Source organism: Corythoichthys intestinalis, chromosome 12 (assembly GCF_030265065.1).
Source record: "Corythoichthys intestinalis isolate RoL2023-P3 chromosome 12, ASM3026506v1, whole genome shotgun sequence".
NCBI lineage: Eukaryota > Metazoa > Chordata > Actinopteri > Syngnathiformes > Syngnathidae > Corythoichthys > Corythoichthys intestinalis.
In genome coordinates, this window is record NC_080406.1 from 33060617 (window position 1) to 33132705 (window position 72089).

The 72089-nt window shown below is 42.5% G+C and overlaps 5 protein-coding genes across 5 annotated transcripts in view; 3 read left to right on the top strand and 2 right to left on the bottom strand.

Annotated features, from left to right (window-relative positions):
- The window catches only part of LOC130927376 (trace amine-associated receptor 13c-like), a 1201-nt gene extending 139 nt beyond the window's left edge, over positions 1 to 1062 (top strand). The window contains exons 1-2 of the mRNA XM_057853168.1: positions 1 to 34; positions 207 to 1062. The exon at positions 1 to 34 is cut by the window's left edge and continues 139 nt beyond it. Coding sequence (XP_057709151.1) covers positions 1 to 34; positions 207 to 1011 — 839 coding nt within the window. The 3' untranslated portion in view covers positions 1012 to 1062. The remainder of the gene's footprint in view (positions 35 to 206) is intronic.
- A 15197-nt stretch (positions 1063 to 16259) lies between these two features.
- LOC130927326 (trace amine-associated receptor 13c-like) lies at positions 16260 to 17425 on the top strand. Its single transcript, XM_057853086.1, has 2 exons — positions 16260 to 16432; positions 16609 to 17425. The coding sequence occupies exons 1-2, from the start codon at positions 16260 to 16262 to the stop codon at positions 17423 to 17425; spliced, it is 990 nt and encodes a 329-aa protein (XP_057709069.1).
- A 7924-nt stretch (positions 17426 to 25349) lies between these two features.
- On the top strand, positions 25350 to 26502 carry LOC130927314 (trace amine-associated receptor 13c-like). The gene is made up of 2 exons (XM_057853031.1): positions 25350 to 25522; positions 25695 to 26502. Exons 1-2 carry the CDS (start codon positions 25350 to 25352, stop codon positions 26500 to 26502), a joined length of 981 nt encoding a protein of 326 aa, XP_057709014.1.
- Positions 26503 to 42846: 16344 nt separating this feature from the next.
- On the bottom strand, positions 42847 to 43983 carry LOC130927141 (trace amine-associated receptor 13c-like). The gene is made up of 2 exons (XM_057852727.1): positions 43811 to 43983; positions 42847 to 43660 (listed from the first exon to the last, which is right to left on the bottom strand). The coding sequence occupies exons 1-2, from the start codon at positions 43981 to 43983 to the stop codon at positions 42847 to 42849; spliced, it is 987 nt and encodes a 328-aa protein (XP_057708710.1).
- A 14071-nt stretch (positions 43984 to 58054) lies between these two features.
- On the bottom strand, positions 58055 to 59170 carry LOC130927210 (trace amine-associated receptor 13c-like). The gene is made up of 2 exons (XM_057852865.1): positions 59001 to 59170; positions 58055 to 58868 (listed from the first exon to the last, which is right to left on the bottom strand). Exons 1-2 carry the CDS (start codon positions 59168 to 59170, stop codon positions 58055 to 58057), a joined length of 984 nt encoding a protein of 327 aa, XP_057708848.1.
- Positions 59171 to 72089: the final 12919 nt, after the last annotated feature.

A 72089-nucleotide genomic window follows, 5' to 3' on the forward strand; every position in this document is an offset into this window, starting at 1 on the left:
ACCTGATCGTCATCGTAGCAATCTCCCATTTCAGGCACATGTTCTTTCTCCAGGCTCGCAGCTCCATTTCACACATGTTGCTTGTTTCTCGATTAAGTGCGGTTGTTTGTAACTGTGACATCAATGTTAACGTATGTTTAATCTTTTTCGTCCAGGTGCGATCATGTCTTGTGTTTCATAATGTCATTTTCTCTTTTGGTATGAAGGCAGCTCCACACTCCCACCAACCTCCTCCTCCTCTCACTTGCCATCGCTGATGCCATTGTAGGTCTCCTGATGATACCGGCACAGATCTACAGTACCGCATCCTGCTGGTTGCTCGGTGATATTGTGTGTGTTCTGTTCATGCTAATAATGGTCTTAGTGACGGCTGCCTCAGTGGGAAACGTGGTGTTGATATCGGCCGATCGTTACGTGGCCATCTGTGATCCTTTGCGCTATAACGTAAGAATCACTGTGAAAAGAATTCAACTTTGTGTTTGTCTCTGTTGGTTGTCATCTCTTCTCTGCTGTTGCATCATTTTCAACGACAACCTGACGCATCCGGGAAAGCTCAACTCTTGCTATGGGGAGTGTGTTATAAGTGTTGACATTGACAGTGGGATTATTGATGTGATTTTGTCGTTCATCCTCCCTCTCAGCATCATCGTTACCTTATACTCGAGAGTGTTTGTGGTCGCTCTGTCTCAAGCACGAGCTGTGCGCTTCCATGTCAAACGTGGTACAGCACAGACGGGTGTGAAGAAATCCGAGTTAAAGGCAGCCAGGACTCTTGGGGTTCTCGTTCTCGTCTTCCTCGCGTGTTTCTGTCCATACTTTATTGATTCTTTCGTTAATAACAGCAAAAAAATGTCTCAGCACAAGATTTTTGTTCTTCATTTATTTTTTTTCAACTCGTGTGTGAACCCCTTGCTATACGCTTTTTTCTTCCCCTGGTTTAGAAGAGCTGTTCAACTTATTGTCACTCTGCGCATACTACGGCCTGGCTCCCGTGAGGTTAAAGTGATGTAAACTCTCACTTAAATGTGTTTTCTTCTTCTTCCAGCGTTTCTATTAATGTTTTGTCTGAAGAGAGCCACAGATTCACTGAATTTGAAGAACAATGTACCGTGTATTTCTGTGATTTTGCTACTGTGTTACTGTTATGAGCTTTATGTGTGTTAGTGATTGCAGTATGAAAATAAAGTGTATACCTGACCCCGGTCTTTCATTTTCAACTGAATACACTATTTCATGCATACATACTCAAGATAACGTCATTAGCTCTTCACAATGTGAATGACTATTTTTGATAATTTCATACTCTCATGCACGAATTATGATTTTTTTTTTTAATGAACCATTACAGTGCACTCATTGAACTCACTGGCTGCCATTGACGGCACTAGATGTATAATCCATTTTGTGGCAAGTGTTAGTTCTGCAACCAGTGTGTATTTATTTTTATTCATTTTAATTTTATGAATTTAGTTTTCACTAACATTCTACTAATTTAGACAGTCTTTCATTATCGTAAAAAAAAATATATATAAATAACACAATAACTTTTAATAATTAAAAAAAAAAAAAAAAAAAAAAAATATATATATATATATATATAATAATTGGTAATATTTACACTCAAGGACACTTCACAGCTGAATATGCGGGAGATACAAATAAAGTAAACAAAAACACAGAATAAAAGTCAGATTAGATCAAAATAGCAGGAAATAAATCATAACACAAAACAACAGAGGATCAAAATGGATATGATCATTTAAACAGTCTTAATGTGAAAAGTGAGAAAGAGGTTATATCAAAAAGATCAGAAGGTAGAGAGTTCGTAGTCACAGTCAGTGTGCAGAATGACTAAACGCTCTGGGAACCAAGATGGATACGAGGGACAAAGAGATGGAGACTAGAAAAGGAGTGAAGATGTCGGGGAGGAGTGTGATGAGGAGGATTTTGTCATTATGGCGGAAACACTCTGATTTGAAGATGACTTGAAGTTCCGCTCTGAGACCCCCAATTTAGCCAGCTTTCAAAATTATTCGATATGCATGTGTGATACATCATTGGAAAGCTTAAAATCTCCATTTTCTGGGGGAAGAAAAAATTTTAACAGGAGGGCATTTTTATTTTTAAAAAAAAAGTTTTTTAAACAGCAAAACCCTATCTGGAGGTGAAAGCACGCGAGAGCAGAATTACAGACACCATGACTTTTAACGAGATATTATCGCGTACTTAGCTTGTTTCGACCCAAAAACTCCATGTAGCATGTATCACTGAGTGTCAAGACACAGCTGTGAATGGCCACAGCTGGATTTTTGGGGGATTTTATGGGTGAAACATGGTAATATAACAAGGGTCGCGATGCAGAAATCGCAGACATAAAAGATAGTGTTGTATCGGTCGTGAACGATTCGTTCTTTTTGAACGAATTGTTTGGGTGAACGAGACCGAACTAATCATCTTCTGCACTGATTCGTTCTATGAAGTTGGGGCTTGCCTTGTTATCTGCGTGGGAGGGCGTTGAGCAAGCGGCAGCGTCTACTGACATAGCACACGACCAATCAGACGCCAGCTTCATCGCGGGCAGGGGAGGGAGCGGAAACAGAATCAGGGCGTCTGTCACTCACTTCCACGTGTGGCCAATAAGCAGCCAGCGTGCAGGCAGGGGGCAAGACTGAGTTATGTCACTTCCCGTTCACTGACTCTCCGTCCTACCGAGAATGCTTAGATCATTCGTTTTGCTCGATGGCTACGCTAATTTATAGTGCGCCTACACCAGCAGTCACGCAGCAGCGCTGCGGCAGTGAACGAGCTAAGGACTGAAAGGAAAGGGCTTTATCACATATTCTTTCATGTTGAGCCTATCATATGCTACTCAAATGCACAAAAATCACCACATAAACACAGTGAGCAAAGTTTACTGTTCTTTTATCAACAGACTCGAGACTACATATGACGACATTGTATCCACTTTACAGTACGTTAAAATTTTCGCCAGTAGCTACAAGGCGATAAGGCTGAGCTAGGAATACTTCGCGGGGGCGGGCGAGAAAGCTGTGAAGAGACTAGCTGGACTTCATGGCAGCGAAATTTATGTAATCTGTGCCCATGGAAAATGATTATTTAGTATGATCACCATAATACTGATTTGCTATGAAACGGTAGTTTCATGACATATTTTTCCGAGTTTTTTTTTTTTCCGTGTCACAGTTTGTCGGGTTGGGGCGCAAATTAATTAACGTTGAGTCCATCAGTCCATCCTGTGCGACTAAAGCGTCCAAAAATTAAACGCGGGGACGTAGGATGTATATATACATGTATGTCTCCATTTTCTTAACATACCAATGAGAGTGGAACGGTTACATTGTAAAGAGCAAACGATTCTCTTTTCGTCAGCATTTGGTGATCTGAGATCGGGAGGGGATGACTGCGTGGAGTTGATGGGATTATTTATATATTAATACCAGTGCAAAAATGACATTTCAACACGATTTTTAGGTAATATTTTTTCGAGTGTTGTTTTATTTATTTATTTTCGTGTCAGAGAAGCCAAATAATAATAATAATAATACATTTTATTTATAACGCTGATTTAATATTTATTAATATACATAATAAATTGATTATTTATTAATATTTTTTATATTTTCTTATTTGTGTGCAATAAATCTCACTCAACCGGAAAAAATAGCCGAAGACAGTTTGTTTAAATTCCACATTTATTTGTTCGTCAGCCGAAATGATTTGGTGGTATATCAAATGGCTTTCACGAGCAGCCAGCTCACGTAAACACGCATTTAAACTACGAATACGGAAGGGAGCGTACACGTAATTTAGCGTGATTGAAAAAGTTTGTGCTTAAAAAAAGGGGAAATGTTTAACCGTTTCCTATATCAAAGTGAAGCAAACACAAGCCGTGGCTTTGATCCCATAGAAATATGATAGACGCGGAAATTCTCATTGCTGCAGCGGCTGGGCTGCAGAGACGAGGCAGTTAAAAAAAAAGAAAGAAAAACACATTCTGTCACTCACTTCTGAATCTACGAAGAGAGCGGCCAATGAAAAGCCGGTGTACTGTGCAAGAGGGGGAGGGACCAAGCCTTCCTGTTCAGTTATATATGCTAAGCGGTCTTTTGGTGATTCGTTTGGCAACGTCACTTCCCGTTCACTGACCGAACGATTCATTTGGGCGGTTGTGGGTGGGGGGGATGAGGAGGGCGAATGATTCGTTGAACGATTTGTTTGAACGAATTTTTTTACTGAACGAACCGGAATTGATTCGTTTCCTCAGGTGAACGACTTTTCCCGTCACTAATAAAGGAGTGGTCGAGATTTTCTTTTTCATATATTGACCCTTTTAAACGTTTTTTTAAAATTTTTTAAAAAATTTTATAGTTTGGATTGATTATTTATCATCTAACATATCGGAGAAAATGCGACAGTAACACAAAAAAATACAATTAAGTGATAGTTATGAGGTAGATATCCGTGACTTTTTTACGGACGCAATTTTTTTATGTGACATAATTTGTTTAAAAGTTTAAAATATGTGAGTGAATAATATTTTTAAGTTGCTTTTTTTATTTATTTATTTATTTTTTAAACGAAATATGAGACATCAATGATTCTAACCTAAAGACGACAGACATTTTGAACAATAAATATAATTAATTACCTTTGTTTTATGGCTGGGTTGAAACAAAAGCGGTTGCGTGATGTCTGTAAACGGGGGTTTTGAGGGTAAAATGGACAAATTAAAAATATTTCGTAATAATACGCCATGTATATATATGGCGGAAAACACAGAGAAGACTGAAAAAGCAGTTTCTGCTCTTGCACTCCTCTTTAAAAGAAACTACTGTATTTTAAGCCAAAACAACTGTTGTGTTTGATAGAACAATATGTCTATATGCTGCCATAGCAGATTCATCGCGCTTTAAGCCCCCAAACTATTTTTAATTTGTCCACAGTAACAGCGTATTCCGAGTGTATTCAGCTGTGTTTTATTTAGTAGTTTTGTGTATCGATATGTCCTTAAATTAAACGAGTATGAGCCATGAAGCACAGACTACAAGATACTTGGCGAGTCACATGAGGTATTGTCCGCGCAATGCCGGGCCCGTAGGGGGCTGTGTGAGTCAACTTCATTTATTAGAAGTCGATGGGAATGACTCTCACACAAACTTTTGAACTGAACAGTGAAATTACCTTCAAAATGTATGAAATCTGAACGGCATACTAACAACAAGGATTGCATCAGGAGTGATTTGTTCGAGGATTCAAGGTTATTATGATATTTTTCGTACAATGCATGCATTTTGAAACGTCGTGAAAAAAAAAATCAATGGGAGCCATTGGCGTCATTCTTCGACAAATTTATGTAAAATAAATGCCCGGTTTATGCTTTTAACCAAGTGCCAAGATGTTTTATGTCCATATCTACAAAAAAAATAGGGATTTAAGCGCCACAGTGAAGTTAAAAGACGAGCAGCACATTCGCCGTTTTTACTGGAAGAAAATGCTTCTTGCACGGTTTCTTTTGCTTTTAATCGAGAATGTTTTACGTCCAGATTTATCAAGATTTCAGGGATTTAAGCATTTATTCACAAGAACTTTGAACAGAAAATGCAATTGTAGCAGCCCCCCTTATCATAACAAAGCTAAAGGACTAGCTTCATTCTTAGACAAAAACTGCCCGTTTATTTTGCTTTTAACCAAGAATCGAGACTGTTTTGCTTCCCTATCTATAAAGAATTTAGTGATTAAAGCATTTATTCACAAGAACTTTGAATGGAAAAAGGCATTGTAGCAGCCCCCTTACGATAACAAAGCTAACGGACTAGCTTCATTCTGCTAGTATGGCCTGTAGTGATTGGGAAATGTCCGTTACCTTATTGAAGAGGAATTCTATGGCTTGGTGGTGGTCTCAGAGTGACGTGGGCGAGCCGGCGGGGTAATCTGCGGGATCCATCGTGGCCCAACCAAACTGTTAGGGTGTGCGACGAGAGTGGATCCAAATGCAGACAGGGGTTGTGGCGAGTATTAGTTTATTAGCGGGCACAAGCAATAAGTTGGTCGGTGTAGGTCGCTCTGCACTGGGTAGCTGAGCCGACGTGGGGCGTGGAAGCTCGGAAGGAAGGCAGGCGTGGAGTCCAGCAGGGGCGCGCAAAATCAGGCGAGAAGATAAACATCGTGAGCCGGGGAATAGATAAATAAACAAGTACGCGAGATGCAACTGACGTGGTAAACAGACTAGTTGATCGGGCGACGAGGTGGTGGTGTCCACTGGCCTATGAAGATGGCTAATTGGCATTGCCAGCAGCTATGGCCGCTCCACCCGTCTGGCGTCCAACCTGCAATCAATAAAAACACTCACACCTGCCCAAGGCTGGCCAGGGCTCAGGAGGGAGGGGCCGAGGCCCTAACAGGACCCCCCCAGCGCCCGACGAGGACGACTGGGATGGGCGTGGTGGAAATCCCGGATGAGCTCCCGGGACAACACCCACCAGGCCGGGATCCGGGACCGCTTTCCGGGCCAGAGCCCTCTCAGTCCACGAGGTACTGGAGCCCACGGCCTCGGCGGCGGACATCAAGAAGCCGCTCCACACGGTAGGCAGGACCCCCATCGACAGATAGAGGCGGCGGAACAGGGGGTGCCAAAGGACTCGTGGAAACCGGCTTGACTTGGGAGACATTGAAGGTAGGGTGGACTCTGAAATGGGCAGGGAGCTTGAAGCGCACGGCGTTAGGATTCACCACCTTGGTGATTTCAAAGGGGCCAACGAACCGGGGGGAGAGCTTAACTGACAGTGGGGTCTTTGAGGAGAGCCACACCTTTTGACCAACGGTGTAGATGGGTGCAGGCCTGCGGCAGCGTTCAGCCTGAGTGCGGAATTTCTCGGATGCACGGAGGAGTGCGGAGCGCGCTTTCTCCCAGACCCTGGAGCAACGAGTGATGTGGGCTTGGACAGACGGAACGGCAATGTCGCGTTCCTGTGAAGGGAACAACGGGGGCTGGTAACCAAGGGTGCACAGGTAGGGAGACATACCTGATGAAGCATTCGGCAGGATGTTGTGCGCGTATTCGATCCAAGGCAGTTGATCGCTCCAGGTGTTTGGGTGATCTTGGGTGGTGCAACGGAGGGCTGCTTTGAGCTGTTGGTTTGTTCGCTCATACTGGCTATTGGTCCGCGTGGGTAACCAGAGGAGAGGCTTACGCCAACGCCCAGGGCCGCGCAGAAGGCCTTCCAGACCTGTTAGGTGAATTAGGGTCCCCTGTCAGAGACGATGTCTACCGAGATGCCATGTAAACGGAATACATGTGTGGTGAGCAGGGTCGTGGTTTCTGTGGCTGTTGGTAGCTTGCGTAGGGGGATGAAATGAGCGGCTTTGGAGAACCTATCCACTACGGTGAGTATAACGGTGTTTCCCTTGGAAGGAGGCAGACCGGTGACGAAGTCCAGGGCTATGTGGGACCAAGGATGGCTCGGGATGGGTAATGGGCAGAGGAGTCCAGAGCTGGGCTTGGTGGTGGTTTTGCTGCGAGCACATACCGTACAAGCCAGGACATAGGATCTGGTGTCCTCTGGTATTGTAGGCCACCAGAACTGCTGGCGCAGCACAGCCAGCGTCCTCCGTATGCCGGGGTGGCAGAACAACCGGGAAGAGTGAACCCACTCCAGGACCTGGGAACGGAGCGATGCCGGGACAAAAAGGTCAGTTTGAGGACCCTCTCGAGGGTCTGGATACATACGGTGGGCTCCCTTCACTTTGCTTTCAATTTCCCATTCAATGGAGGCAAGGAAGCAGGTCGGCGGAAGGATGGGCGTGGGTTCCCCCGCGGTTCGGTGACTTGAAACTGGCGGGACAGTGCGTCGGGCTTGATGTTCTTGGAACCTAGGATGTAAGACATGGTGAAATTAAACCGGCAGAAAAACATGGCACACCTGGCTTGTCGGAGATTTAGTCTTCAGGCTGACTTGAGGTATTCCAAGTTCTTGTGGTCCGTTAGCACAGTGAAGGGCTGTAGTGCTCCCTCGAGGTGGTGGCGCCATTCCTCCAAGACCAGCTTAACTGCCAGGAGTTCCCTGTCCCCGATGCTGTAATTGCGTTCAGAGGGGGACAATCTGCGGGAGAAAAAGGCACACGGGTGCACCTTGCCATCAGCTGGCCGACGTTAGGATAGCACTGCACCCACTCCTATCTCGGAGCCATCGACCTCCACGATGAACTAAAGAGACTGGTCGGGATGGACGAGCACCGGAGCAGTAGTAAAACGCCTCTTGAGGTATTGAAGGCGGAGTCGGCGGAGTCCGACCAGCGAAATGTTGTGGCAGTGGAGGTGAGGGCAGTAAGGGGGACTACGATCCGGCTGTAGTTTCGGATAAACCTCCGGTAGAAGTTGGCAAAACCAATAAAATGCTGGAGCTGTTTTCTATCGGTGGGGCGAGGCCAGTCCAGTACCGCTGTTAACTTGGCTGGGTCCATCCGCAGCTTCCCTTTGCCCACAATGTAGCCCAGAAATGCAGTTTCTGGGACATGGAACTGACATTTTTCAGCCTTCACGAACAGCCTGTTCTCGAGTAATCGTTGTAGGACCTGACGGATGTGGTTCTCATGCTCTCTGGGGGGGCGTGAGGACACCAGTATGTCGTCCAGGTACACGACCACAAACCGGTTAATCTTGTCCCCTAGGACATGATTAACCAGGTTCTGTAACACCGATGGGGCGTTTGTGAGCCCAAACGGCATGACCAAGTATTCATAATGTCCCAGTGCTGTATTGAAGGCGGTCCATTCATCTCCCTCCCGGACACAGACCAGGTGATATGCACTACGCTGGTCTAGCTTAGTGAAAATGGTGGCACTATGGAGGGGGGTGAACGCGGACAATGAGCGGAAGAGGGTATTTATTCTTGACGGTGGTAGCGTTAAGTCCTCTGAAGTCAATACAGGGTCTCAGGCCGCCGTCCTTCTTGCCCACAAAGAAGAACCCTGCGCCGACTGGGAAAGAGGATGGACGGATTGTGCCGTTGGCTAGGGACTCCGTGATGTATTTCTCCATCGCCTCCCTCTCTGGTGGCGAGATGTGGAACAACCGCCCCTTGGGAAGCGCAGCGCCAGGAAGGAGGTCTATGGCACAGTCGTAAGGGCGGTGTGGAGGAGGCGCATGGCGTTGTCCTCGCTAAAGACCTGTCCGAGGTCGTGATAGCATTCGGGGTCTTTGGACAAGGATGGCTGCACCAAGTCCTGGACCGGACATGCAGGCACCAAAGCAGATTTCAGGCAAATGGTGTGGCAGAATTGGCTCCAGGTAGTCAACTTGGGGTGGGTCCAGTCTATGGAGGGATTGTGTGGTCTGAGCCATGGTAACCCAAGGACCAAGGGTGTGCGAGGACATACAAAGACAAAAAAGGAGGTCACCTCTTGGTTGTTGCTAGACAGGAGTTGTTTGATGGGTTCTGTTTGCTGGTTGACATGGAAAAGAAGGTTGCCATCTAGTACAGTGTTTTTTTTTTTTAAAGCACGGGGAGTGGACGTGTCTCCAGGCCTAGTTGTGTTACCAGGTCACGGTCAATAAAATTCTCGTCTGACCCACAAGCCACAAGAGCAGTGATGGTACGCGACTGGCCCTTCCAGGAGACTGCGGTGATCTGCAGCCGGCGTGAAGAACTGTGTGACATGTGGCTCACCAGTAGTCCCCCTTCTACTGGCGAGTTTGGACGCACAGGGCAGCTGTGTCGAAAATGCCTACTTTTCCCACAATATATACATAAGCGATCTGCATACCAACGTGAACGCTCCTCCTGGGTCAGCCTTGTGCGCCTCAACTGCACCGACTTGGCGTCACCAGCAGTGGCGTGTTCCCTGTCGAGTGGACATGAGACGACTGGCGGCCTCCTTGCCGCGGACGGGGTGGTCGAATATCTTGTGCATCTCTTTGGTAAAGCGGAAGTACGAGGCACACACGGCGGAACCCTGCTTCCATACGGAGGACGCCCAATCCAGAGCGATTCCACGGAGGCAGCCGATGAGGTAGGCGATTTTTGCTTATCTCCCTGATACCTGGACGGCTGCTGTTCAAAAACCAGGCTGCATCGGACTAAGAAAGCCCGACACGCACCAAGGTTTCCATCGTAAGAAGAGGGTGCAGGGACGGGAGGTTTGTGGCTCGTAGGCGATGACGCCGGGGTAGTTGCGGGCATGTGGCTCGGAGGAGCGGCGGTGTGACATGGGGCTAACCGTGTCTGAGGAAGTGGTGCGAGTTCTGCTTGTATAGCCTTGAGTGATTGGGAAATGTATGTTACCTTATTGAAGAGGAATTCTATGGCTTGGTGGTGGTCTCAGAGTGACGTGGGCGAGCCGGCGGGGTTGTCTGTGGGATCCATCGTGGCCCAATCAAACTGTTAGGGTGTGTGACGAGAGTGGATCCAAATGCAGACAGGGGTTGTGGCGAGTGTTAGTTTATTAGCGAGCACAAGCAATAAGTTGGCGGGTGTAGGTCGCTCTGCACGGGGTAGCTGAGCCGACGTGGGGCGTGGAAGCTTGGAAGGAAGGCAGGCGTGGAATCCGACAGGGGCGCGCAAAATCAGGACCTGGGGCGAGAAGATAAACGTCGTCAGCCGGGGATCAGATAAATAAACAAGTACGCGAGATGCAACTGACGTGGTAAACAGACTAGTTGATCGGGCGACGAGGTGGTGGCGTCCACTGGCTTATGAAGATGGCTTAATGGCATTGCCAGCAGCTGTGGCCGCTCCACCTGTCTGGCGTCCAACCTGCAATCAATAAAAACACTCACACCTGCCAAAGGTGGGCCAGGGCTCAGGAGGGAGGGGCCGAGGCCCTAACACATTCTTAGACAAAAACTGCCTGTTTGTTTTGCTTTTAACCGAGAATCGAGACTGTTTTGCGTCCATATCTATAAAGAATTTAGTGATTTAAGCATTTATTCACAAGAACTTTGAACGGAAAAAGCCATTGTAGCAGCCCCCTTATCCTAACAAAGCTAACGGACTAACTTCATACTTAGACAAAAACTGCCTGTTTGCTTTGCTTTTAACTAAGAATCGAGACTGTTTTACGTCCATATCTATAAAGAATTCAGGGATTTAAGCATTTATTCACAAGAAATTCAACGTAAAAACCTCATTGTTTTACTACGGCGGCCGTGTTGGATTTTGTATCGAGATTTTATTTTAGACATTTCTGCGTCCATATTTAAAAACAATCAGCTTTTACGTGTTTTATTTTATATAATATTTCAATCTCATAACTTTCACTGAAACACCATGGTCCTACACCAACCCCTTCGTCGACGGCAACAAGCAGATCTTCGTCTACTTTGACCCCGTGCACCTTTGGAAGAACATCTACAGCAGCTTCCACACAACGGCTGTACGGTGCTGCCCAGGTGTCCTAGGGCTGAAGTAAGTGCGCAGAATTATTCACATAAAAAGATGAATCAAAACGGCTATTTTTCTAAAACAAACATGTTTTGTAGGAGCCTGAGAGGATGAGGACGACCTGATTCTCGAGCCTGAAGGCACTGGCCAGCTGGGAGAACATGTCTACAAGTTGACTTAGAAGGTGCTGGCGCCCTCTTCGATCGAGAAGCAGAGCGTCGGGCTCATCATGGCGGTCGACAACCCCTACACGGTCGCCGGGCTGAGGCTCCTCGCCATGACCACGGGCAAGGGGGAACACAGGGACACGGCTGACGTTCTGGAGATGTTCAAGAGGATGATCTCTGTGATTAACGTGCGCGGGCCGGGGCAGGACGTGCGCTGGAATGATAACTACTGATGTGTGCTGCGGCCAAGAGCAGGAGGTTATGGGGCGGCCTATCAGGGATACAGGTGCCAGGAGGAGCACAGGCTGATCAACACCATTTCGCCGCACATCAGCAGGTCCCTCTTCAACTGTTTTGGTGCGAACTTCTCCAAGGATTTGACTTCCGAAGCGAGGACGCACAAGGCCTTAGAGTGGCAGACCGGCAGAAAGGAGATGGTGAGGAACAGACTTGTACAAGTCGAGGAAGCTGACTGGAAAACGCAGCAATAGTCCAATATTCATTTGCATGCAATATTCTATGTTCAATACTTTCTCACCTACAATATTCAAAGCATTAACTTTCAAACTGCTGCTCATTCACTTTGATTATTTGTTTCCCGTGTCCTGTCAAGTATTATGATGTCTATGCATGAACAATAATTGGGTCTCACTCAGCCAGTTAATTAAATGAGCAATAGTCGCAAACAATAAGTCTGCCTTCTTCTGGGAAATTCCTAACCCTCAGCAGATAGCCTTTTACTGTTTTATATTTTAGCAACGGAATAATAACCACTGTTACAAAAAAAAAATAAAAATTAGGCTCCTAGGAACAGCAGATATTGGCCCATGCTATATAGCCACCAAGTTTCAAGATGATCGAGTCATTAATGACAGAAAAGTAGGACTTCACAGTAGTGTCCACAAGACCAACAATAACCTAGTTGGGTAACTTGACAGGCCTTCAGCCTGTAAAAAAGAATAAAAAGAAAGGGAAAACTGTCAAATATACTGTAGGTAAATATTGTATAATGCTAAAAATGTTAAAGATTTAGGGCACTGTTTGGTCCTTTTGAAACAGACCAGAGTTCTTTTTCTCAAATAGTCCGCTTTATTTTGTAAAAGTGAACGCACATCCGAACTCTAGTTCGGACCAAACAAACGAACTCTGGTCCGCTCAAAAATCATGGGTGTCGGGCCACTTTAAGCGCAGGCGGAGCAGGGTGCGCTTATGCCACTTTACGTGCAGCTGCTGTGACGCTCCATGCTCCCTCCCTTCCCAGGAGGGAGGTATTTCCTCTTCTAAATTTGTCCAATCAATGAGTGCGCCTTTCGTCCACATGATGCTACTTGGAAAGCTTAGTTGGCGCAGTGTGAATACTGAAAGTTTTCAACAAGTCATTTCCACGTGTTGTTGCAATGTAGCTCTCCAAGCGACCCTGGTCCTTTTGGGCTAATGTGAAAGTGCCCGAAATTCGATTGGATTAAAAAAAATCTTACTGTATGTAAAAATTAGTATTGCACTAAGACCATTTTTTTGGCTCCCGATACCAATTCCGACAATCGGCTGTACCAATACCACAATTATTTAAAAAAAATACACATTTTTTAATTAATCCCTTTTTCTAAATTGCTGCTTACTCACTTTTCTGTAAAGTAATTGCTATCATGACTGATTCAGATACTGCTTAACTATTGTATGTCATTGACGATTTCGGTGCTAGATGTCCAATCCATTTGAAATGGGAGAGTTTGCAGCAAATGAACAGACGTTCTTTCATTGCCACCCTCATGCTTCAAATTGATTGGACATCTACTAATTGGGGCGGCACGGTGGCTGAGTGGTTAGCATGTCTGCCTCACAGATCTGAGATCAAGGATTCAATCACGGGCTTCGGCCTTCCTGTGTGGAGTTTGCATGTTCTCCCCGTGCCTGCGTGGGTTTCCTCCGGGAACTCCGGTTTCCTCCCACATCCCAAAAACATGCATGGTAGGCAGATTGAACACTCTAAATTGCCCCTAGGTATGAGTGTGTGCGTGAATGGTTGTATGTCTCCTTGTGCCCTGCGATTGGCTGGCAACCAGTTCAGGGTGTCCCCTGCCTACTGCCCGTAGTTTGCTGGGATAGGCTCCAGCACCTCCGCGACCCTCGTGAGGAAATGAATGAATGAATCTACTAATTGGTGGGAGGGTGCATCTTGGCCAGAGGGAGAACAACAATTATTTTTTTTTACCCACTCGTCTGCCATTGACATCAGTAGACGTCCAATCCATTTGATGTGGAATGGTTGGCAGCGATGAATGAATGTTCATTCCTTGCCAGTAATATACCGATACCTATATACTAGCCGTGGTATCGGTGCAACACTTATAGAAGTATAAATAAAAATTAAACAAGGGTGTAGGTTTGGTCTCAACATTGGTAGTGACGATGTACAGTGTATCACAAAAGTGAGTACACCCCTCGCATTTCTGCAGATATTTAAGTATACCTTTTCATGGGACAACACTGCCAAAATGACACTTTGACACAATGAAAAGTAGTCTGTGTGCAGCTTATATAATAGAGTTAATGTATTTTCCCCTCAAAATAACTCAAAATATAGCCATTAATATCTAAACCCCTGGCAACAAAAGTGAGTACACTCCATAGAAACTACGTACATCTGCAGAGATTGAAGAGGCGGGGGGTCAGCCTGTTAGTGCTCCGACCATACGTCGCACTCTACATCAAATTGGTGTGCATGGCTGTCACCCCAGGAGGAAGCCTCTTCTGAAGACAGTACACAAGAAAGCCCGCAAACAGTCCTATGGTCTGATGAGACGGGCGGGCTTTGTTGTGTACCGATCTCTGAAGCAATGCTGACAGCACTCCTGTAACGAGTCACATGACATTTTGGAGGGAAAATGACAAGCAGTACTCAATTTGGACATTTAGGGATGAACGTAGTTTCTATGGGGTGTACTGCCTTTTGTTGCCAGGGGTTTCGATATTAATGGCTATATTTTGAGTTATTTTGAGGGGAAAATACATTAACTCTATTATATAAGCTACACACAGATTACTTTTCATTGTGTCAAAGTGTCATTTTGTCAGTGTTGTCCCATGAAAAGATATACTTAAATATCTGCAGAAATGCGAGGGGTGAACTCACTTTTGTGATACACTGTAACAGTGTAACCTACACTTCTTACTGGGGACGGGATATTAATAAGACTAAACAGATTGGGTGAATGGTGATCAGGGCTACTGTTCTCATGAATATGAACCTAATTAATTGATAGGCTAAACAATCAATGCAAAATTAATCTATATTAATTTATACTAAATTTCATGTGTATTGGTTCAGGTGATACATTGTTCGATTCAAACCTTTGTTTTTTCGAACTACCAAAAAACCTTTTGAAAATGTCGGAATAAATGTCTGGATTTTATCAGCAAATTTAAATTGCAATATTTGAACACAACTTGAATTATATTAACTCACAATAAATACAAACTTTTTGATAATCTCTTAACTATCCTGGAATGCAAAAAAAATAAAACTTTGTCTTAAGACCACTCAACATTGTCAGTCTAAATAAATAAATATAACTGAAAAAACTCCTTAGTCAGGGATTAACAAATAGAAATATAAATAGAGCCTCCTTTCAGGTAAAACAGTACTGTTTTTGTACACAAGCACAGCTAAACTAAACAAAAAATAAAAACTTTTTACCTCGACCATGACTATGATGTCTTCATAGGCTGCAGATAAAATATTTTAAAATAAATAATAAGAAAATAAATACATTTTAAATACTGGAAATACAAGTCATCAGCCAATCAAATATGCGTTTGAGGGGGAAAATGGACCGGCACTTTCAGCAAGTGAAAAAAATGTAAGCATGAACATAATAAAAATAATTCACTTAAAAATGGTAGGACCGATTCTATCTTTAAAACATATGGGAAGAGTATCTAGATTACTTATAACTGAAGTCATTATAAAATGCAAATAACCTTGCTTAAAAGTTGGTAGTGTTATGTCCCTACTGTCCCTAAGCAAACGTACGCCCTTGAAATTAAAGAACATCCAGGTCAAGTCTAAAAATGAACTTGTTATCAATAAATATAAATGATTCAAAAAGCACGAAATTTGTGTTGCACAGAAATTGTATTGCACACGATATGCAAAGTTTATATTGCCTAGTGACGATAGTTTTTACAAACTGTTGTTGATTAGGCAATGATGGTCTTGGGGAAGAGCTCTTCGGCATACTTGTCTATGCTGTTACGAATCTGTATTGCCTCTCAGAACGTTGCAGCAGGTAATATTGTGGCTTACATGACTCAAAATGTGATGTCCACCTATGTGGACACCAGTTCTTTTTGGGGTTAAGTTTTTTTCATTCCCCAAAATAGCCACTTGCCCTATAAAGGGTCGAGTTCTTTTTAAACCGTTTGTTTATTTATTATTTCTTTTTACAGCGTAGGTAGGCCCTATCTTGACTTTGGGTCAGATAATTTCTCAATTATAACATTTCAAGTGATGTTTGATTAGATTTAAGATGAACAACATTGCCCTATTGCTGTTGCTAAGTAGTTGTAGTCATGACATCATACTTTGCAAACACGAACAAACTTTAATCCAATCAGATTTGCTCGGGGGCGGTCCTAAAAGCCATAAATGAAGCGGACCTTCGAGAAGTTCAACCGGGAACCCAGCTTCTCGATGGAGCGCGTGAACCGGTCAGAGCTGTGCTTTCCACAACTGGCTAACCTGTCATGCAGGAAATCCTCATCTAGCTTTTCTGAAGGTGTCTTTCTAAGTGTTCTCCTGCCCTCAACCGGCATCCTCACCGTGCTGCTCAATCTCCTGGTCATTGTCGCAATCTCCCATTTCAGGCACATGTTCTTTCTCCAGGCTCGCAGCTCCATGTCACACGTGTTGTTTGTTACCTAGTTTAGTGCGGATGTTTGTAACTCTAACATGAATGTTAATGTTTAACCATGTTTTACTTTCCTTCATCCAGTTAAGATCATGTCTTGTCTTTCATGTCCTTTTCTCTCTTGATATGCAGGCAGCTCCACACACCCACGAATCTCCTCCTCCTCTCACTCGCCATCACTGACATCCTTGTAGGTCTCCTGATGATGTCGGCTGTAATGTATATGACATCATCCTGCTGGATGCTTGGGGATATTCTGTGTTGTCTGTTCGCTCTAACATTGGTTTTGGTAACAACTGCCTCGGTGGGCAACATGGTACTGATATCAGCTGACCGTTATGTGGCCATTTGTAACCCTTTGCAATATAACGTCAAAATCACTTTGAAAAGAATTCAAATTTCTGTTTGTCTATGTTGGATCTCATCTCTCCTTTACTGTTGGATCATTTTGAATGAACAAATTGTGCATCCAGGAAAGTTCAACTCTTGCTATGGAGAGTGTGTTATTAAGGCTGACATTATAGGGGGAATTTTTGATGTGATTTTCACGTTCATCCTTCCTCTCACTGTCATCATCACGCTATACACGAGAGTGTTTGTAATTGCTGTATCTCAGGCTCGAGCCATGCGCTCCCAAGTCACACGTGGCAAAGTACTGAATTTCGTCTTTATTGGCCCAAAAAAATCTGAGTTGAAGGCAGCCAGGACTCTCGGGGTTCTCGTCTTCGTCTTCCTCGTGTGTTTCTGTCCGTATTATAGTGTCTCTCTCATAGGGGACAACAGATTACCTTCTAAATTCAAAAGCTATTTTGCTTATATGTATTTGTTCAACTCGTGTATGAACCCCTTAATATATGTCTTGTTTTACCCGTGGTTTAGAAGAGCTATTCGACTCATTGTTACCCTGCACATATTGTGTCCTGGTTCCCGTGACACTAAAGTGATGTAGACTCGCAAAATTAGAGATGGCTCCAGAACATCACCTTCGCTTGTCATTGAGTAGTCCAACTCTGTGTATATGAGCTTCAAACGTGAAATGTTTATACATTGATCATGCATTAACTTTGTCATGTTACTAATTAAAACATTAAAACTAAGGAAGAAAATCAACACATTTTCTACTGTTGCTGCTAGCACTTTCCCCCCTGTGTTTGTGTGCAACACGAATGTTTTGATGTTTTATCTGAGAGCAACAAACTTGTTGAATTTGAAGCACAATGTCACTGTGTAATGTGTATTATTATTTTTTTTAATTTTGCTACTGTGCTATTTGCAATATGAAAATAAATTCTGGAACAATGTACACTTACTCACTGTATATCATTTTCAACTGAAACTTTAATGTCATCATATTTCATGGATTCATAAATAAGACATCATTATGAATTTGAGAGCACTATCCCAGGGAAAATGATTCTTTTTGGACATTGAAAAAACAATAAATGAATAAACTACATCAAGACCTGGCGTCTGCGTGTTATAGTTTGAGTCATTTAGGCCACAGTATTAACATTTGGTATCTAGATGTGAGTGTCACATCTCAATTATAATTATTTATTCATGATTACAAAAATATTTAAATTAACAAAATGCAAAATGCTTAAATTAATAAAATTAAAATGAATATAAACAGAAATGTACTCTGTGTTAAGCCAAAGTTTTTTTTGTCATATTGTTTAACACAGCTTGCCGATGATAATGAAAGAAGACCAAATCATTTAAATGGGGAGGATTGTTTGTCAATGTTTCAATGCATTAGCGGTGCTGGAGTTCTAATTCTTTTTGACTGGGAGGGGCGAAAAGATGCTGATTTATTCCTCACAGTCAAAATGAATTGGATGCCTAGCCGCATCAATGGCAGCCAATAGGTTAACAAGGAAAATGCAAAAATATCCTACTATTATTATTATTATATTACTTGCATGAGTAGTGCAAAATCAAATTTACCCAATGAGTCGTGGTAGTGCAATAACAAATAACTAATCATTTCAGTATCACTACTTTGCTCATTTTCAATAATTTTGATAATCCTTAAGGCATTTTTGTCGGAGCGTGACTTAAAAGTTATCTGGTAGCATATTTCTGGCTTGTCCTAACCTTTCTGACTGGGAGGGGCGATTGTATGGACATTCAGCCAAATTTGTTAAATATACAGTGAGAATAAAACGCATCTAAACCTTTTGGAATGTCTCACAACTCTGCATAAAATCAAAATCAAATGTGATCTGATTTTTGTCAAAATCACACAGATGAAAAAACAGCGTCTGCTTTAACTAAAACCACCCGGACATTTATAGGTTGTCATATTTTTATGAGGATAGTATGCAAACAATGACATAAGGGGGAAAAATAAGTAAGTGAACCATCACATTTAATATTTTGTGGCACCCCCCTTTGGAAGCAATAACCTCAACCAGACGCTTCCTGTAGCTGCAGATCAGTCTGGCACATCGATCAGGACTAATCTTGGCCTATTCTTCTTTATAAAACTTCCTGGGATTTCTGGGATGTCTGGCATGATTCGCTGTCTTTAGGTCATGCCACAGCATCTCAATGGAGTTCAAGTCTGGACATTGACTTGGCAACTTCAGAACATGTATTTTGTTCTTTTGAATCCATTTTAAAGTTGATTTACTTCTGTGTTGTGGATCATTGTCTTGTTGCCCAATCCTCTTTTTTGTTCAACTGTCTGACAGACGGCCTCAGGTTTTCCTGCAAAACATCCTGATGAACTTTTGAATTTATTCTTCCATTAATGATTGCAAGTTGTCCAGGCCCTGAGTCAGCAAAACAGCCCCAAATCATGATGCTCCCTCCACCATTCTTCACGGTGGGGGTGAGGTGTTGATGTTGATGAGCTGTTCCATTTTTCCTCCACACATGACGTTGTATGTTACTCCCAAACAATTCAACTTTGGTTTCATCATTCCACAAAATACTTTCCTAAAACTTCTGTGGAGTGTCCAAGTGCCTTTGTGCCTTTTTGCAAACATTAAACGAGCAACAATGTTTTTTTAGACAGTAGTGGCTTTCTCCATGGAGTTCTCCCATGAACACCATTCTTGGCCATAGTTTTACATGTAATTGATGTGTGACCAGAGATATTGGACTTTGTCAGTGATTTCTGTAAGTATTCAGCAGACACTCTAGGGTTCTTTTTGACCTCTCTGAGCATTCTGCGCTGAACTCTTGGCGTCATCTTTGTTGGACTGCCACTTCTTACGAGAGAAGCAACAGTGCTGAACTCTCTCCATTTGTAGACAACTTCTCTGACTGTCGATTGATGAACATCCAGACTTTAGACATGGTTTTGTATCCTTTCCCAACTTTATACAGTCCTTGATCGCAAGTCTTCAGACAGCTCTTTTGACCGAGCCATCATGCACATCAGACAATGCTTCTTATCGGATTCAGATTCAGAATATTTATTGTCACTGTTACAAAAGCACAACGAAACTTTGTTTGGAGCATCCATACAGCTCATGCAGCTTAGTTGGTAAAGACAATTCTTACCAGGTGTGTGTTTTGTAGTGGGCAGGGCAGCTTTAAAACGACTAATCAGTGATTGAGCACACACCTGACTTAAATTGTTTGGTAAAAAAATGGTTTCGATTGCTCTTTAAGTCTCTTTAGGCAGAGTGTTCACGGATTTATTTTTTTCCCCCTTCTGTCACTGTTTGCATGCTATCCTCATTAAAATATTAAAACCTATAAATGTTTGGGTGGTTTTAGTTGAGGCAGACACTGTTTTTACATCTGTGTGATTTTGACAAAGATCAGTCACATTTGATGGTGATTTTATGCAGAAATATGAGAAATTCCTAAAGGTTCAGATGCTTTTTTATGCCCACTGTACATGTCTTGGCCGACGTAACGACCTCAGAAGGAACCCATAACTACAATTTGGCCTGCGACAAAAATGAGTTTGACACGTCTGATCTGCAGAATTTTATTGTGGGGAGTACGCTTGAGTTGGATGTTGCGATTTTTCCTTCCTCATTAAATGTCACAAAATGTTTTCCTTTTTAGGGTTGTGGATATGGCCACCTTACTAGCCACCGGCACAAAGATATGCACCACAGTCCACCACGTGGATTAGCTAAAATCGCACTTCAAATAAACATTGTGTTCGCAGCTAACCCAGACTTGGATAGTAACACGTGACATTTACTCGAGTAACGTTTTGAGAAAAATGTAGTAGTTTCAGGACACCATACTTTATACTTTTACTTAAAGACAGACTAGGTAACATTTCAACCTTTATAAAATATTTTCATAACATTTTTGATGATACAGTACAAAAAAAACCTAATAAAATTTGCTGACTGCTTTATGACATACGTCACTTCCTTATTCATCATGAAGGGGGAAGTCGATGCTAACGCCTTCGCGCGAATTTCGCAAAGGTGGCAGAGCAACAGAGACAAAAAGTTTTGTCTGAGGAGGGAAAAAAAGAGCTTCTACCAAGATATTAAAAAAAAAAAAGAAAAAAAAACATTCGCCCGGCTTCCACTCGCTGGTGTGACCCCAACACCCCCCAAGCCAAACTCGTCAGTGATGACAAGTTTGGCTGGGGTGGTGGGGTTAGCTACACTAAGCCACAAGCTTGCTAACCATCATATGCTATTGTTTAGCCACAACTGGATTCATTACCCTATTACTTTTTTAACCTTCACAGAGCAGCTAGAAACAGAAATGTTGTTCAATCCATCTGCAGGTGACCATCATGACTTTAGGACACTATGCGGGTGTGCGCTGGTCCTCGTGGGAAACGCAGTGCTGGTCCACATGGGAAATGCAGTCTTCCTTAAGGCAAAACGCTACTGCTTTTTGTCCACCGGCGTTGCTAAAGTCGACAAACTGAAAAGTTACCAAGTGTCGCATTAAGGAGATGTGTGAAGAAGAGACACTATTCTCAATCTGCTACTTTTGGCTGCAACAGAGTCATATTTTTTCCTCTTTATTCTATATTAGCTTTATTTTATTTTTCGTTAGATGCCCACAGTGGGTCTATTAGTTTCGCCAATGAGACGTAGCAACAATTATCATTTGGCTCTAATATACCAATCCAACGTAACATCACATGACCACACAAGTCTGCAATTAATGTCACCCCCGGAGTCTCATGATCATGCCGTTCTGAGCAATCAAGTGGTGTCTGTAAAGCAATGTTAAAAAAATAAAGTATTTTAAAATTATTTGAAAGTGCTAATTTCAAACTCTCTCCCAGTTTTTATTTTGCACCGGTAGACCAAACAAACCAGAGATATGATGTTTTTAATTTTATGGCGAAAAATTTGTTTATCTGTTCATGAGTGCGCACTGGAAAGCGCTCATGCTCTATGAAGGGGAGAGCTGACACTTCATTTCTGTATATTTTTTTAGTAGGAGTTTGATGGTTTTGGTGTCTTTTGGCCTAATATGGTGATGTTATAAAGTAGGTTGTAGTGTAATAGTAACAGTTCTTATAGTTGATGCTGTGCCAAGAAAAAAATTAAACCAAGCAAGATACCGGAAGCATATTAAAAATTTTAGCAATGGTATACAGACAAAATTTAACCCCAGCCCCCCAAAGAAAAAACTGCCCAAAAAAGCTCTAAAGGATTTGGAAAATGGCAGTGGCTTGTTTGTCTTACACACCGTGCGAAAGAGCATCAATATAATGAGGTGTCCTCCTTGTCTGCCCAAACAAAACTTTTTTTTTTTTTTTGTTCCTCATTGTGTTAACTTGTTCATTATTTAGAGATTCCAGAATTTTCATACACTGCTGGCCAAAAGTATTGGCACCCCTGCAATTTTGTCAGATAATGCTCAATTTCTACCAGAAAATGATTGCAATTACAAATGCTTCAGTAGTAATATCTTGCTTGCAATGAAAAAACACAAAAGAGAATGGGAAAAAAAATTAAATCATTATCATTTTAGACAAAACTCCAAAAATGGGCCTCACCAAACTATTGGCACCCTTTGAAAAATCATGTGATGCTTCTCTAATTTGTGTAATTAACAGCACCTGTTACTTACCTGTGCCACATAACAGGTGGTGGCAATAACTAAATCACACGTGCAGCCAGTTAAAATGGATTAAAGTTGACTCAACCTCAGTCCTGTGTCCTTGTGTGTACTACATTGAGCATGGAGCAAAGAAAGAACTGCCTGAGGACTTGAAAAGCAAAATTGTGATGAAGCATGGGCGATCTCAAAGCTACAAGTCCATCTCCAAAGACCCGACTGTTTTTGTGTCAATAATTGTAAAGCCCATCGCACTGTGGCTAACCTCCCTAGATGTGGACGAAAAAGAAAAATTGACGAAAGATTTCAACAAAAAATTGTGTGGATGTTGGGTAAAGAACCTCGGCTAACTTCCAAACAAGTTGAAGCTGTCCTGCAGTCCAATTGTAAAACAGTGTCAACCCGTACTATCTGTTGGCATCTGAATGAAAAGGGACTCTATGGTAGGATATCCAGAAGACCCCACTTCTGACCCAAAGACATAAAAAAGCCAGGCTTGAGTTTGCCAAAAAGTACCTGAGAAAGCCAAAAACGTTTTGGAAGAATGTTCTTTGGCCAGATGAGACAAAAGTAGAGTTTTTTGGGAAAAGGCATCAACATACAGTTTAAAGGAAAAAAAAGAAGAATAACACGGTCCCAACAGTCAACATAGCGGAGGTTTCCTGATGTTTTGGGGTTGCTTTGCTGCCTCTGGCACTGGACTGCTTGGCCGTGTGCATGGCATTATGAAGTCTGAAGACTATCAACAAATTTTGCAGCATTATGTAGGGCCCAGTGTGAGAAAGCTGGGTCTCCCTCAGAGGTCATAGGTCTTCTAGCAGGACAATGACCAAAACACACTTCAAAAGAAATAGAAAATGGTTTGAGAGTGAAGGGGAAACGATATCGTCATCGCACACACCATATAACTGTTTGCATTAGTCTAACACATATATAGTCTAACACATACATATGGTACAGGTTTTCGTAGGCACCGTCTAACTGTTTGCATTAGGCTAACACACGTAATATAATTAATCAGGAAATAGTATCATTTTCATATTTACGGTAGGACTACACTACTAATATAAAATAAATAGCACACCATAGTTTAATGAGAAGAAATAGAGATACACAATGCCGTCTTATCACAAGAGTGACGCACATACTCGGGTAATCTGCTCTCCCAGCAAACTCCAAGGACAAAGCGCTTTGTCCTAAAACAAGCATAACCAGCCCGGACAGCAAAGTTGATAGCGGGCGTCCCAATCCGCGCACGAACCTAAGCCGCCCAAAACCGGCCACAGCAGGGGTGGCACAAAAGCAACGCCCAGAAACGCCTTCGACAAGACCCGCGTCAGCAAAGACTTCAAAAAGACTGGACACTGAGATAAGACAGATTTTCTCCTGCTCGGAAACATGTAGCCTTGTTTTGGATCCAGAACTGTCCCTCCGTCGTCTGTTTTTGCCTTGTTTTTGACCATTGTCGACGAATAAATTGTCAACCTGTTTTCGGCGAGTGTTCTTCAAGCTGTTGAAACATGGAGTCAGTGTGCAAAGGGTTAACACAGGAACGCGCGGAGTTTAGCGTCCTCCTTAGCCTGGCTCTGCGGGGGCGTCAGTGACGGAGCACATTTCCGTTCTGTTGCCGGCCTCCCCGTGCAGTTTGGGCTGGGAGGACTAAATTCCTTCAGTTGGTGACCCCGACGTGATGGTGTGACGACGTGATAGGCCCAGACGACGGAGGGGATGGACGAACGGCTGCGGAAGAGTCAACTGGAGCCCTTTTAGGTGCACCGCTAAAAGCCGAAAAGGTAAGCACTGGAGACTTATAAAGTGGCCAGCAATGAGTCCAGACCTGAATCCCATAGAACACCTGTGGAGAGATCTGAAAATGGCAGTTTGGAGAAGGCACCCTTCAAATCTCAGAGACTTGGAGCAGTTGGCCAAAGATGAATGGTCTAAAATTCCAGCATAGCATTGTAAGAAACTCATTAATGGATACCGGAAGCGGTTGTTCGCAGTTATTTTGTCTAAGGTTTGTGCTACCAAGTATTAGGCTGAGGGTGCCAATACTTTTGTCTGGCCCATTTTTCGAGTTTTGTGTACAATTATAATTATTTAATTTTTTTTCATTCTCTTTTGTGTTTTTTCATTGCAAGCAAAATAAATGAAGATATTCATATCAAAGCATTTGTAATTGCAATCATTTTCTGGGAGAAATTGGAGAGACAGCGAGAACCAAAAGTGGTATTTTCCATGTGGCAAAATTTTTTTTTGCCACATGGCAAAAAACACTTTTGGTTTTCAGCCCTGCTGGAGAAATTGAGCATTATCTGACAGAATTGCAGGGGTGCCTCTACTTTTGACCAGCAGTGTATTTGCCTAAGGGAGGTGCCTGTTTTGGGTTTAGGTCGCAAGTGGTTTTGGTTTTAAAAATATTTGAATTTTAAGTTTTTGAAAATTGGCCCACGACGGAGCAGCCCCACGCCCCATTTATCGTCAACTTATCGTAAAGTCTATGCCTCCCACTTTAAATAGATTGGACGTCTAGCGATGTCAATAGCAGACAATGACTTAAGAAGTGTCTGACCAAGACGTGATGGCAACTCTACAGTCAAGTGAGTACTTAGTATTTTAGTATTAAATGAAAAAATGTGGCACTGGTACAGTATTGACATTGTCTAGTACCACACAGCCGGGTGTTGTTATTGGGAGCCAAAGAATTGGTGCAACACTAGTTAATAATATGTCAAATTAACATCATCATATTGCTTATGCAACAATAGTCATGACATCATACTTTAAGCAAATCAGATTTGGTTGGAGGCGGTCCTAGAGGCAATAAATTAGGCAGCCTTTGGAACTTGGGCAGCTTCTCGATGGAGAGCGTGAACCAATCAGAGCTCTGCTTTCCACTACTGGCCAACCTGTCCTGCAGGAAGTCCTCGTCGAGCTTTTCGGGGGGTGTTTTTGTGACTTTCGTGCTGCCCTTGGTCAGCATCCTCACTGTGCTGCTCAACCTGATTGTCATCGTCTCAATCTCCCATTTCAGGCACATGTTCTTTCTCCAGGCTCGCAGCTCCATTTCACACATGTTGCTTGTTACTCAATTAAGTACGGTTGTTTGTAACTGTGACATGAACGTTAACGTATCTTTAATCTTTTTCGTACAGGTGAGATCATGTCTCGTCTTTCATAATGTCCTTTTCTCTTTTGGTATGAAGGCAACTCCACACTCCCACCAACCTCCTCCTCCTCTCGCTCGCCATCGCTGATGCCATTGTAGGTCTCCTGATGATACCGGCACAGATCTACAGTACCGCATCCTGCTGGTTGCTCGGTGATATTGTGTGTGCTCTGTTCACGCTAATAATGGTCTTAGTGACGGCTGCCTCAGTGGGAAACATGGTGTTGATATCTGCCGACCGTTACGTGGCCATTTGTGATCCTCTGCGCTATAATGTCAAAATCACTGTGAAAAGAATTCAACTTTGTGTTTGTCTCTGTTGGTTGTCGTCTCTTATCGGCTGTTGCATCATTTTTAACGACCAACTGACGCATCCGGGAAAGCTCAACTCTTGCTATGGGGAGTGTGTAGTGAATGTTGACATTGATGGTGGGATTATTGATGTGATTTTGTCATTCATCCTCCCTCTAAGCATCATCATCACCTTGTACTCACGAGTGTTTGTGGTCGCTCTGTCGCAAGCGCGAGCCGTGCGCATCCACGCATACACACGTGGTATAATACGGATGGGTGCGAAGAAATCCGAGTTGAAGGCGGCCAGGACTCTCGGGGTTCTCGTTCTCGTCTTCCTCGCGTGTTTCTGTCCTTACTATATTGATTCTGTCGTCAATAACAGCAAAAAAATCTCTCAGCAGAAGATTTTTGTTCTCCATTTATTTTCTTTCAACTCGTGCGTGAATCCCTTGATATATGCTTTTTTCTACCCCTGGTTTAGAAAAGCTGTTCGACTTATTGTCACTCTGCGCATACTACGGCCTGACTCCCGTGAGGCTATAGTGCTGTAGACTCTCACTTAAATGTGTTTTCTTCTTCTTCCAGCGTTTCTATTGATGTTTTGTCCGAAGAGAGCCACAGATTCACTGAATTTGAGGAACAATGTACCGTGTAGTTCTGTGATTTTGCTACTGTGTTACTGTTATGAGCTTTAACTGTGTTATTGATTGCAATATGAAAATAAAGTATATACTTGACCCCGGTGTTTCATTTTCAACTGAATACACTATTTCATGCATACATACTCAAGATAACGTCATTAGCTCTTTACAATGTGAATGACTATTTTTGATAATTTCATACTTTCATGCACGAATTATGTGGTTTTTTTTTTAAAATGAACCATTACAGTGCACTCATTGAACTCATTGGCTGCCGTTGACAGCACTAGATGTATAATCCACTTTGTGGCAAGTGTTAGTTCTGCAACCAGTGTGTATTTATTTTTTATTGATTTTAATTTCATGAATTTAGTTTTCACTAACATTTACTAATTTATACAGTCATTTATTATTATAAAAATATATAAATTTATTATTATAAAATATATAAATAATACAATAATGATTAATACTTAAAATAAATATATATTTATATATAATAATTGGTAATATTTTAGTTTTTTTAAATGACCAGAAATAATAATCGTATTTCAAAACTTTTCCGCACACTCAGAGACACTTTACAGCTGAATATGCGAGAGATACAAATAAAGTAAACAAAAACACAGATTAAAAGCAAAGTCAGATTAGATCAAAACAGCAGGAAATAAATCATAACACAAAACAACAGTGGATCAAGATGGATATGATCATTTAAACAGTCTGGATTTGAAAAATGAGAAAGAGGTTATATCACAAAGATCAGAAGGTAGAGAGTACATAGTCACAGTCAGAGAGCAGAATGACTAAACGCTCTGGGAGCCAAGATGGATACAGGAGAAAGAGAGGTGGAGACTAGAAGAGGAGCGAAGATGTCGGGGAGGAGTGTTAGTGTAAATGAGATGAGATATGTAGGTTGGGGCCAGGCAGTGAAACGCTTTAAAAGTGATGAGGAGGATTTTGTAATTTATTATTTTTTTTAACTTCCAATTCCTTGTTCATTTTAGAATTGATTTTAAACTTTTACTGTATGCTTTTAATTAAATAGGTGTTTTTCATTGTATATACACATTACTTTTGTGTTTTTACCCATTACTGCATCGATTGTTGTATTTAACATGTAAGAGAGTCAGTTAGAACACTTATGAATAAGCATTGCTTAATATGTACCAAAGGCGTAGGTTTGCATAGGGACGGTAGGAACACAACACTACCAACTATTCAGGGTACTCAAATTGTTCCCACCAACTTTTAAACAACCTTATTTGCATTATATAAAAAGTTCAGTTCTATACAGTGGGGCAAATAAGTATTTAGTCAACCACTAATTGTGCAAGTTCTCCCACTTGAAAATATTATAGAGGCCTGTAATTGCCAACATGGGTAAACCTCAAACATGAGAGACAGAATGTGAAAAAAAAACAGAAAATCACATTGTTTGATTTTTAAAGAATTCCAAATTAGAGTGGAAAATAAGTATTTGGTCACCTACAAACAAGCAAGATTTCTGGCTGTCAAAGAGGTCTAACTTCTTCTAACGAGGTCTAACGAGGCTCCACTCGTTATCTGTATTAATGGCACCGGTTTTAACTCATTATCGGTATAAAAGACACCTGTCCACAACCTCAGTCAGTCACACGCCAAACTCCACTATGGCCAAGACCAAAGAGCTGTCGAAGGACACCAGAGACAAAATTGTAGACCTGCACCAGGCTGGGAAGACTGAATCTGCAATAGGTAAAACGCTTGGTGTAAAGAAATCAACTGTGGGAGCAATTATTAGAAAATGGAAGACATACAAAACCACTGATAATCGCCCTCGATCTGGGGCTCCATGCAAGATCTCACCCCGTGGCGTCAAAATGATAACAAGAACGGTAAGCAAAAATCCCAGAACCACACGGGGGGGACCGGGTGAATGACCTACAGAGAGCTGAGACCACAGTACTATTAGGGTACTATCAGTAACACAATGTGCCACCAGGGACTCAAATCCTGCACTGCCAGACGTGTCCCCCTGCTGAAGAAAGTACACGTCCAGGCCCGTCTGCGGTTCGCTAGAGAGCATTTGGATGATCCAGAAGAGGACTGGGAGAATGTGTTATGGTCAGATGAAACCAAAATAGAACTTTTTGATAGAAACACAGGTTCTCGTGTTTGGAGGAGAAGGAATACTGAATTGCATCCAAAGAACACCATACCCACTGTGAAGCATGGAGGTGGAAACATCATGCTTTGGGGCTGTTTTTCTGCAAAGGGACCAGGACGACTAATATGTGTTAAGGAAAGAATGAATGGGGCCATGTATCGAGAGATTTTGAGTGAAAATCTCCTTCCATCAGCAACGGCATTGTAAAATGAGACGTGGCGGGGTCTTCCAGCATGACAATGTTCCCAAACACCAAGCCAGAGCAACAAAGGAGTGGCTTCGTAAGAAGAATTTCAAGTTCCTGGAGTGGCCTAGCCAGTCTCCAAATCTCAACCGCATAGAAAATCTGTTGAGGGAGTTGTAAGTCCGTGTTGCCCAACGACAGCCCCAAAACATTACTGCTCTAGAGGAGATCTGCGTGGAGGAATGGGCCAAAATACCAGTAATAGTGTGTGAAAAGCTTGTAAAGAGTTACAGAAAACGTTTGGCCTCCGTTACTGCCAACAAAGGGTACATAACAAAGTATTGAGATGAACTTTTGGTATTGACCAAATATTTATTTTCCACCATGATTTGCAAATAAATTATTTAAAAATCAAACAATGTGATTTTCTGTTTTTTTCCCCCACATTCTGTCTCTCATGGTTGAGGTTTACCCATTTTGACAATTACAGGCCTCTCTAATATTTTCAAGTGGGAGAACTTGCACAATTAGTGGTTGACTAAATACATATTTGCCCCACTGTAAGTAATTTAGATTGACTTCCCATCTGCTGGAATGATAGAAACATTTATCCCTTTTCATTTGCTGAATGTGCCGGTCCATTTTTTCCACACCTTGAACTTGAAGCCCCCCCCCGCCACGAAGACACACACACATACTCACACATCCCGACAAATTCATGTTGACAACATGCCGCCTCCTCCGCCCCTTCAGAGAGGAGACATTAGACTTTTTTTTTTCCGGCCAGCAGCAGCCACTGTAAGTCATGTCAAAAGACGTCAGTGTTGTGGAAGTGGGGGAAACACCACAAATTTTGCTACTGAAAGTTCGACCTGCATGAGAGTTAGCATAACATTAAACTTGATAACCTGCAAAACTACTGCGGTCAGGCCAGCCTCCACAAGGAACAGTAAAGTCAAGCTAGCCGTCCCTTATTTGGATCATTGTTTGCATTATGTGTATTACGGTAATATCGTCTCTACCAATGTTGAGACCAAACCTACGCCCTAGATATATACGTAACGTGATTAGAACTTTTATATAGGTATTTTTCATTGTCAAGTATACACCCAATTTGGCCAACTTTCAAAATTGTCCAATATGCATGTGTGATACATCATTGGAAAGCTTAAAATCTCAATTTTCTGGGGGAAGAAAAAATTTAACAGGAGGGCATTTTCATTAAAAAAAAAAAAAAAAAAAGTGTTTTTAAACAGCAAAACCCTATCTGGAGGTGAAAGCACACGAGAGCAGAAGTACAGACGCCATGACTTTTAACGAGATATTATCGCGTACTTTGCTTGTTTCGATCCAAAAACTCCATGTAGCATGTATCACTGAGTGTCAAGACAAAGCTGTGAATGGCCACAGCTGGATTTTTTGGGTGAAACATAGTAATATAACAAGGGTCGCGATGCAGAAATCGCAGACATCAAGGAGTGGTCGAGATTTTCTTTTTCATATATTTACCCTATTAAACGTTTTTTTTTTTTTTGGGGGGGGGGATTGATTATTTATCATCGAACGTTCATCCACGTCAAACGTGGTACAGTATGGATGGGTGCGAAGAAATCCGAGTCAAAGGCGGCCAGGACTCTCGGGGTTCTTGTTCTCGTCTTCCTTGCGTGTTTCTGTCCATACTTTATTGATTCTTTCGTTAATAACAGCAAAAACATGTCTTAGCAAAAGATTTTTGTTCTTCATTTATTTATTTTTTTCAACTCGTGCGTGAACCCCTTGATATACGCTTTTTTTCTACCCCTGGTTTAGAAGAGCTGTTCCACTTATTGTCACTGTGCGCATACTACGGCCTGGCTCCCGTGAGGTTAAACTGATGTAAACTCTCACTTAAATGTGTTTTCTTCTTCTTCCAGCGTTTCTATTAATGTTTTCTCCGAAGAGAGCCACAGATTCACTGAATTTGAAGAAAAATGTACTGTGTAGTTCTGTGATTATGCTACTGTGTTACTGTTATGAGCTTTAAGTTGGTTATTGATTGCAATATGAAAATAAAGTGTATACTTGACCCCGGTCTTTTATTTTCAACTGAATACACTATTTCATGCATACATACTCAAGATAACATCATTAGCTCTTTACAATGTGAATGACTAATTTTTAAATTGTTCATACTTTCGTGCACGAATTATAATTAAAAAAAAAAAAAAAAAAAAAAAAAAAAAAAAAACAAGAAAAACATTACAGTCACTCATTGAGCTCATTGGCTGCCATTGACGGCACTAGATGTATAATCCATTTTGTGGCAAGTGTTAGTTGTGTGTGTATTTATTTTTTATTCATTTTAATTTCATGAATTTGTTTTCACTAACATTCTACTAATTTATACAGTCTTTTATTATTATAAAAATATATAAATACATAACACAATAATTTTTAATAATTAAAATATTACACTCAAGGACACTTTATAGCTGATTATGCGGGAGATACAAATAAAGTAAACAAAAACAGAATAAAAGTCATATTAGATCAAAATAGAAGGAAATAAATCATAACACAAAACAACAGAGGATGGATATGATCATTTAAACAGTCTTGATTTGAAAAGTGAGAAAGAGGTTAAATCACAAAGATCAGAAGGTAGAGAGTTCGTAGTCACAGTTAGGGTGCAGAATGACAACGCTATGGGAACCAAGAAGGATACGAGGGACAAAGAGGTGGAGACAAGAAGAGGAGGGAAGATGTCGGGGAAGAGTGTGATGAGGGGGATTTTGTAAGTCATTCTTTGTTTAACTTCTAATTATATATATATATATACATATATATATGTATGTATGTATATATATATATATATATATATATATATATATATATATATATATATATATACATATATATATATATATATATATATATATACATATACATATATGGTGGAAACACTCAGGTGATTTGAAGTTCCGCTCTGAGACCCCCAATTTAGCCAACTTTCAAAATTGTCCGATATGCATGTGTCATCATTGGAAAGCTTAAGTGCGATGCCGTTTTTTTCCCCTCAGTTTTATTGTACTTTCCTGCCTTTCATTTATCATATACAGTGGTACCTCTACATACGAAGTTAATCCGTTCCAGGACCTTGTTTGTAAGTCGAAATGGTCGTATGTCGAGCAGGATTTTCCCATAGGAATACATTATAATTCCATTAATTCGTTCCACAGCCCAAAAACCTTCACTAAATCCTTAAAAAATACTGCTGGTACTATTACAAATGGCAATTACACATAGCAAAACAAATAAATTATAAATCAAAATCGGAATAATAATAATAATAATAATAATAATTCCTGTATTAATGTAACGAATCGGGTTCTAATGTGGCGGATGTTTTTTGCTGACCCTGAACGCACCGCGGTGCTGACGTGCCAGAGGCAGACCGGTGAGCTTGAGTTTCACTTTCACTTTGAATGTTTTCTTAACACCGTCAATTGCGGCAGACAGAAGGTGTTTTTGTTTTGAATAAGTTGTGAAATAAATGATAAAAACGTGGCGAAGTTGGCGATTTCTCTGGAGATGTTACCACAATAAGAATTGTCAGCTTAACTTATAAAGACTGGCGAACGATGGTCGGAGGAGGACCGTGGAGATGTATTGTTGAGCCATTTCACGGATGCCCACCCTACGCTCATATTTTTCTGTCATTTGCATCTTCATTTAGAAGGTAAGCGTCAACTTTTTCCTTGTTTCACCACCTGTACCAACCTTTTCTGAAACCAGTGTTGATTTGTCGCACAAGAAAATCCGCCGTGCATTCGTCTGCGGTGCTGCCATTGTCGTCGTATTTCGAGCATGTCGTCGGATGTAGAAACAAATGGCGCGTCAAATTTTACGTCGGATGTCGAAAAGTTCGTGTGTCGAAGCGATCGTATGTAGAGGTACCACTGTACTATATTTTGCTTTGTTGTAAAGCACATTGAGTTTTTGTAAAGGGCTGTATAAATAAATAAATACATTTGATTTAACTGGAAGCTAAGAAGTTGACAGAGGATGGGCATGAACAACAGAAATAGTCCCTTTAAATTGTTCCAGCTTTTGAATAGCTGTCTTCTGGAGTGACCACTCTCCCTGAAAGGGTAAAAAAAAAAAAAAAAAAAAAGTATCCCCATAAAGACCTGGCATCCATTTCTCCATTTAAGCGAACATCTCATGACTAATCATCTCATGATGATTAATGATAAATATCATTATTTTTTAAATATATTTTTATGAATAAATTTCTTTATGAATGAACCAAATGTTAATGAGAAAACTACAATTAAAATGATTAAAAACGGAAATACACTCTAGTTACGGTCCTCCATAACACTGCTAAGTGGATTTTATGTTACGGAGAGGTCAGGAAAGTTCAAGGACTCTGTCGTAGGTTCCTGAGGTGACCGGTTCCTCTCGTGCCTGTGCAGCTTGCAGACAGAGGGAGAAAGGCATAAATCCATTGCAAGTGGCATGCAAGGCAGGATCACAACTTTTTTTCTTTTTTTAATCTCATAGTATTTAACCCATAGCTTGCCATTGACAATGATAGACACTCCAATTCATTTAAACTAGGAAGAGTCGCTGTGAATGCTCATCTTTCACTGCCATGATCGCTGCCAGCCACCCCAGGCCAAAATGGATTGGATATATAGTGCCGTCAATGGCAGCCAATGAGTTCAATTAGTGCTCTATAAAGGGTTGAATTGAATTTTTATTGTCATTGTCATCATCATCATCATCATCATCATCATCATCATCATCATCATCAAAAGATGAAGATAGACATGACAAGGGAGACGGAAAAGCAGAAGCTTATCGGTAACCCGTCCCCCTCAAGGGGGGTTGAAGGTGCGAGACCCGTTAAAGTGCCGCTTACTGCTTCCGTTATGTTAACAATTATACAAACACTAGCACATTACCGTATAGACAAGTTTTCTGAGCGAAACATGGGCAGCGCCATCTTTTATAATTTCGACTCTGAACGTCTGGTTTGGACAGAACAACTTGGAGTGTGGTTGATGTAAGCAGTGTGTTGAAAAAGTTAAAACTGCAAAATCGAACCAGAGGAACCCATGGAATCTCCAAAAATGGGATTCAGCAAAACGTAGATGAAACTCAGAGATTTTCTGTGCTGTGCGTGAACTCCTGGAAGCGCCTATATACAGTGGGGCAAATAAGTATTTAGTCAAACACTAATTGTGCAAGTTCTCCCACTTGAAAATATTAGAGAGGCCTGTAGTTGTCAACATGGGTAAACCTCAACCATGAGAGACAATGTGGAAAAAACCCCCAGAAAATCACATTGTTTGATTTTTAAAGAATTTATTTGCAATAATGGTGGAAAATAAGTATTTGGTCAATACCAAAAGTTCATCTCAATACTTTGTTATGTACCCTATGTTGGCAATAACGGAGGCCAAACGTTTTCTGTAACTCTTCACAAGCTTTTCACACACTGTTGCTGGTATTTTGGCCCGTTCCTCCATGCAGATCTCCTTTAGAGCGGTGATGTTTTGGGGCTGTAGTTGGGCAACATGCACTTTCAACTCCCTCCACAGATTTTCTATTGGGTTGAGATTTGGAGACTGGCTAGGTCACTCCTTTGTTGCCCTGGCTGTGTGTTAGGGATCATTGTCATGTTAAAAATACCCAGCCACTTCTCATCTTCAATGCCCTTGCTGATGGAAGGAGATTTTCACTCAAAATCTCTCAATACATGGCCCCATTCATTCTTTCCTTTATACAGATCAGTCGTCCTGGTCCCTTTGCAGAAAAACAGCCCCAAAGCATGATGTTTCCACCCCCATGCTTCACACTGGGTATGGTGTTCTTTCTCCTCCAAACACGAGAACCTGTGTTTCTACCAAAAACTTCTATTTTGGTTTCATCTGACCATAACACACTCTCCCAGTCCTCTTCTGGATCATCCAAATACTCTCTAGCGAACCGCAGACGGGCATGGACGTGTACTGGCTGCAGCAGGGGGACACGTCTGGCAGCGCAGGATTTGAGTCCCTGGCGGCGCATTTTGTTACTGATAGTAGCCTTTGTTACTGTGGTCCCAGCTCTCTGTAGGTCCTTCACTAGGTCCCCCCGTGTGGTTCTGGGATGCACACAGCATGGTAATACACGAGACCCGTTTTTTTCCGATGAGAAAACGTGAGCTGTGATGTCATCCCCAAACAGTAGTAGAGGGCAGTATTTTCTATTCAAATGCTCTTCGTACATGACAACAGTATTCTTTTTCTACATACAGTATGAGGCAACAACAAAATAGTAATGCATAGGCACTGAGGAAACTAACTTTAATCAGATTACTGGCTTGGAAAAATGAACGCGTTAGATTGCTCGTTACTGATAGAAAGTAATCAGATTAACACGTAACTGACAACACTGTACCTGGCCAGTACATCACTTTTCTTGCTTGTGCTTTCATTCGGTGTATCCCCTGGTGCGCTAGGTGCAGTCTATCAAGCATCAGCTGCCTCACACCCTGCAGGATAACAATCCTGTCACCAGACATCAATATGCCATCTCTGATGCTGATGGATTTCTCATTGGCCAGTACTGGTGTAGACTGCTGGAAACACTGCTCCGTCGTCTCGGCCAGCCTTTGTTGTGCATCTCCACCACCTGTTTTAGTACATTGTCAGTCATCATGGCAACCTTGAGTTTTGACAGAGTACCTGTGTCGAGAGCATCTGTGGCTTCCATGGCATGCACTACTCTCTACTCAAACAGATCCTCCTTCATGTCGTCTTTGCACTCATGGATAACAGTACGTGACAGGGCATCTGCAACATGCATGTCCTTCCCTGGAGGGGAGGTTATCCTCAGATCATAACGTTGGAGCTGCAGTAGCATGCGCTGAAGTCGTGCTGGTGCCTTGCTTAGATGTTTTCTGAAGATAACTTCCAGCGGTTTATGATCTGATTGTACAGTCACAGCGTTGCCATAAACATACTAGTGAAAGCGTTTGGTAGCAAAAGTTATCACCAGCAGCTCTTTCTCTATCTGAGCGTAATTTTTCTCAGACTCTGTGAGTGCTCGTGAAGCATAAGACAGTGGCCTACCTTCTTGTAGCAGACAGGCGCCAAGTCCATCTTTCTTGTATGGTGAGTGGCTTGCTCTGGTTGTAAAACTGGAGTACTGGTGCTTGCATGAGGGCTGTCTTGAGCTTGTACAGTGCAGCTGTGTGTTCGTAGCTCCAGTGCCAGGCAGCATCTTTACGTATGTAGCAGCTCTCTGAGTGGGCTTGTGATCATGGCTTCGTTTGGGGTGTATTGGCAGAGATACCTCGTCATCCCAAGTAGCCTCTGTAGTCCTTTCTTGTCTTCAGACGGCGGCATGTCTGATGGCTAACACTTTAGACTCGTCCGGTTTCACAGCTTTTCAAGTGATGACATGTCCCGTGTATCTGACTGAGTCCACTTTGTTTTGAATTTTGTCTTTGTTGAATTTGACGTTATTTTTTGTGCAGTGTCTATGACTTTCTGCAGAATTGCATCTTGCTCTTCCTCTGACGCAGCAGCAATGATTATGTCATCTGCAAATATGTGCACACCTTCAATGTTGCCGAAAGTCTCACAGTTTCTTTGTTGGAAAACTTCACTGGCAGATTTAATACCAAAAGGAAGTCTCTTGAAGCGAAACCTGCCCCACGGGGTGCTGAATGTGCATAGCATCGAGGAGGGCGTGTCCAGTCTCACTTGCCAGTACCCATCCTTTTCATCCAAAATAGAGAATATGGTTTCCCCTGACAATTTGTGGAGAACTTATTCTGGGGTCAGTATGGAGAAGTGTTGTCTCTTGATCGCCACATTTAGGTCACGAGGGTCCAAGCACACCTTGAGCGACCCGTTTTTCTTCTCTGTGATGACAAGGCTATTTACCCATTCTGTGGGCTCTATGACAGGTGCGATAACGTCTCTTTCAACAAGTTCTTCCAGCGTAGCTTTCAGCCTGTCCATAACAGCAGTGGGAATTTTTCTGCACCTATGCCCTACTGGGGTCACATGTGGGTCTGTGTGGATGTGGTGCACCCCAGGAAACTGTCCCAGACCACTGAGGACGGAGGGGTAGGCGTCCACTAACTGCTCCCTTGTGGCTGGCGCCTTGATCGTGATGGCCTCCATTCTTTTGACCAGGTTCAGCTGTTCACATGCATCTCTGCCCAATATTGGAGTTGAGGTACACTTGGTGATGAAGAACTGAAGCTCTGTCTTTGTCCTGGCCATATCACAGGTAAGACTTACGGTGCCTTCCGGCTTCAGACGTGAACCACCGTAAGCCCCGAGAGCTACACGGGTGGGCTGTAGCTGATGAGGGCCCGGAATCTTCTGCAAAATGCTGAGAGGTAGCACATTAGCGTCCGCCCCAGTGTCCAATTCAAACCTCACCTCTGTGTTTTTAATGTTGGCTGTTATGAACCACACATTGTCCTGGTGCTTGTTTTTGGGTGTAGCACAGGACATTGTTCCTATGAATAAGGACTCCACTTCAAGATCATGCACGCCTCTGACAGTGGCTCCTCTATTTTGTGTTGATGTAAACACCTTTGCGTAGTGGTCCTTCTTATTACAGTTGTGGCATAGGACGCCAAACGCTGGACACTGACGAGGTTTATGTGTCCCGCCACACTTTCTGCACGTGTTACCGTTCGCTGCTTGTGCCCTTGATTTTTCTGGTGGTCTTGGTTGTCTTTTCATGCCGGCTCTCCTTCTCAGAGCCAGCTGCCACCGTGTGAAGAGCTTCCACGGATGGTTCAGGTTGAGATGATCGCATGGCTCGCATCTGCGACTTAGCAACTTCTCCTGCTCTACATATATCGACTGCTTTATCCAAAGTCAAGTCCATGTCTCTTAAGAGTCGCTCCTTCACACAAGCATCAGGCACAGTAAAAACAAGCTTATCTCTGATCATGTCATTTTCAGTGACACCAAATTTGCAGTTTTTACATTTCTGGCGAAGTTCCATCACAAACCGGTCAACGTTGACACCTTCTGGCATGGGTAGTGACCAAAACTGGTGGCGCTTGAACACGATATTTTTCTTTGGTATGCAGTACTTTCTGAATGCATCCAGAATATTCTTCAATGTAGGCTCGCCTGGCCGACCGTTCACTTCCTCTATTTCAACATCGAGCGTGTGTAGATGTCTAATGCATCCTCACCAATCGTGTGTAGCATGATGGCAATCTTCACCAGTTCATTTTCTTCACATGCACCTGTTGTCGTCATATACAGCTGAAAACGTTGCTCCCACCGGCGCCAATTCACACTGAGGTTGCCTGTTAGCACTAGCGGTGCAGGTGGCTTGAACTGGTTCATGCTAACACCAAAATTCGGTCACAGCAAACTTCTTCCTCACCACAGCGGAGTTACGACGAAGATTTACAGCGCTTCGTGTCTCATTTGGAAGGAGGAAGAAACTCTTCTGACACCATGTTGTGTATTTGTTACACTTATAAATTAGGGCTGTCAAACGATTAAAATTTTTAATCGAGTTAATCACAGCTTAAAAATGAATCGTAATTAATCGCAATTCAAACCATCTATCAAATATGCCTTTTTTTTTTTTGGTAAATTATTGTTGGAATGGAAAGATAAGACACAAGAGTGATATATACATTCAACATACCGTACATAAGTACTGTATTTGTTTATTATAACAATAAATCAACAAGATGGCATTAACGTTAACATTCTGCTAAAGCAATCCATGGTTAGAAAGACTTGTAGTTCTTAAAAGATAAATGTTAGTACAAGTTATAGAAATTTTATATTAAAATCCCTCTTAATGTTTTCGTTTTAATAAAATTTGTAAAATTTTCAATCAAAAAATAAACTAGTAGCTCGCCATTGTTGATGTCAATAATTACACAATTGTCGTGGTGCTGAACCCATAAAATCAGTCGCACCCAAGCGCCAGCAGAGGGCGACAAAACTCAAAAAAACACAAGTAACAAGTGCATATGACCCTGTGCTTTCATTTTAATCTGTTTGAGCGGGGCATGTGCGTTAATTGCGTCAAATAATTCAACGTGATTAATTTAAAAAATTACTGCCCGTTAACACGATAATTTTGACACCCCATTATAAATATAAGAATGATCAGGCCGTTGTGGGTGAACACCGTGTAGCACATGTCTTTAATGTTGCTACTTTTTGCCCTGTGCCGCACACATCAAACATAAACATATATTCCTCGCAGACCCAGACATAACATGTCAAAACAATGATGTGCTTTCCAGGCCAAACCAATCGATCTAGGATGACATCGATCATCCAATCAATATATTACAGAAGGCACACTAGAAAAAAGATTTCATTATTATTTAAAGACTTATTATGAACGGTTTTGTTGTTTTTTTGTTTTATTGTTTTGTATAATTTTTTGAATACAACTATCATCAAATATTATTTGAATATTTTTCTTGACGCCCTTTTGGACGCTGGTGCGCCCTTAGGCGGTTGCCTACCTCGCCTTATGGGCGGCACGGGTCTGTTTGTGGCCATTAGCTGAGCTCTTGTGTGTGTCAGTTTAATCATTGTACTAGAAAATTGTGCATTGTCTTTGTTGTTAAAAGTTTCCGTGATTGAAAAGCAACCTATGTTTCAATTGCATTTATTTTCTTTATCTGATTATTTTTTTGTCATTAATTAATTACAATAAATGCATTAAAGTCTCACGTCTGCTTATAACAATAGTATATTATTATTATTTATTTTTTTTTATATGAATGAATAAAATTGTAAATTACTTAAATGTGAATAAAAACAAAATTATTAAAAAATTCAAAATAAATTAATTCATACATTAATAAAATTAAAGAAAAAGAAATATACTTTGGTTATAGCCCGCAATCATACTCTAAAGCTGTTTTTTGTTTAAACATTTTAATATTACTGTATTTAACTCTGCCTGCCTTTGACAATAATAGATGTCATTTAGTTACAGTATATTACTTACTGCCTATGAATGCTCATCTTTCAGTGCCATTGACAGCATGAGACTTACAATCCATTTCGACCGGGAACGTTCATTTGCTCCCTCCCAGTAGAAAATTTACTGGACGTCGGGTGGTGTCAATGGCAGTTAAATGAGTGCCCTATAGAAGGCAGAAGATCCTTCGTGTGAGTATTATGACTCCCCACAAAGCAGTGAGGTCCCATAACACGTTCATCTATTACTCAGGCATGAAAATCTCTCACCTTTCGGCGAAATTCGCCGTTTTGAAGTCAAAAGGGGCGACCTATGTGAATTGCGTAGATCCGAGGAGAAATTCTTTTTTGGGAGGAGGGGGGGGGGGGGGGGAGTCGGGAGGTTTTATTTAATTATTATTATTATTATCATCATGTGATTAACTTAGTACGTAAACTGAGCACTTAAGAAATCGGTTCTTTAAAAAAGTGACAACTTGGACAGTCAGCAAATCCTTCTAGATGCTTCGCTGACGAGAACAAATCATCGGCCCAAGCTGCGTTCCATTATTCCAAACGCGCGCACTCCATACGTGTACATGGAGTGCTCGGAGAGCCTTTGGTTGGATCGCAAAGCTGCGAAAACAAAAAGCAGGCCTCACCCACACCGGGGCAGACCAGAGCGCAGCATACACACTTGCCTGTATTTGCCAGCAGATTGAATTTGGTGAGTAATGGTTTCAATCGTTTTCACATTTTGCGATATAAAAAAGTTACTGCCATTCGTTGCAGCTTGCGTTGAACACTGCCAGAGCTAGCCAAATCTCCTATGAAAAAAAATAGCTCCCGTTAAATTGGCGTCAAGCTTGTGTATTTAGCGGTAATATAAATGAAGAAACACACTGTTGAGTCAAATTAAGCGGCTGCTCTCGGATGGAGGGGGGCGCCTCGTATCGCTCCCGTTGTTTGCCTGAGACGCGTTATTTTCGGCTGGGACTTGAGCTGACGGCCGGTGTCGGCACAACACCGGCCCGACGAGTGGTAGGAATGACTCTTGCTTCTTAAAGCTTTTCAGAAATACAGGGATCCCTCGTTTTTCGCGGTTAATGGGGACCAGAACCCGCCGCAATAAGTGAAAACCGCGAAGTAGCGCCCCCCTCCCCATTTGTTTTTTTAATTTTACATTGGAAAAAAGATACATGTATATAAGACATGCTTTTTCACTTTTTTAACCAAAGTATCATTTATAAATGGTTTTCAAGCACTTCAAAATGTAAGAATTATAAGTTTTAAACATGTTACTGCCCCACCGAATTATTTTTAAACAAGAATAAAGTAGTAAGAAAATGCTTGGCTTTATTAAATGCTTCATAGTGAGTCTACTCAAACCCTCTCAGGCTTTGTTAAACGGTGATTGACACATGTGCAAAGTTTTTCTTTTTATATATATTTTTTTGTTTGAAGCAACTTATTTGATTGAATAATAAAGACACAAATGTCCTAGCCAAAATGTGGCCCAAACACAAAACAACATTACTTCAAAGGAAACATTTGTTTCAATCAAGAAAAATAGTTTTCAAATGCTTTTTTGTCTCAAATTTATTTTTGCTATCAAAAACAATTTTTTTTATTGAAGTGACTTTTTTGGGATTAAAAGTATATACTGTATTTTGATTGAAGCAACTGTTTTTGATAGAAGTAACTTTGTTTTTTGATTGAATAATAAAAATACAAATCTACCTCCATCGTTATTGAGAGAAAGAAATTAAGAAAGCTTTAAAACTAAAAGCCACCGGGGAGTCCTTTTTTTTTTTTTTTTTTTTTTAATATTTATATTTCATTACATAGACATGCCTCTTAGGGAAAGGAGATTGAGGGATAAAAAAAGGAGTTGGATGAGGCTGCTAAAGGCAGTGGATACCTCATCAGCTGGGTGAATAGCATACCTAGTAAGAACAAGTTTGCAAGGATAGTCGGGTATTAAATACAATTATAAACGCAATTACAATGTTATTTTTCTATAAGATTTTATGTCATTGCTTTATTAATCATTAGTTGCTAGAGTTGTTAAGTATGGATAATAATGAAATAATAGTTTTGAGAAAACTGTGCTGTTGGTGGCTCAGTGACCATCTGATGTGGTTTGTTTGTTCTCATATGAACAAGTTGAGGAAGGAAATTTTGATGCAGAGGTTGAAGGAAGAAAAGAGGCAGACTGACTGAGTCACAGCCAGAAAGTGTTGATGACAGTTATGATTTCTATTCACTGTTGCCCCTTCCCAATTAAAGTATGTCACAGTCGCAGCCAATTATTATCTAAAGCTGGTTAAAATTGAAGTTATGTTGTTTTAAGGTGTATTAAATACTTGTTCATGTGCCCCTTTTGATCTACGAGCACCTGCCCCTCCACCGGTCTATGCACGGCCCTGCTGAAACACAGTGTGGGTTGACAGAGCTCAATATTTTGTTGGGGTGTACAGTGTACTGGAACATATTTCCTCCACACCCTTCTCACCTTTTTAACCCCTGACCCATTTTCATGCCTGGCATAGGGACCACTGCCCAAATCATATAATGTGATAAAGTATAATATGTATTTTATCATGACATTTCTTGCAAGTTGCGCTTCAATACAATTTGTGCTTTGTGAATTTGTATCGTACAGTCTGTTGGGGTTTCATGCGTAGTATGTTTGGTTTATATGTGTAATTTGTATTCCTGATTAAATGACTGATAAGCATGACTTTGTGCTCATACGATTTTATTACATTGTTATATTTCAATATACAGTAAAATACATGAAAAGTGCCATACATAAGGATTAACACTTTATTTTCATTAAGTAGATAACATGTGCAATCAAAAAGGCTCTTACATCTCATCAGCATAACAGCCAGCTGCTCTCCTCTGATGAAAAATCAAAATACATGTACATACAGAAAAAGAAAAGTACATTTAAAGTGCCTACTCTACACCAGTTTGGCCCCACAGGAGCCAGGCTGCAGTATGCGCAGAGTTACAATATGTTTAACAGCTTTTCTAAACCAGGGGTAGAACAGGGCATAAATCAAGGGGTTTACACACGAGTTGAAATCAAACAGGTAGACAACATAATGTGCGGATGATGAAAAGCTTATGTCACCTACGAGAGAAGAAATGTAAAATGGACAAAAGCAGACAAGGAAGACAAGAACCAGAACACCGAGAGTCCTGGCCGCTTTCAGCTCGGATTTCTTTGCGCCTAAAGGGACAGAATTCTGTACTTTGCCACATGTGACGTGAGAACGCATGGCTCGCGCCTGAGACATAGCAACCATGAACACTCTGGTGTACAGCGTGATGATAATGCTGAGAGGGAGGATGAAAATTACAACCAAATCAAGAATCCCGCCATCCGTGTCAACATTAATAACACACTCCCCATAACATGAGCTGCATTTTTCCGGATGAGCAAGCTGATCCCTCAAAAGAATGCAACAGTACAAAAGAGACAAGAACCAGCAGAGACAAACACAAAGTTGGATTCTTTTCACAGTGACTTTGATGTTATAATGGAGGGGATCACATATGGCAATGTAACGATCAGCTGATATCAACACCATGTTTCCCACTGAAGCGGACGTGATGATGAAGGAGGCAAATTGATAGCAAAAGCATGCTATGTCGCCAAAAGCCCAGCAGGCTGTGTTGACGTAGATCTCACCAGGCCAAACCAGGAGACCCACCAGGAAGTCTGAGATGGCGAGAGAGAGGAGGAGCAGGTTGGTGGGAGTGTGAAGCTGCCTGGACACAAGAAAAAGAATATACAGTATTGTACAATTGAAAACAATATACAACATAGACTACACTTCTTAATCAGAACAAACAACAACTTCAGAGTCCAGACAAACATAACAAACAGAAGTAAAAGACAACGTGAGATAGAAAAAGTGCCTGAAATGGGAGATTGCGACAATGACGAGCAAATTGAGCAGCACAGTGAGGACACAGGCTAAAGACAGCAGAACATTCAAAAGGACATCTCCAGATGATTCAGACATGGACTTCCTGCAGGACAGGTTGGCCAGCTGTGGAAAGCAGAGCTCTGAATGGACCTTGCTCTCCATGCAGAAGCTGCCGCTCAGACAGCGTTCTGGCCGAACTCCTCCAAGGTCTGCTTCATTTATAGGTTCCAGGACCGCCCCCAAGCATTCTGATTGGATCAAAGTTTGTTCATGTTCCCAAAGTATGATGTCATGACTACTGCTGTCTAGTCACAGCACTAACGGTCTAACAATACATTGATCCTGCTAGCTATAGTAAAGTATATCGATCGAAAGCCTTCGTGTGTAATCGCATGGTCACAAAATTTGTAATTAGGGACATGCCGTAGATCAACACCACCATCGGATAAAAAACAGTCTGCTCAGTTTGATTGAAACACAAAACACTGATCACTGTCGTCATCTTTTACTTTTAGGCCATGTTAACACGACAACAATCTGAAGCAAAAATGTAAAAATGGCATTTTGTCTCAAAAGTTATCCCGCGTGTTACACGAGTGATTTGCGTGGGGTATTGTGCTTCCAATTTGCCCATAAAGTATGAGTGCCCAGTGTGTAGGTGGTAGCACCAGTAAAACCTTAAGAAGTGCCTCTTCATTAGCTCAGGTGTCAAAACCTGACAATACAGTATCTTGAAATCAATGGAGGAAATGCTGTAGACTTAATGTTTTTTTTTTTTTTTTTACATAACCAGCGTTGTCAGTAATGTGTTACTAAGCAACGTGTTATTGTAATCTGATTACTTTCTCTCAATAATGAGCAATCTAACGTGTTCATTTTTCCTGTTTCCTTAGTGTCTGTGCGTTACTGTTGAGGTGGTTGCAGCTCAACGTTGCATTCGTAGGAAGAATTGACGGAGAATAAGTTGTCTTTTAGCCAAAACTCAGCATGTTTAATTTCCATTGACATGCGGATACATCCTCTCTCATTGCTGTCTTCACAGGCAATCCCACAAATCAAAGTCATCAAAGTCAAACACAAAGAAGTAATAAATGTAGCACTTTAGACAATTAAGTCCCATCCTGCCATCTTGTGGCGAAAAGATAATATGTCAATAATAACAAGCAATAGGAACATTATTTCAACATCAACTGAGGACACATTTATGAATACAAAACATTTCCTCCACCATTTCTCTCAACAGTTACTATTTTGTTATTGCTTCATAACGTATGGAGAATATAATAGTCATGTACAAAGAGCTTTGAATAGAAAATATTAAAAAGGTTCCAACTACGCGTTTGTTTCCATGGTAACCGCTCATAGTTAGTTCCTGTTTTGGTCTCCAGTCACGCGCTAAGTGTTTTGGGACTGAGAAAGGAGTGAGGATTGCGGGTGCATATTCCAGCCGAGGGCAGCCACCTGTTGAGATGTGCGAGGGAATGTTGATCTGTGTGTGTCCATGAATGTACGTGAGTATTTTTCCTTCATTCTGGGAGAGACAGCGAGAAGCAAAAGTGGTATTTGCCATGTGGCAAAATGGATTTTGCCATAAAGCATTTTTTTGCCATGTGGCAAAATGGATTTTGCCACGTGGTATTTTTTTTGCCATGTGGCAATTTTTTTTTGCCATGTAGCAAAATGGATTTTGCCATGTGGCATTTTTTCTCTGCCATGTTGCATTTTTTTGCCATGTGGAAAAATGGATTTTGCCATGTGGCATTTTTATTTTGCTATGTGGCATTTTTTTGGTATGTGGCATAATGCATTTTGTTTGTGGCATTTTTTGGGGGTGTATGGCAGTTTTGCAGGCCATGCACGTCAATGCCATTGACGGCTATGCACGTCCAAATTTTCCATTCATTTTAAATGGCAAAAAAATGTGTGGCTGTGATTTTTGACCATACACTTTACATTACAATGCATTGATATTCAAATAACACCAATTCAGGCAATGCCATTGACGGCTATGCACGTCCAAATTTTCTCTTCATTTCAAATGGCAGAAAAACGTGTGTGCCTGTGATTTTTGACCATACACTTAACATTAGAGCACACTGACCTTAAACTAACACCCAGGTCAGGCTATGCCGTTGACGGCTATGCACGTCCAAATTTTCCATTCATTTTAAATGGCAGAAAAACATGTGTGGCTGTGATTTTTGACCATAAACTTTACAGTACATTGGACCACATTGACATTCAACTGACACCCAAGTCAGGCTATGCCATTGACGGCTATGAATGTCCATGCCATGGATACCAATCTAATTATTATAATTTTTTCCAACAGTAAAGTGAATTGGGTATGGGACCAGGTTGGACAATCCCTTGGGGATCTGTACTTATAAAAAAGCTTAAGAAGCTCTGGTCTAGAGGATCCACACATGTGCATAAAGATACCAAATGACATACACTCCGTTTTTTACCAACTTGTCAGTTTTCTTCTCGTGGTATGTGCTGTTTTTACTTGCGTGTCACTCTTCATCTGGTGGCATCTTCAGTTTTGTTTTCTGTTGCTCATCAATAAGAAGAATAAAACATGTTTTTCTGCCATTTAAAATAAATAGAAAATTTGGACGTGCATAGCCGTCAATGGCATAGCCTTACTTGGGTGCCAGTTGAATATCAATGCGCTCTAAAGTAAAGTGTATAGTCAAAACTCACAGCCACACACTTTTCTGCCATTTAAAGTAAATGGAAAATTTGGACATGCATAGCCCTCAAGTGCATTGCCTGACTTGGGTGTCATTTGAATGTCAATGTGCTCTAATGTAAAGTTTATGGTAAAAAAATCACAGCCACACATGCTTTTCTGCCATTTAAAATGAATTGAAAATGTGGACGTGCATAGCTGTCAATGGCATGGACGTGCATGGCCTGCAAAACTGCCATATGCCCTCCATAAAATGTCACAAACCAAAATTAATTTTGCCACATGGCAAAAAAAAGCCAAATGGCAAAATCCATTTTGCCCCTTGGCAAAAACAAAACCAAATGACAAAATCCATTTTGCCCCTTGGCAAAAAAAAAATGTCACATGGCAAAATCAATTTTTTCCACATGGCAAAGAAAAAATGCCACATGGCAAAATCCATTTTTCCACATGGCAATTTCCACTTTTGGTTCTCGGCCCTGCTGCATTCTGGAGGGTTCCAGGGATGGGTTGGAGCCGCTACATGCGCGGCCATTTCATAGCTTTGCCGTTGCAATGGCGGGTAGTAGCAATCGCGGCAGTCAGAAAGTATTTTTTACATCATATCGTTTTGACATTTATGCCGTGAGGTGACTTGTTCTTTGGGATGTGTTGTAAGTCCAATTGAGTGTAATGTGCTTAGTTGCCGCCACGTTTTGTTGCCAAGTTGACCGCGTGTGTGTACGGCGTACTTCCAGTTTGTGCGCGCGCATTCGCGCACGCCCCCACCTTTGTGTTTATTGCACTGTGCAATTCATTTGTGTGTTGTTGAATATTGTGCAGTCAATTTGCATTGTTTTACAAATTGGCACTAATATGCTGTAAACCCTAAACTCTAACTCTTGACATTAGGCTTAATCTTCAAGTTAGGGGGGGTTTAGTTAGTCGGTGGAGTTGATTTCAACAAATTCCATGCAGTTTGTCAGTTATTTGTTAGTTTCAGGGCTACGGAGAGGCTGAGCCAGCGTGAGGTAATGGCGTTTGAAATCAACTCCATCGACTAATTAAACCCCTGCTAATTTAAAGATGAAGCCTAATGTGAAAAATTCTGATCTTTCCCTTTAAATTAAATGATCAGAAAGTCAATTAAATGTGATGACATTTTTCTGTTGTCATTCTTATGTTGAGGCAGCAAAGGAAGAAATACAGTCCATAAGTCCAAATTAGAATCGATAAGAGAATCGATAAAGAATCGAATCGTTAAGCAATATCGATAATGGAATCGGAATCGTAAAAATCTTATCAATTCCCATTCCTAGTGATACACGTCCAATCCATTTTAACTGGGGGCCTGGGAAGAATCAAACGATCGCTGCAAGCCCTCCCAGTCAAAATGAATTGGATGTCTATCACTGTCAATGGGTGCTTTTTAATACTTAAAAATAAATACATTTTTAAAAACTGATCTTTTTTTTCGATTCTGATCCTCTTTTTTTTTTTTTTTTTTTTTTTTTTTTTTTACTTTGGTGAGAACACAGATTAGTTTGTTGTGTGCAGCCCCTAACTGGATAGTTATAGACGTCAAATCCATCTTCATTGTGAGGGATGACATATTGAGTGATCATGTTTCATTGCCATTGATAGCGATAGATGTCCAGTCCAATATACTGAGAGGAGCCCTCTTTGTCAAATTGTACTGAACTCCAAATGGCAGCCAACAAGTTAATACTTAAGAATTAAATACGAACATCTTAAAAAACAGTGTTGTTTTTGGCAGCCCTTTTAATTTTTGTCTTTGTCTTTTGGACGATAATACTTATTAGTCTTAGTCATACTTTAGTCATCTCAAAATGTGTCTTCGTCTAGGTTTTGTTAACGAAAACTCAAGACTAATTTCGTCTGGTTTTAGTCGACGTTTATTAAAAATGTTTTCGCCTACAATAGAAAAAAAAAAGATTACTCCAAAATAAATAAATTAATTGATTAATTAAGGTTTCCAGCTATTTCGAATGAACATTGACAGACGAACACATACAACTTGGTGATTATACACACTCAGGAAGAAAACAGTACATTATTTTCCTTTAATTAGACCCACCTGGATGCCTTGAACTGTATGTGAAAAAAAGTTGTCCGAGAGTTCATTAACAGTGATAGACGTCCAATCAGTTTTGACTGGGTGGCTGGGAGGAATCAAACGATCGCTGCAAGCCCTCCCAGTCAAAATGGATTGGTTGTCCATTACCGTCAAAGCGCCCATTGACGGTAATAGACATCCAGATTAGTTTGTTGCTTGCAGCCCTTAATTGGATAGTTATAGACATAAAATCCATTGTCATTGTGAGGGATGACATTGAGAGATCATGTTTCACTGCCATTAATGGCGATAGATATCCAGTCCAATATATTGAGAGGACTGGCAGCCAAATTGGATTGGACTCCTAATTGCAGCCAATGAGTCAACATTTAAGAATTAAATACATACCTCTTAAAAACTTTTTCTTTTTATTTTTTTTTAAACCCAATTTTGATGCTCTGTTTAATAAATGACAGGGGAAGGATTTCAAGTTGGCACTTGCATCTTTTGGTTTTCCTGAAAGCGCTCCTCGAAGAAAAAAATTTGGACACGCTGTTACGTCTCACTCATCATCATCTTCACATTCTCCTAACTGACTCTGCTCTGCACACCTGTCACCAATCACCACACCTGCCTCTACTCTACAATCAACCGCCTGCCACTATAAGAGACAGGTCTGCACATCATTCAACGCCAGAGCTTCACCTCACCACTTGTGATAAACGTACAGTCCACTCTTTTTACTCAACTTGCGACATTTGTGCTTATTTTCCCTACAGCAATACTGAGCCAACTCAGCCTTCCAGCACAATCAAGAAAACTGCAGAGCCACCACTTCTCACCAACTTTCCTTTTGTTTAATAAACACATCTTGGACTTCGGATTTCTGACGTCTCTTTGCTGTGCTTTTGGGTCACACCGACTAGCCACCATAACAGTAAGCTCTTGCCAAGGGACCCAGCCAGCATGTCACAGTCAGAGAGACCCACGGCTCCCGATCCACGTCGGCTCCAGGACCAACTGTTGGCACAACATTCTCTCCAGCTTTCCGAGGCTGCTGCTCTTTTCTCTGGATTGAGGGAGGAGGTCCGGGCGGTGTCAGGTGTCCAGCAGGCCCAGGCATCTGAACAACAGGGCCAGGTCAGCCAACTCACACTTTTGGTCCGGACTCTCACTGACCAGGTCGCTACTCTCAGCACACGGATTTCTCCCCCTTTGGGACCTCCAGCCAGTCAGGCTGACAAATGAACTTACTTTCGAAGCAGGACGAGGAACACGAGGAACTGGAAAAAATGCTGACATGAACGTGGACATGCACAATGTTGCGACAAGACTCAACAAAAACGGGGAGCTTATATCGACACAGACACGGGGTAACGAGTCAACGAGGGACAGGTGGGTGACACAGGAGGATGCAGGTTGGAGGAAACCTAACACACCGGGGACTATGGGGACTCTGCATACATTGTGCTAGCTCAGCACACTCTATTGACTCTTGTCCAAGCCTATCTTCGAGAGCTCTCAGGTTGACCCCCAAGAGACACGGCTCACTCGGTCGGGGGTTCTGTGTGAGCCGCTTATCCAATCCCCACTCCAGCAGAGCCAGGTTCCTTGTCACTCTTGCTTGGCTGGAGCGGACACTCACTGTCCCAGCAATGATTGATTCTGGTGCTGATGAATCTTTTGTTGACCGTTCTTAAGCCCTACGGGTTGGACTCCCCATCGCGGCCCTGGAGGAGTCTCTCTCAGCGTTTGCGGTGCATGGTAACCCCATGGGCCCCATCACTCATCGGTGTGAGGCTCTCACCCTTACAGTCTTGGGTAACTACGTGGAGAGAATCCGTCCCTACGTTATCACCTCACCTGACCCACCAATCATCCTAGGCAGACCTTGGCTGGAACTCCACACGCCGCATGTCTGTTAGAGTTCTGACTGCATTCTCAGTTGGAGTATATCTTGCCACACCCGCTGCCTTCGGTCCGCTCCGACATCGTCCTTGGCCGAACGAACCAGTCCCGCTCCACCTGACCTCACCAAGGTAGCTGCTGTGTACCACGACCTGGGAGAGGCTTTCAGTAAGGAGCGCGCTTGTATCCTTCCTCCTTACAGACCCTACAACTGTGCCATCGAGCTCAGTCCTGGCGCTGAACTTCCAGTCAGTCGCCTCTACAACCTCTCCGCCCCTGAGAAAGCGACTATGGACAGTTACATTAGTGGATGCCTGGCTGAAGGTCTCATACGACCATCCACATCTCCGGTGGCTGCCGGTTTCTTTTTCTTCAAGAAGGGCAGAGACCTGAGACCATGCATCGATTACAGGGAGCTCAACAGCATCACTATCAAGAACGAGAATCCGCTCCCCCTCATGAGCTTGAATTTTGAACCCCTCATCGGTCTTTACCAAGCTGGACCTCTGGAATGCAAACCACCTTGTCCGCATCTGGGAAGGATACGAGTGGAAAACCTTCAAAACTCCCCGTGGACACTACGAGTACCTTGTTATGCCCTTTGGCCTCACCAATGCCCCTGCTGTCTTCCAGGCACTTATGAATGACACACTCAGGGACATTCATTCATTTTTCATTCATTCATTTTCCATGCCGCTTTCTCCTCACGAGGGTTGCGGAGGTGCTGGAGCCTATCCCAGCTAACTACGGGCAGTAGGCAGGGGACACCCAGAACTGGTTGCCAGCCAATCGCAGGGCACAAGGAGACATACAACCACTCACGCACACACTCATACCTACAGACAATTTAGAGTGTTCAATCAGCCTACCATGCATGTTTTTGGGATGTGGGAGGAAACCGGAGTTCCCGGAGGAAACCCACGGAGGCACGGGGAGAACATGCAAACTCCACACAGGAAGGCCGAAGCCCGGGATTGAACCCTTGATCTCAGAACTGTGAGGCAGACGTGCTAACCACTCAGCCACCGTGCCGCCTACTCAGGGACATGTTAGATGTTTTTGTAGTCCTTTACCTGGACGACATCCTGGTTTTCTCCCGTAGCCTTGAGGAGCATGTCCAACATGTCCGCTTGGTAATCCAGCGCCTTTTGGAGAATAGACTATTTTTCAAGGAAGAGAAGTGAGTCTTTCACGCTCCCTCTGTCGAATTCCTCGGTCATATTGTGGAGGACAGCTGCATCCGTCCTGACCCCCGCAATATTTTTCAAGAAAGAAAAGTGAATCTTTCACTCTCCCTCTGTCGAATTCCTTGGTCATATTGTGGAGGACGGGTGCATCCGTCCTGACCGCCGCAATAATAAAGCCATCCTTGACTGGTCCAGACCAACTACCCTCAAACTGCTCCAGGGGTTCCTAAGCTTTGCAAGCTTTTACCGCCATGTAATTCGGAACTACAGCCGCTTGGCCGCGCCCCTCACTCGCCTAACCTCCACTCTACGTCCCTATGTCTGGTTGCCGGCAGCCAACGCCGCCTTTGCTGTCTTCAAGGAACGTTTCACTACTGCCCTGGTCCTTCTCCATCCTGACCCCTCCAGGCCGTTTATAGTGGAAGTCGACGCTTCGGACATAGGTATTGGAGCTGTCTTGTCCCAACTTTCCATTGAGGACCAGAAGCTACTCCCCTGTGCCTTCTTCGCCGGTTACAGCCAGTGGAGGTGAATTATGACATCGGTAATAGGGAGCTGCTTGCTGTGGTAGCCACTTTTGAAGAGTGGCGCCACTGCCTCGAGGGTGCCAATGGAACCCATTGTTGTCTAGTCAGATGGCGTTTCCACCTTTCAAGTTGCTCAAAGCGCTTTACACTACAGTGCCATCTACCTACTGGTGACGCAGCACACAGGAATCTGACCTTTATCCAGGCCGCCAAACGCATTAGCTCCCGCCAGGCACGGTGTGCACAGTTCCTGGACAGATTCAACTATACTATTACCTACCGCCCTGGTTCCAGCAATACCAAGACTGATGCCCTGTCACGTCTCTATGCCCCCGAAGAGTCCTCTGCCGAGCCAACGCCCATTGTTCCTGCTTCTCGGATTGTAGGATTATTGACCCGGGACATTGAAGCCGAGGTCGAACGTGCCCAACAGGTTGACCAACAGTCCCCCCCAGCTGGCTCTTCGTACCTGACTGGATGCAATTCTGGGTGCTTCTGTGGGGCCATTCTAGTTGATTTGCCTGCCATCCCGGATGCCAACGTACCCTCACCTTCCCGAGCCTGAGGTTTTGGTAGCCCACCATGCGGCGGGATGTCTGGGTGTTCGTCGCTGCCTGCGACACCTGCTCCAGAGCCAAGGCGTCTCATCAGCCACCAGCTGGCCTTCTGTGCCCTCTTCTGGTGCCCAATCACCCTTGGTCTCACATTGCTGTGGACTTTGTGTCAGGCTTTCCTTCTTCCCAGGGGAATACCGTCATTCTCACTGTGGTGTATCCATTTTCAAAGGCGGTGCATCTGGTGGTGCTGCCCAAACTCCCTACTTCTGCTGAGACAGCTGAACTCCTTACCGGACATGTGTTCTGGCTCCACAGGCTTCCCTGCGACATTGTTTTGGACCGAGGGCCGCAACTCACGTCTTAGGTCTGGGGGGCCTTCTGTCAAGGTATTGGTACCGCTGTCAGCCTTTCCTCTGGGTATCACCCTTAAGCTAAGTGACAGGCTGAACGAACAAACGAGAGCCTGGAGTCAGCCCTCCGCTGTGTGTCTGTTCTTCACCCAACCTCCTGGAGCAGGGATCTGCCATGGGTGAAATATTCATTCAATGCCCTGACCTGTTCCGCCACCAGCAGATCTCCGTTCGAGGCCTCTCTGGGATACCAACCCCCTTTGTTCTCAGTCCAGGAGTCCAAAGCCTCTCTTCCCTCTGTGCAGGCCCATCTTTGGCGTTGCCAACAGGTGTGGGCGGAGCGAACCTCCGCCCTACAGCGTGCCAACGTGTGCTCCTGCCATGTGGCCAACCGTCGCCGTACCCCTGAACCAGTATACCAGGCTGGGCAACAGGTCTACCTCTCCTCCCCCAACCTGCCGCTACAAGTATCATCGAAGAAGTTAGCTCCTAGGTATATTGGTCCCTTCACAATTGACAGTGTTCTGAGTCCCACCGCTGCCGCCATGAAGCACGTGCATCCGGTGTTCCACATCTCCAAGATCAAGCCTGCCTCTTTGAGCCCTCTTGTGCCCGCTGCCCCAGCTCCTCCGCCGCCTCAGTTGGTTGACGGGCATCGCCAATGGAAGGTTCGGCGTCTACTGAAGGTCTGTCGCCGTGCTCAGGGTTTTCAGTTACTGGCAGACTGGGAGGGTTACCGCCTGGAGGAACGTTGCTGGATCTTGAAGCGGCTCATCATGTGTCCCTCTCTCTTTTGAGAATTCTACGATGCCAACCCTGATGCCCCCGGACGGCCGCCAGGAGGCACCCCTTGGAGTGGGGGGTACTGTTACGGCTCACTCATCATCACCTTCACATTCTGCTCATTGACTAGGCTCTGCACACCTGTCACCAATCACCACACCTGGCCACTATAAGAGACCAGTCTGCACATCATTCGACGCCAGAGCTTCACCTCACCACGTATGGTAAAAGTACAGGCCACTCTTTTTACTCACCTTGCGACTCATTTGTGCTTATTTTCTCTACTGCAATACCGAGCCAACTCAGCCTTCCAGCACAATCAAGAAAACTGCAGAGCCACCACTTCTAACCAACTTTCCCTTTGTTTAACAAACACATCTTGGACTTCGGATTTCTGACTTCTCTTTGCTGTGCTTTTGGGTCACACTGTCTGGCCATTACAACTCACACCTGTTTAAGACAGCAACGACTGAGTGGAACGTCCATTTCCATTATGGAAGGAGTTTTTTAAAATGTTTGCTTTTTCAGCCCCCCGTCTGTGTCCGAACCAATGTTTCAGCACTTGAGAATTTCTTCTTTCTTGTGTAAATAATATCTTATTAAATCGCTCAGAGGCCTTTGGACCTACTATGAATTGGGTCATGGTAGGCTTTTTTTGTGATATCTGCAAATATCGTATTGGTGTAAAAGGAATTGATATCGTATCGCATCATGAAATTGGCGAACTTGAAAGAAGTTGACTGAGGAGTGGGGTGAACAACAGAAGTAACAATAGAAATAGTCACTTTCTCTAGAAATTGTTAAAGGTCTTAAGTAGGGTGGTTCAGATCATGTTTTTTTGCTCCCGATCCGATCCCGATCGTTTTAGTTTGAGTATCTGCCGATCGCGATATTTCCCGATCCGATTGCTTTTTTTTGCCCCCGATTCAATTCCAATCATTCCCGATAATTTTTCCCGATCATATACATTTTGGCAATGCATTAAGAAAAAATGAATAAAACTCGGACGAATATATACATTCAACATACAGTACATAAGTACTGTATTTGTTTATTATGACATATATCCTCAAAATGGCATTTACATTATTAACATTCTTTCTGTGAGAGGGATCCACGGATAGAAAGACTTGTGAATTTGTATATTGTGACTAAATATTGCCATCTAGTGTATTTGTTGAGCTTTCAGTAAATGATACTGCAGCCATGCCCCAATGCATGATGGGAAGTGGAACCATGATGGGAAGTGGAACCATGACTGTGCGTCGTGCTACTAATGGATATATCTTCTCTGCTTTGGGAAATAACTTAAGGTGTTAAGGCAAAGATCAATTGCCACCTTGCTTCCCCACATTGCTTCCCATGATATTTCTAATCATAGGGAGAGTGATTGCAAGGCTTTAGCCAATTGAAGAAAGGCTCCAAAGGCTGCCAAAATTCACTCTACTCATTTAGCGCTGCCTTTTATCTTTCTATATAGAGAAAACGGCGTCATTACAGATTGAGCGCGACAATGAGTGAGAGGGTTGTTCAGCGCATACATTAATTGCGTTAATTATTTTAACGTGACACATTTTTAAATAAATTAATTGCCGCGGTTTTCGGGATATTTTTGATTACCCTACCTTAAGCCTAAACTAAAGACTCTGGATGAGTGAAACATATTATGTCTGTAACGTTAAATACAATTAGAAAACGATTTAATTAAAATATATATTAAAAAAAGGCATGGCCGATATTTTTTTGCCGATTCCGATACTTTGAAAATGACGTGATCGAACCCGATCGATCGAGGGACATCTCTAGTCTTAAGTGTCAGCTTTTGAACAGCTGCCCTCTCTAGTGGCCACTGTCTCTGAAAGGGTTAACAAAAAAACAACCCAATAAGACCTGCCATTTACTGTATACGAGCATCACATGGCCCAAACATTTATAACATATTAATATATAGGGCCTATAACCAAAGTGTATTTCTGTTTTTATTTGTTTTTAATTTTATCAATGACTGGATTAATTTATTTAAAATTGTGTCTGTACTGTATATGAACATCACATGGCCCAAGCATTTATTATTATATATTAATATTATCAAATAATATTATAATATCATTTATTATCAACTGTTAATCGTTATTTAATTAAAACAAATTAATTTGTTTATAAAGTAAGCAAATGCTAATTAAAAACATATTAACACAAGCAAAAAAAAATGAAGGAAAACAGAAATGCACTCTGGTTATGGCCCTCTGTAAAGTGGATTCTTTTCTCTTATTCTAATAGTATTTAACTCATCGCCTCATATTGCCAATGATAGATGTCCCAATTTATTTAAACTGGGAGGAGTCGCTGTGAATGCTCATCCTTCACTGACATGATTGCTGGCAGCCCTTCCTGGTCAAAATGGATTAGATATCTAGCACCGTCAATGGCAGTCAATGAGTTCAATCAGTGCTGATAAAGGGTTAAAAAAAAAAAAAAGTGAGCCCTGTTAAAGTGTCGCTTACTTATTTCATTATGTGAACAGTAATTTAAACACGAGCACATTACTTTATATTGATAAATATTTGCACAAACCCACACTTTTAGATTAATTGCGATCATTTAATCAGTTTCCTCCATTTATGTGGCTATTAGCTGAGCTTATGTGTGCGTCAGTTTAATCATTGTACCAGAAAATTGTGCATTGTCCATGTTGTTAAAAAATTCTGTGATTGAAAAGCAACCTGCGATTAAAATGTGTTCGTTTTTTGAACTCATACATTTTTTTTGTCATTAGTTGATTACAATTAATGTGTTAAAGTCTCACGGCTGATTATAACAATAGTATATTCTTATTTTTTATTTTTTTTATTCTTTATGAATGAATAAAATGATAAATTACTTAAATGTGAATAAAAACGGAATTACTAAAAATGTTAAAATAAATTCATGCATTCAACTGTCATGGCCTCAGCCCCTGCTGCAGCATGGCCTAATTGCCTTCAATTATCCCCACCTGTCCTCAATTCACCTACTCAAGGCCCAGCCAATAGCACTGCTGCATTCAGCAATCAACCTGTGTATTTAAAGCCCAGATTTTCACTTCCACTCTGTCAGACCGTCTGCGAAGCCTGCCTGTTACCTGCCTGCCTAGCTCTCTGAATCTGACTCTTGTTGCCGAATCTGAACCTGCCCGACTGCCGCCTTCTCTCCTGTCCTGGTAACTTGACCTGCCTTTTGCTTTTGGAAACCTGACTTCTGCCTAGCCCTTGTCTGTACTGCTGCCATCATTTCACCTGCCCTGCTGGTCTAGTCAATAAATTGTTGAAAACGTGACGCATTTGTGGTCCTCCCCTGTCGGGTCCGTGACATTCAACAATAAAAGCACACTAAATACACTTTGGTTATAGCTCCTAAAGCTGTTTTCTTTTTTGTTTAAAATAGTTCATAGTATTGTATTTACCTCTGCCTGCCTTTGACAACAGTAGATATCATTTAGTTACAGGTATATCATTTATGCCTATGAATGCTCATCTTTCATTGCTATTGACGGCATGAGACGCCTAATTCATTTTAACTGGGAATGTTCATTCGCCCCCTCCCAGTCGAAGATTAACTAGATGTCGAGTGCTGTCAGTGGCAGCTATTGAGTTTAATGAGTGTGCCATAGAGGGTTAAGGAACATGAGAAGATCAATCGTGTGATTATTATGACTCCCCACAAAGCACTATGAAGTCAAATGACACTTTCATCTATTACTAACAAAAGGGACCTCTCCTCATGACATAAAATGTGATAAAATATGTATTGTAATATGTATTTTGTCATGATATTTTTGTGAGTAGGGCTTCGATACATTTTGGTGCTTTGTGAATTTATATCTTATTGTTCAAGTCTGTTAGGGTTTCATGCGTAGTATGTTTGGTTTATATGTGTAATTTGTATTCCTGTTTAAATGACTGATAAGCATGACTTCGTGCTCATTCATTTTTATTACATTGTTATATTTCAATATACAGCACAGTACATGAAAAATGGCATACATAAGGTTCAACACTTTCATTTAGTAGATAACGTGCAATCAAAAAGGTTCTTAAATCTCATCACCCTAACAGCCAGCTGCTCTCCTCTGATGAAACATCAAAATACATGTCCATACAGAAAAAGAAAAGTACATTCAAAGGATCTACTCTACACCAGTTTGGCCCTGGAGGAGCCAGGCTGCAATATGCGCAGAGAAACGATATGTTTAACAGCTCTTCTAAACCAGGGGTAAAACAGGGCGTAAATCAAGGGGTTCACACACGAGTTGAAATTAAACAGGTAGAGAACATAATGTCCGGATGATGAAAAGCTTATGTCACTTACTAGAGGAGAAATGTAAAAAGGACAAACGCAGACGAGGAATACGAGAACCAGAACACCGAGAGTCCTGGCCGCTTTCAGCTCGGATTTCTTTGCGCCTAAAGGGATGGAATTTTGTACTTTGTTGCATGTGACGTTAGAACGCATGGCTCGTGCCTGAGACACAGCAACAATAAACACTCTGGTGTACAGTGTAACAATCATGCAGAGAGGGAGGATGAAAATCACAATCATATCAAAAATCCCATCATTCATGTTAAAATGAACAGCACATTCCCCATAGCAGGAACGGCATTTTTCCGGATGAGCTAAATGATCCCTCAAAAGGATGCAACAGTAAAGAAACACCAAGAACCAGCAGAGGCAAACACAAAATTGGATTCTATTCACAGTGACTTTGACATTATAGTGGAGAGGATCGCAAATGGCCATGTAACGGTCAACTGATATCAACACCATGTTTCCCACTGAGGCGGACACAATGATGAAGGAGGCAAACTGAAAGCAAATGCATGCTATGTCGCCAAAAGCCCAGCAGGATGTTCTGAGATAGATCCCACCAGGCCACACCACGAGGCCCACTAGGACGTCGGAGACGGCGAGAGAGAGGAGGAGCAGGTTGGTGGGAGTGTGAAGCAGCCTGCACACAAGAAAAAAATGACATTGTACAAACAGTATGCAAGATAGACAACACTTAAACATCAGCTTCAGAGTGCAGATAAACCTAACAAATGTAACAGACAATAATGTGAGATTGAAAAAGAACATATGCCTGAAATGGGAGATTGCAACAATGACAATCAAATTGAGCATCACAGTGAGGACACAGGTTAAAGACAGCAGAGCATTAAGAACATCTTCAGATGATTCCAACATGGACTTTTTGCATGACAGGTTGGCCAACTGTGGAAAGCAGAGCTCAGAATGGTCCTTGCTCTCCATGCAGAAGTTGCCGCTCAGCCAGCGTTCTGGCCAAACTCCTCCAAGGTCTGCCTCATTTATGGGTTCTAGGACCGCCCCCAAGCAAATCTGATTGGATAAAATATTGTTTATGTTCCCAAAGTATGATGTCATGACTACTGGTGTCAAGTCACAGCACTAATGGTGTAACGATACATTGATCCTGATTGAAATCCATAGATCGAAGGCCCTCGTAACGAACTGAATATTAATATCGGCATATGTTGCATCGAAATCGTATGGTCATGAAATTGGTGTTTTGCGATATAGACCAACACAATGTTCGGTTAAGCGACATTCCAATCAAAGTGACTAAAGGCGTATTCACACGAGGAAAGGCCAAAGTTTGCTTTCTTTGGTCGGCACCGAAATACAAAATGGACTTTTTTGATGCGGTTCCTTTTCGCTTAGCAATTTCAGACAAAACCTACGCATGTGCGAAAAATCATTCAATCATTTGACAAAACGGTCTTGGCGGGGTAACGTGGTAAAATAAAGAAGTAAATAACTGAGCTGCAGAGTACTGCAGTCGTGCTCATAATAATTGTTTTATCCAATCACAAGCGTTTTCGGGAAATTTGGTGCATCAGAGGCCTTGGATGCCAAGACAGGGTGGAATTTCATCAAGCATAGACTTCACTATCAGTTGACGAGACAGCTCCTACAGACATTGTGTCACAGCTTCCCGTCGGGGGCCGGACCAGGCAGAGCATCGTGGCAGCTTTCACTGTGATTAACTCAAACACACACGTTGTGAAAACAATGAAATGAATGGAAAAAATCAGCGAAACATTACCTTGAAATATTTACATAAAATGAATGATAACTTCCCGTTTTTTTTTTTTTTTTTTGCTCTTAACCAGAAATCTAGACTGTTTTACATTCATACTGTGAGGAGCAGAAGTATTTGCTCCCCTTGTGATTTTGCAAGTTCACCCACTTAGAAAATAAGTTTTGAAATTTCAATCATAGATATATTTCCATTTATACAATCTGCAAAAAAATCTAGAACCCACATTATATGATTTTTCAATAATTTATTTGTAATTAACTGCAGTTCATAAGTATTTGTACCCATGAGAAAATCACTGCTAATATTTAGTGAAGGAGCCTTTGTTTGCAATTAAAAACTGTTCTTTTCACAGTGACTTTGACGTTATAATGGAGGGGATCGCATATGGCAATGTAACGATCAGCTGATATCAACACCATGTTTCCCACTGAGGCGAACGTGATGATGAAGGAGGCAAACTGATAGCAAAAGCATGCTATACGTCGCCAAAAGCCCAGCAGGCTGTGTTGACGTAGTTCTCACCAGGCCAAACCAGGAGGCTCACCAGAAAGTTAATCAGACCAAACAACAACTTCAGAATCTAGACAGACATAACAAATGGAATTAATAAACAATGTGAGATAGAAAAAGTGCCTGAAATGGGAGATTGCGACAATGACGAGCAAATTGAGCAGCACAGTGAGGACACACAGGCTATAGACAGCAGAACATTCAAAAAGACATCTCCAAATGATAATGCAGTAACATTTGGAGACATTTTAATTGGTTAAAGTCAGATGACAATAGGGCAGAATGCCGTGTCTGCAAACTTAACCCCTTATAGCCTAATGTAACACATTTGATACACTTAGAATTTCATTATTTTAAGACTCTAATTTAAAAATTTGATTTTTTTTTTTTTTTTTATGATGGATGCAAGTGAACACATGCATCTGCAGGTTCCATGAGAAAAAAAATCTGGATTTAGCTAAAAGACTGGACAAATAATTACTGAGAGAAGAAGCCGGATCAGCCTGCAAAGTTGAAGTATTTAGTTTTCTTGAATGCAAATTTAAAATAAAGCAAGGAGTAGCTTATGTTTGTTAAAATAAAGCAAGGAGTAGCTTATGTTTGTTTCGTTTGCTGCTGGTGTTGCAGTTACTACTCACTGTTTTTGTTATGATGCAGCATGTTTGATTGTTGTTGGTTGAAGTTCAATTTGGTTGCTTGTTTATTGTTTGGAGCCTTTTTAATGTTCAATAAAATAAGTAAAAACCCTTTTCTTTGCTTGATAATTGTTGCTATTTGCAGTCAGTAGAGTGCAATATTTAGTTCACCAAGTCATTTATCAAAATATATGCTAAATTTGTCATAAATATTCAAAAGAAAAGCTAAAGTTGAAAGAGCCGTTTGAGAGCCAAAAAGAGCTGGCTCTTTTGACTGAGCCGATCCAAATGAACCGATACAAACTCAGAGACAAGTGGAGAACAAAGGCATGTGAAATACTGGGGAAAACAAACAGGAGAGCACAATTTACAGATTTAGTCAAATTTGTCGAGCAACCGGTCAGAATAATTTCTGATCCAGTCTTTGGAGACATACAAGATACATCACCTGCCATCAAAGGGGCTACAAAGGCAATTAAGTTACCATTGAAACCACAATTGAAAAGCAGTTTTTCTACACAGGTGGTCATTGATGAACAAACCCAACCAGGTGATGACCAAAAGGAAAAGGCACAGAACAAAGGGACTTCTAATATAACTACTTCCACATCCTGCCTGTATTGTAGCACGGGTGGTCATGTGTTGGCGCAATGCTTTAAGTTGGGAAAAAAGACCCACGGGGAGAAATGAGACTTTCTAAAGGAGAAAGGTCGTTGTTTTAGTTGCTTAACCACAGGACACTTGAGCAAGAGCTGTGATAGGCGCATCACTTGCAACAAGTGCAACCGAATGCATCCCAGCATACTGCATATAGAACAAAAGGAAATGGTGAATCATAATGATGGTCAACAAAGCACAAGTGAACAACCAAATACTCCTGACAGTTGTACAATATCCTCCACATGTGGTCTTACAGGGGCCGGAGACTGCAATAAAATTCTTCCAATTTTGCCTGTTAAAGTGGAGTGCTCAAAAGGGAACAAGGTGGTTAAAACCTATGCCTTTCTGGACCCAGGGAGTACAGGAACCTTCTGCACCAGGAGCCTCATTGAAAAGCTGAACATCAAAGGACGGAAAGCAATCAAAATCCGCAATTTGGGGCATAACAACAGAGTGGAAAGCTCTCTGGTTGATGGTCTTGAGATTTCAGGAATTTCTCCTGAGCAATTTTATTCGCTTACCACAGTATGCACCCATGATCAGATGCCAGTTTCGATCACCAACATAATCAGTGAAAGGGAGCTGAGAAAATGGCCTTATTTAAATAACGTAAAGATTCCTCACCTAAATGCCTCTGTTGACTTGTTGATTGGCACGAATGCATCCAAGTTGTTAGAGCCCTGGGATGTGATTAACAGTCGTGAACATGGACCCTACGCGATTAGAACCCTATTGGGGTGGGTGATAAACGGTCCGTTATGGGGCAGTAGCGACTGTGAACAAGAACATCCTTCAGTTTACGCCAACACAATCTCACATCATGGCGTATACCATCCCGGGAAGAGAAAGTTTAGAAGATCTGCCATAAATCGGCGGAAAAAGCAAGAGCATCCGGAGGAAGAGGGGGTCCATGTGGAGATGCTACAGAGAAAATTCCAAGACAAGCGGGAGCTGCTCAGGGGTCAGCCAGAGAACCAGAGGGAACGGCTGGCGATGAAGTCTACAGTCCAAGCTGAATGGTTCAAGAGCATGGGCTCTGCCCGTTGCATGATATCGCTGTCACCTCTTTGCGTTAACCCAGAAGTTCTGATATTTCTCCTCCTAATGAAGAAACTCCACAAACCTTCTGATGTGTCACCACAGGCAGCCGTCGGGGAAGTCTGAAAAGGAGCAAAACACTCCCTCTACTGGACGAATGTTTGACAACCTGTTAAATAGGAGAAAGCATGGAACTGAGACGGAAATTACAGGAAGCTCAAATACATCCCGCAACGCTCCGTTTCGAGACGACCATTAAAAAAATATGTTAAAAAATAAACACCATTTGGTGGTCTATGATCATGGTATGACTACATTGTGGGATTGGGGGCAATCAATCTTTTTTTTTTGTGTGTGTATATCTATGGCTCATTTTGAATGGTAATGTAATTGCTTTAAAAGGCGCAATTAGGGGCCGGTTATTATATGTAATTTTACTCCTCGCCACTAGAGGCTGTCAATCGCATCTTTCCACTGACCTCGAATCAGCCCAGGTACGCTTAAAATGACAGCTAATCATGTCACAGGGGTTGGCAGTTTGGAGGGCAAACAGTTTTTGACTGTGTCTTAGTGCAGCGTGCAGGAATGGAAATTACTTAGTTTGTTTGTTCTTTTGTGAATACGTTTTGAGTCTTTCGGTTTGTTACTTTTATTTGGACAAAGTGCTTTTGAGTTAACTTATTAAACGCCACCAGAATAAACTTATTGGAACTGAGAAATGGACTCGCTGGTGTTTGCTTCGCGTCTCCAACTGCACTGAGCGCACGTCATCACTACAATACCCTAACTATCATCCAGTACTAGACTGAGAACAGGGATCAGTCAGTACAACTACACCAGACTCACCGCTGTTCCAGCTATTGAGTCTGGCCACCATTCAGCGGACACAATTTCCAGGGCGGAGCAAGCCACAGCAAACAGACAGCGGAGTGGACCAATCAGCGACGGGCAGACGCGATGTTAGTAAAGCGACGAGGGCATGACGAGGGACTTGCGCGCGGAAGGAAACATACGAGGAGAGCGGAGTTTATTCAACATGGCTAGCGTGAGACAGACTGTTGTCAATGACTCGTGTCGATGTGTTTTTGGTAATTTAAAACTGATTTTACCGTGGATTGGAACATTTTCTCGGCTCTGTTCACCATCTGTGTTGTTGTGGAGACGACTTCGGACGCGCAAGATTGACGTTGCTCGTTAAGAACACGTCACGCAAATACACGAATCTGATTTGTCGATTGATTTTGTACCTGCTCGAGAGGCCATTAATAGGCTGGGTCCCAGACTTTTATCTCAGTGTTTGAAAAATACAGGGAGAACAGTCTGGCCGTTTCAGGCAAACTGTAGACAACACTTATACATCAACTTCAGAGTCCAGACAAACATCACAAATGTAACAGACAACATGAGATCGAAAAAGAACATATGCTTGAAATGGGAGATTGCAACAATGACGAGCAACTTCAGCAGCACAGTGAGGACATAGATTAAAGACAGCAGAGCATTAAAAACATCTTCAATTGATTCCAGTATGGACTTCCTGCATGACAGATTGGCCAGCTGTGGAAAGCAGAGCTCTGAATGGTCCTTGCTCTCCATGCATAAGCTGCCACTCAGACGACATTCTGGCCAAATTCCTCCAAGGTCTGCTTCATTTATAGGTCCGAGGACTGCCTCCAAGCAAGTCTGTTTGGATAAAAGTTTGTTCATGTTCCCAAAGTATGATGTCATGACTACTACTGTCTAGTCACAGCACTTAGGGCATAACGATACTTTGATCCTGATGGATATAGTATATCGATCGAAGGCCCTCGTAATGTAATCGCATGGTCACAAAATTAGTGATTAGGGACATACCGTAGATCAGCACAACCATCAGTTAAGAAACATTCCGATCAATTTGATTGAAGCACAAAACACAGATCACTGTTGTCGTCTTTTACTTTTAGGCCACGTTAACACGACAACGATCTGAAGCAAAAATGTAAAAATGGCGTTTTTTTCGTAAAAAATATCTCGCGTGTTACACGAGCGATTTGTGTCGGGTAATGTGCTTCCAATTTGCCCATGTAGTATGCGTGCCCAGTGTGTAGGTGGAAGATCACTACTACCTTAAAAAGTGCCTCTTTCCTCTTTGTTATACCTCTCTTGATTAGTTCGTTGCAGCCCTTAACTGGATATTTATAGACGTCAAATCCATTGTCATTGTGAAGGAAGACATTGAGTGATCGTGTTTCACCATTGATGGCGATAGATGTCCAATGTCCAGTCCAATATATTGAGAGGACTGGCAGCCCTCTAAGCCAAATTGGATTGGACTCCAAATTACAGCCAAAGAGTTAACACTTAAGAATTAAATATGTACATCTTAAAAAAATATATTTAATTTTTTTTTTTTTTTAACCCACTTCTGATCCTCTGTTTAATAAATGACAAGGGAAGGATTTCAAGTTGGCCCTTGCATCTTTTGATTTTCCTGAAAGCGGTCCTAGAGAAAAAACTTTGGCCACTCCTGGTTTAGACAGCAACGACAGAGTGGAACGTCATCAGCATTTCCATTATGGAAGGAGTTTAAAAATTTTTGCCATTTCAGCCCCCCGTCTGGCTCTAAACCATATGGACATGCGGGAAAATCTTTTGCCTCCCCCCCTCCCCGTTTTGGTGCAAACTATTTTGTTAAAAAGAATGATTTGATCAGAGGCCTTTGAACCAATAATAAATTCAGTCGTGGTAGATTTTGTAATATCAGAAAATATCGTATTGGTGTACAAGAAACTGATATTGTATCACATCATGAAAATGGCGGAATTTGAAAGAATTTGATGGAGGATGGGGGTGAACATCAGAAGTAACAACAGAAATAGTCACATTCTCAAGAAATTGTTAAAGGTCCTAAGTGTGTCACGTATTAATGTTTCAGCCAATAATGTTTCATCATCTTGCATGTGTAATGTTTCAGCTAGTTATGTTTCATCATATTGCTTCACACTCATGCATCACAAAGCCCTTTATTATGTCATAAAGAATAACTGAGAACACTATATAAGCCTCGAGCAGACAACATCCAGTGTCAGGTCGTCAGTGATTCAACATATGTCTGCATGTCAACTTGCCATTATCGCTTGACCTGATAGTTTTCCCTTGCCTGTCAACATCAATAAAATCCTGTGTCTGCGATACGCAACTGGGTCCTCCGTCACGTACATGACAGTACGACCTGACCAGAATGGAACCAGCGTATCAACCCTCTGTTCTGGACCGTCTTCACCAAACGGAAAAGGAGGTCTCCCGGATGTCTGGTGACCTCGCATCGTTAATCCAGATCGGCCACGAACACCAGCAGCAACTCCAGCAACAGCAAGAACAACTGACTCAGGTGATCCAAACTCTCACCAAACTGGCAACTCCCATCGCCATCACAATCCCATGATCTGATTCCAGAAGCCTCGGCTCAGGTGAACCCAGCCTTGGCTATTGACGCTCCCGAGCCCAAGATTGGAAACCCCGAACGTTTTAACGGCGGCCCAACTCAGGTACGAGCGTTTCTGACAAGCTGCAAAGTCCAATTTTCCCTGCAACCCCGGACCTTTTCAACCGGAGAGGCCAAGGTTGGATACGTCATCAGCCACTTGACTGGTCGGGCTCGGCTTTGGGGAACAGCGGAATTTGAGGGACAAACACCAGCTTGTAACAACTTCAATGCCTTTGCCGATGAAATGATCAAAGTGTTCGACCCGGGCTTTGCTAACACTGAGACATCCCGCGCCCTTATGACCATCCGTCAAGGCAGTCAGTCAGTGTCGGAGTATTCGATTGAAGTCCGAACTCTGGTGAGGCAAAGCGATTGGAACATGGAAGCTGTGATCGACGCATTCTATCACAGCCTGGCGGACTACATCAAGGATGAGCTCGTCTCCTATGATTTACCCAGAACCCTTGATGAAGCCATTGCCCTTGTAAACTGCATTGACCGTCGGATTCAGACCCGACGGCGAGAGAGGGGAGGTCGGAACGCACCCGCTGCCTCTCAGCCTGTTCCAGTTGCTACTCCCACTCACTTAAACCAGCCTGTGCCCATGGAGATCGGCCGTGCTGCCCTAACTCCTGAAGAGCGCCAGCGACGTTTCACCTCTAACCTGCGTCTGTTCTGCGGAGATGAGGGTCATCGAATCGCAACCTGCGGGTCATCGAATCGCAACCTGCCCAGCAAAAGCCAGAGCTCATCAGACGTCGGGGAGATTCGGGTGAGCTCAACGTGTCTTCTGTCTCCCCCCATTCGTAAACCCCTTCTCCAAATTCGCCTCCTGCTGACTGACACCACCCATCACTTGACCGCTCTCATCGACTCTGGAGCGGAGGCCAACATCATGGATGTGGATCTGGCCCAGCAGCTCGGCATTCGGCGTCACCAACTTTCCCCATCCGTTCCTGCACGAGCTCTGGATGGACATCTACTCGGTACAGTGACCCACATCTCAGCCCCGGTGACCATGCTTCTGTCCGGAAACCACCACGAGTCCATTCATTTCCATCTGCTCCCCTCACCAGGTCAGTCTCTCATCCTTGGGTATCCGTGGCTGCGCCAGCACAACCCTAACAAAGATTGGGAAACTGGAGTGGTACGAGAATGGGGCAGTAGATGCCACCAGACCTGCCTGAAGGAGGCGATCATACCCACCAACCCTGAATCTGTCAGTCCTGTTAACCCGGAATCCTGCCTAGTTTCCACGCTTACCTGGGACATTGAGGAGCAGGTTAAAGAAGCCATCCGGGATCAGCCTGGCCCCAGCGCCTGCCCCACTGATCGCCTCTTTGTTCCTGATAATCTGAGGTCCCAGGTGATCCAGTGGGGCCACAACTCCCACCTGGCTTGCCACCCTGGGGTCACACGCACCATCCACCTGCTCTCCCAGCGATTCTGGTGGCCATCGTTGAGAACAGATGTCCAAGACTTCGTGAAGGCCTGCCCCACCTGTAGCCAGAACAAGACCACCAGCCGTCCCCCAGTCGGCTTGCTCCAACCCCTGCCAGTCCCCAAACGCCCTTGGTCCCATATATCAATGGACTTTGTAACTGGACTCCCTCCTTCTGAAGGAAACACTGTCATTCTCACGGTGGTGGACAGGTTCAGCAAGATGGCCCACTTCATCCCGCTGCCAAGATTGCCCACTGCTAAGGAGACGGCACAGGTGGTTATGGAGCAGGTGTTCCGAATTCACGGACTACCGAGGGATGTCGTATCTGACCGGGGTCCGCAGTTTGCATCCTCTTTCTGGAAGGAGTTCTGCCGCCTCCTGGGAGCCACAGCGAGCCTCAAGTCAGGCTATCACCCCCAGTCAAATTGCCAGTCGGAAAGGCTCAACCAAGAGCTTGAGACATCCCTCCGCTGCATGGCTTCACGAAACCCACATTCCTGGACGCAACATCTGCTGTGGGTGGAATACGCTCACAACTCCCTTCCCAGCTCGGCCACCGGCCTGTCTCCCTTTCACACGGTCTTCGGCTATCAACCGCCCCTGTTCGCCAGCCAGGAAGATGACACTTCCTGCCCTTCCGCCCAAGCCTGCGTATGAAGATGTCGTCGAACCTGGTCTCAAGCTCGTACCGCTCTTTTAAAGTCTGTTTCTGGTTATGCTATCAGAGCCAACCGACGACGGACCGCAGCCCCTGCTTACCAAGTGGGCCAGAAGGTATGGCTTTCTTCCCGGGATCTGCCACTCCAAGTGGAGTCACGTAAACTGGCACCCAGGTTCGTTGGTCCGTTTCCCATCGAGAAGATCATCAGCCCATCAGCTATCTGACTCAAACTACCCAGGTCTATGAGGGTTCACCCAACCTTCCATGTCTCCAAACTAAAGCCAGTCCATGAAAGCCCCCTGGTCCCCAATGCGGCACCACCTCCCCCTCCTCGCCTGGTGGAAGGCGGTCCTGTCTACATAGTTGGCCGCCTGCTGAAGTCGCGCCGTCGGGGCAGGGGCCTCCAATATCTGGTGGACTGGGAAGGATATGGTCCTGAGGAGAGGATGTGGGTTCCAGCTGGGCGGATTGTAGATCGGACCCTCATATCAGACTTCCACCGCCTCCATCCGACATCCAGATTGAACTAATGCCCTCAGAGGATGAGGCCATGGACTCTGATTAGTAGCCCTCGGTGGGCTCAATCCTTGAGAGGGGGGGTTCTGTCACGTATTAATGTTTCAGCCATTAATGTTTCATCATCTTGCATGTGTAATGTTTCAGCTAGTAATGTTTCATCATATTGCTTCACACTCATGCATCACAAAGCCCTTTATTATGTCATAAAGAATAACTGAGAACACTATATAAGCCTCGAGCAGACAACATCCAGTGTCAGGTTGTCAGTGATTCAACATATGTCTGCATGTCAACTTGCCATTATCGCTTGACCTGATAGTTTTCCCTTGCCTGTCAACATCAATAAAATCCTGCGTCTGCGATACGCAACTGGGTCCTCCGTCACGTACATGACAAAGTGACTGCTTTTGAACAGCTGTCCTCTGTAGTGACCACTGTCTCAGAAAGGGTTAACAAAAAAGTAACCCCATAAGACCTGACATTTACTGTATATGAACATCACATGGCCCGAATGCGATTGTTAATCGTGATTGAATTTTCAAGTGAATGAATTTGTTTCTAAATGAATCAAATGTCAATCAAAAACATTAATACAACTAAAAGGAAGGAAAAAAGAAATTCATTCTAGTTATGGTCATCTGTAAAGTGGATTCTTCTTCTTTTTTTTTTTTTAAATTCAAATAGTATTTAACTCATTGCCTGCCATTGACAATGATGGACGTCCCAATAGCGTTACGCACGTAACACGTCACCTTTGCTCATTAATATTCATGACATTTGCAACTGTTGCTAGGGGGGTCAAACTCGCGTTTGTCCCTCATGCTAGATGCATGTAAATTGTGTTAGAACGAGATCTTTACTGAGCTAAACCTACCAATTCTGGTGATAAATTCAGTGGTAAAGTGGTGGAAAAACATACATATGTTCAGTTAAAAAGATGGCTTGAGTGTCGAGGGCTGAAAAAGACGAGGAAAAGAGCCGACCTGATCCAGCGGTAGTTTTTTCATTGACACCTTTTTCTTGTGTGCATTGCCTTACGCCACTGACAATGACATTCTCCTGTTTCAACAATCTATCCTTTACCACCATATGCCCTGTCTTTCTTATATCCTCTGGTTGTCTTACGTCTCGGACCGTTCTTTGGGGTAATTTATATTGCTATTTTTGTGTAGCGATTGCAATGCTACTCTGTGACAGCCAACAAACACTGTTAATTTTTTCATTAATAACAAATTTTAATTATTTTAATTTATTTACAATTCCCCCTTACTAAAGTTGTTTCTTTATAACAGAAAAGGTTAAGCTGTTAAATCTAGAGCCTACCTGTAGGCATGAACAGGCTTACAACAAAAAGACCAAGGCCAAACATAGCTAATTTATTTAAATATCCATATCTTAGGAAAAACAGGCCGACATGATGTTGTGATATATGAATAAAATTTTAATTTTTTTCAGGTCATGCATTGTCAGACGTCACGCTACAAAATAAGGAAAAATATCAAAAAGGCTTACCTCTTCGGGGCAGGTGATGGATCAGGATTGTCATCAAACAAAATGTTTACTGCATATGAAGATTAATGGCTTTGCCTTACCGGCGTTAAACTGGTCTTTTGGACGTCCGCACAAGTTGATCCATTGTTCACATTTTTCCCTCTGAATTTTTGGCTTTGGGAAACGTATGAAGAAAACATCCTTCATATGTGGACGGTCGAAATGTATAGAGTCGTTTTCTAAAAGTTCCATAGCAGCAGTATTTAATTAGCATGTTCTTTTTTGAAAGATTACCAGCAGAAAACAAATAGTACTAGCCTGGGCTGCAGTGTTGTCAGTAACGCGTTACTGTAACGAGCAATCTAACGCGTTCATTTTTCCAAGCCAGTAATCATTTTAAAGTTAGTTTCCTTAGTGCCTGCGCGTTACTATTTTGTTTTTGCCTCATAATGTATGTAAAATGAAGAATACTGTAGTAATGTACGAAGAGCATTTGAATAGAAAATATTGCTCTTGAGTTTGAGAGTGACATCACATCTCACGTTTTCTCATCGGGGGGGGGTGGGCAGGTCACGTGTATTACCATGCGAGCGCTGTCTGCCACAGCGGTCAACAACATAGCCTCACTGCCTCGTCAGAATGATAACAGTGATGACAGGATATATTCCGCAAATGGCTGCCTTTGCTCACTGGAAATACAGCCATACTTCACATTTCTGTCCAGTAAAGATGACAAAAATATCTCCGTGCGTTGCAAACTTTGCGCTGGCTGAAAAAGACTGTCGGCCGCTAAAAACTACATCCAATTCAACAAGGAAGCACTTGGAATTACAGCACACCGCGACAAAACTCGAAACAAAGCCTACAGCCAGCACGTCTACAGTTTGTAACCAGCTTTTATGCACATTTTATTGTTAGTGTTGTAACCATAGGCGGAGTTTTGCTTTTGTGGGACTTGGGGCAAAGCATATTGATGACTCAAACAAAAGTCAAAAGTTTGGACACGTCTTATCATTTTCGCGTTTTATATATTTTCACTACTATTGTAAATCCTCTCTGAATACATCAAAACTATGAACGAACATGTGGAATGGCAAAAAAAAGTGAAATAACTGAAAATAGGTTTTATATTCTACATTCTTCAAAGTATCCACCTTTGAGGTGTCGCCAAACTTTTGGCCAATACTATAGATATAACTGTTCAAGCTCAGTAGTTGTTGGTTGCGTTTGAAAGCTTAGGTTTACAGAAATTCTAAATATCCATCTTGCCTCCACAGCTGTAGTTATGGCAATGCAAAGCAAAAGTGTGACCCATTATGAAATACATTGTGGGATTCTTGTTCATTTCATTAATTTTTGTTGGCTGTTTTATTGCTTTACAACTTTTATAGTCCATGTTTAACAGCTAGGTCTTTATTTTAAAGGGGAAGTTCAGAATTTTTGACATTAGGCTTTATCTTGGTGTTAGCGGGGGTTTGTCAGTTATTTGTTAGTTTCAGGGCTCCGGAGTGGCTAAACTAGTGCGAGTCAATGGTGGTTGAAATCAACTCCATCGACTAATTAAACCCCCGCTAACGCAAAGATTAAGCCTTATGTGAAAAATTCAATTCCATGCAATGACATTTTTCTGTTGTCATTTTTATGTTGAGGCAGCAAAAAGAGAAAAATTGGTAAAAAGTAA

Coding starts and splice junctions, on each gene's coding strand:
- LOC130927210 (XM_057852865.1), bottom strand. CDS start 59,170: ATGGAGAGCAAGGACCATTCTGAGCTCTGCTTTCCACAGTTGGCCAAC. Junction 58,869..59,000: donor GTTGCAATCTCCCATTTCAG/GCATATGTTCTT, acceptor TCTTGTGTGCAG/GCTGCTTCACACTCCCACCA.
- LOC130927326 (XM_057853086.1), top strand. CDS start 16,260: ATGGAGCGCGTGAACCGGTCAGAGCTGTGCTTTCCACAACTGGCTAAC. Junction 16,433..16,608: donor GTCGCAATCTCCCATTTCAG/GCACATGTTCTT, acceptor CTTGATATGCAG/GCAGCTCCACACACCCACGA.
- LOC130927141 (XM_057852727.1), bottom strand. CDS start 43,983: ATGGAGAGCAAGGTCCATTCAGAGCTCTGCTTTCCACAGCTGGCCAAC. Junction 43,661..43,810: donor GTCGCAATCTCCCATTTCAG/GCACTTTTTCTA, acceptor TCTTGTGTCCAG/GCAGCTTCACACTCCCACCA.
- LOC130927314 (XM_057853031.1), top strand. CDS start 25,350: ATGGAGAGCGTGAACCAATCAGAGCTCTGCTTTCCACTACTGGCCAAC. Junction 25,523..25,694: donor GTCTCAATCTCCCATTTCAG/GCACATGTTCTT, acceptor TTTGGTATGAAG/GCAACTCCACACTCCCACCA.